This window comes from Orcinus orca, chromosome 1, assembly GCF_937001465.1.
Source record: "Orcinus orca chromosome 1, mOrcOrc1.1, whole genome shotgun sequence".
Classification (NCBI taxonomy): domain Eukaryota; kingdom Metazoa; phylum Chordata; class Mammalia; order Artiodactyla; family Delphinidae; genus Orcinus; species Orcinus orca.
In genome coordinates this window covers 194,146,769-194,218,253 of record NC_064559.1, presented here as the reverse complement: position 1 = coordinate 194,218,253, position 71,485 = coordinate 194,146,769, and the positions used below count along the sequence as shown (strand labels likewise).

The 71,485-nt window shown below is 42.1% G+C and overlaps 2 protein-coding genes, 1 non-coding gene and 1 pseudogene across 12 annotated transcripts; 1 reads left to right on the top strand and 3 right to left on the bottom strand.

The window, feature by feature from the left end:
- Positions 1–13,244: 13,244 nt before the first annotated feature.
- On the top strand, positions 13,245–19,909 carry PNRC2 (proline rich nuclear receptor coactivator 2). 4 transcript variants are annotated; one of them, XM_049715219.1, is made up of 3 exons: positions 13,245–13,265; positions 17,324–17,529; positions 17,828–19,909. In XM_049715219.1, exon 3 carries the CDS (start codon positions 17,846–17,848, stop codon positions 18,263–18,265), a length of 420 nt encoding a protein of 139 aa, XP_049571176.1. In that variant the 5' UTR covers positions 13,245–13,265; positions 17,324–17,529; positions 17,828–17,845; the 3' UTR covers positions 18,266–19,909. The 4 variants fall into 4 exon arrangements, with proteins under 4 accessions (XP_049571176.1, XP_049571168.1, XP_004285709.1 ...); XM_049715211.1 differs by lacking the exon at positions 13,245–13,265 and adding an exon at positions 15,604–15,758; XM_004285661.4 differs by lacking the exon at positions 13,245–13,265 and adding an exon at positions 16,292–16,432.
- A 2,336-nt stretch (positions 19,910–22,245) lies between these two features.
- SRSF10 (serine and arginine rich splicing factor 10) lies at positions 22,246–34,921 on the bottom strand. Of its 7 annotated transcripts, XM_012531801.3 has the most exons (7): positions 34,728–34,919; positions 33,173–33,277; positions 29,505–29,608; positions 27,346–27,508; positions 27,080–27,133; positions 26,846–26,947; positions 22,246–23,543 (listed from the first exon to the last, which is right to left on the bottom strand). In XM_012531801.3, exons 1-7 carry the CDS (start codon positions 34,790–34,792, stop codon positions 23,483–23,485), a joined length of 654 nt encoding a protein of 217 aa, XP_012387255.1. In that variant the 5' UTR covers positions 34,793–34,919; the 3' UTR covers positions 22,246–23,482. The 7 variants fall into 7 exon arrangements, with proteins under 7 accessions (XP_012387255.1, XP_012387252.1, XP_004266744.1 ...); XM_012531798.3 differs by lacking the exon at positions 26,846–26,947 and having other exon boundaries at positions 27,080–27,130; XM_004266696.4 differs by lacking the exon at positions 26,846–26,947 and having other exon boundaries at positions 34,728–34,917.
- Positions 34,922–52,674: 17,753 nt separating this feature from the next.
- LOC101287038 (RNA transcription, translation and transport factor protein-like) lies at positions 52,675–55,083 on the bottom strand (annotated as a pseudogene).
- LOC117200217 (U6 spliceosomal RNA) lies at positions 54,488–54,594 on the bottom strand. Its single transcript, XR_004481698.1, has one exon. It is a non-coding gene; the product is annotated as a U6 spliceosomal RNA (small nuclear RNA).
- Positions 55,084–71,485: the final 16,402 nt, after the last annotated feature.

The window sequence follows — 71,485 nt, the reverse complement described above, 5'->3', positions numbered from 1 at the left end:
TCGCGATCATGGGAAGACTCTGAGCTTCTTCCTTATTTATTGAATAAGAGAAAAAAATGAAAGCTCAAAATCAAATTACAAAAAGAATTGTTAAGAATGAAATACATGAACAGGTGGTTATCATCCTATCTCAAAATGAATGAACACAGGAATGAAAACCGGACTATTTAAATAAACCTAATTTTGCCAGTCATCGGAGTTCCAGGACTGTCTGCTCATACGGGTTGCTTTGCATGGCAAGAACACATGGGCACTTCCGGCATCCAGTGCTGGTACAAGACAACCCTCAACATCCATTCTTAATGATTAACACTGTTCAGGCCCCAGGGAAATGCTTTCCCCATCTCTTGCCCCATGATCTTGAATCATAGGGCAATCGCATCCAAATGACATGAAGGTCTGTGGTTGATTTTATCGTTACGAATGTAAATTTGACAAGGTACTAAGATAGGACATCTTTTATTTAAATGATTTTTAGTTTGTCCCATTTAAATAATTACACAAACGATATGTGGGTCTCCGTCTGCACCCTTGCCCCAGACCCCATATATCAGGGATAGGTCTCAGTATCATAGTATGTTGAAAAAGAAGATCCATGCTATAAAGAAGTAACTTTATTTTACTTTTCTGCTGCTTCTTCTTTTTTTTTTTTTTTACTGTGGTAAAATTCACATACCTTAAAATTTACCAACTTAACCATTTTTGGGTGTGTAGTTCAGTGATTAAGTCCATTCATATTGTTGTGCTACCATCAGCATCTCCAGCACATTTTCATCTTGCAAAACTGAAACTCTATATGCACTTTTTGTTTGTTTGTTTTTATTGAAGTATAGTTCACAAGATCATGTGAAACTCTATACTCATTAAACAATAATTCCCCATTCTCCCTCTTCCCAGCCCCTGGTAAGCACCATTATACTTTCTGTCTCTATGAGTTTGACTACTCAAGGAACTTCATATAAGTGGAATCATACAGTATTTATCTTTCGGTGATTAGCTCATTTCACTTAGCATAATCTCTTCAAGTTTCAACCATGTTGTGGCATCTGTCAAAATTTCCTGCCCTTTTAAGGTGGAATAGTGTTATCGTATGTATATGCCACATTTTGCTTACCCATTCACACATCAATAGACACGTGAGTTGCTTCCATGTTTAAGCTATTTTGAATAATGTTGCTGTGAACAGGGGTGTAAAAAATAATCTGTTTTTTGGCCATGCCGCGGGCATGCGGGATCTTAGCTCCCTGACCAGGGATCGAACCTGCACCCGGTGCAGTGGAAGCGAGGAGTTTTAACCACTGGACCGCCAGTGAAGTTCCTGAGACCCCACTTTAAATTCTTTTGGGTATGTACCCAGAAGTGGAATTGATGAACCGTATGGTAATTAGATTTTTAATTATTTTAGGAGCCATCATACTCTTTTCCACAGTGGCCATGCCAATTTGCATTCCTACCAGCAATGCACAAGGGTTTCAATACCTCTGCATCCTCACCAACACTTATTATTTTTTGCTTTTCTGTTTTTGTTTTTATAATAGCCATCCTAATGGTTGTGAAGAGGTATCTCATTGTGGTTTTGTCTTGCAATTCCCTAATGATCTGTGATGTAGACCATCTTTTTCATATACTTATTGGCAATCTGTATATCTTCTCTGGAGAAATATCTATTCAACTTCTTTGCCCATTTTTGAATTGGGTCATTTTGTCGTTGTTGGTTTTTAGGAGTTTTTTATATATTCTGGATATTAATCTCTTATCAGATATATGATGTGCAAATATTTTCTACCATTCAATAGGTTGCCATTTCACTCTGTTGATAGTGTCCTTTGAGGCACAAAATTTTTAGTTTTCGTGAAGTCCAATTTGCTCAGCTTTTCTTTTGTTGTCTGTGTCTTTGGTGTCATAATCCAGCACATCACTGACAAATCTAAATCTTGTGTCATGTTTCCTTAAGAGTTTTAGCTCTTATGTTTAGGTCTTTGATGCATTTGGGTTTTTTTTTTTTTTTTTTCTTTTAGCGGTACGCGGGCCTCTCACTGTTGTGGCCTCACCCGTTGCGGAGCACAGGCTCCGGACACGCAGGCTCAGCGGCCAGGGTTCACGGGCCCCGCCGCTCCGCGGCATGTGGGATCTTCCCGGACCGGGGCACGAACCCGTGTCCCCTGCATCGGCAGACGGACCCTCAACCACTGCGCCACCAGGGAAGCCCTGGGGTTATTATTTTGTATATGGGATAAAATGAGAGTCCAGGGACTTCCCTGATGGCACAGTGGTTAAGAATCCGCCTGCCAATGAAGAGGACACAGGTTCGAGCCCTGGTCCAGGAAGATCCCACATGCCGCGGAGCAACTAAGCCTGTGTGCCACAACTACTGAGCCTGTGCTCTAGAGCCCCTGAGCCACAACTGCTGAAGCCTGCGCACCTAGAGCCGGGGCTCTGCAACAAGAGAAGCCACCACAATGAGAAGCCCATGCATTGCAACGAAGAGTGGCCCCGCTTACTGCAACTAGAGAAAGCCCATGCACAGCAAAGAAGACCCAACTCAGTCAAAAATAAACAAATAAATAAATAAATACCTTGAGGATATTAAAAAAAAAAAGAAAGAAAGAGTGGGATTCTTTAAAAAAAAAAAATGAGAGTCCAACTTCATACTTTTGCTTGTGGATATTCAGTTTTCCTAGCACATTTGTTGAAAAGACTGTCCTCTCTCCACTGAATGGTCTTGGCACCCTTGTTGGAAATCACGTGACCATATATGTGAGGGTTTATTTCTAGTCTCTCTATTCTATTCCATGGATCTGTGTGTCTATGTTTATGCCAGTTTCCCATTGTTTTGATTACTGTAGCTTTGCAGTAAGTATTGAGATCAGAAAGTGTGAGACTCCAATTTTCTTCTTCTGTTTTCAAGCTTCTTTTGGCTATTCAGGGTCCCTTGGGACCCATATGAATTTTAGGATGGATTTTTCTATCTGAAAACAAATGTCATTGGGTTACTGATAGGGATTGCATTGAGTGTATAGATCACTGAGTAGTATTGACATCTTAACAATATTAAGTCTTCCAATCCATGAACATTGGTGACTTTCCACTTATTTATGTCTTCTTTAATTTCTTCTAGCATTTTAAAATTTTTTATTTTAGTTTTCATTGAACAAGACTTTCACCTCCTTGGTTAAATTAATTACTAAGTATTTTATTCTTTTTGATACTATTATAAATGGAGTTGTTTTCTTAATTTCCTTTTCATATTGTTCATTGTTAGTTTATAGAAATGCAACTAATTTGGGAGTGCTGACTTTTTATTATGCTACTTTGTCAAATTTGTTTATTAGTTCTAATTGATTTTGGTGGAATTTTAGGGTTTTCTACATATAAAATCATATCATCTGCAAACAGATAATTTTACTTCTTTTCCAATATGGATGACTTTTATTTCTTTTTCTTGCTTAATTGCACTGTATAGGACTCCGGGACTATGTTTAATAGAAATGGCAAAACTGAGCATCCTTGCCTTGTTCCTGTTCTTAGAGGAAAAGCTTTCACTCTTTCACCATTGAGCATGATGTCTGCTGTGGGTTTTTCATACATGACTTTTATTATGTTGAGGTAGTTTCTTTCTATTCCTAGTTTTTTGAGTGTTTTATTTTGTCAAATGCTTTTTCTGCATTAGTTGAAATGATCATGTGGTTTTTACCTTCATTCTATTTAAGTCGTGTATTACATTGAACAATTTTCTGTATGTTGAACCATTCTTGCATATCAGGAATGAATTCCATTTGGTCATGGTGTATAATCCCTTTACTATGCTGTTGAATTCAGTTTGATAGTATTTTGTTGAGAGTTTTTGTATTAATATTCATAAGGGATATTGGTCTGTAGTTTTCTTTTTCTTTTTTTTTCTTTGCAGTACACGGGCCTCTCACTGTTGTGGCCTCTCCCGTTGCGGAGCACAGGCTCTGGACACGCAGGCCCAGCGGCCATGGCTCACGGGCCTAGCCGCTCTGCGGCATGTGGTATCTTCCTGGACCGGGGCACGAACCCGCGTCCCCTGCATCGGCAGGCGGAGTCTCAACCACTGCGCCACCAGGGAAGCCCTGTAGTTTTCTTTTCTTGTCGTGTCTTTGTTGGCTTTGGTAGCAGAGTGTTATAAAATGAGTTAGGAAATGTTCCCTCCTCTTCAATTTTTGGGAAAATTTTGAGAAGGATTGGTGTTAGTTCTTAAATGTTGGTAGAATCCACCAGTGAAGCCATTAGGCCAAAGCTTTTTCTTTGTCAGATTTTGATTACTGATTTAATCTCTTTACTAATTATAGGTCCAGTCAGATTTTCCATTGCTTTTTGACTCAGTCTTGGTAGGTTATATGTTTCTAGAAATGTTTCCATTTCATCTAGGTTATCCAATTTGTTGGAGTACAGTTGTTCATAGTGCTCTCATAATCTTTTTATTTTTGTAGAATTGGTAGTAATGTCTCAACTTTCATTCCGGATTTTGAGTAATTTGAATCCTCTCTTTTTTTCTTAGTCTATATCGCTAATTTGTCAATTTTGTTGAATTTCTTTTTAAAGAACCAACTTTTGTTGATTTTCTCTGTTGTTTTTCTATTCTCTATTTTATTTATCTCTGTTTGAATCTTTATTATTGCCTTTCTTCTGCTACCTTTGAGCTTAGTTTGTTTTTTCTAGTTCCTTAAGTAGTAAAGCTAGATTGTTGATTTGAGATATTTCTTGTTTTTAGTGTGTTTATACGTACACATTTCTCCCTTAGCACTGTTTTTGCTGCATTGCAAAAGTTTCGGGATGTTGTGCTCTCATTTTCATTTGGTTTTAAGTAGTTTCTAATTTCCCTTGTGACATATTTGACCCACTGATTGTTTAAGAGTGTGTTGTTTAATTTCCACAATTTTGTGATTTTTCCAGTTTTCCTTCTGTTATTGACTTCTGACTTCAGCCTGTCGTGGTCAGAGAAGATACTTTAAATGATATCCATATTTTAAAATATATTTAGACTTAATTTGTGACCTAAAATATGGTTTATACTGGAGAATGTCCCATGTGCATTTGAGAAGAATGTGTGTGCTGTTCTTCTTGGGTAGAGTGTCCTGTATATGTGTTAGATCTGGTTGGTTTATTGTGTTGTTCAAGTCCTCTATTTCTTTACTTATATTCCATCTGGTTGTTCTATCTTTTAATGAGAATGGCATATTGAAGTCTCCAACTATTGCTGTAGAAATATCTATTTCTCCCTTCAGTTCTATCAATTTTTGCTTCATACATTTGATTGTCTGTTATTAGGTACATAAACTTATTCTTTTAAATCTGTTCAGATTGATAGTTCTTTTCCAGTCAAAACACCCATTTTCATGGGGAAGTGACCTGTTTGCTTACTCGTAGGCAGGACTGACATTTAGCCAGTATGATCCCAATGGCCCTACTGGCTGTCTAATTTTGATTGGTCAAATGTCTGATTGGATGTTGTCTGTGCTACACCAGTTGTTATTTTATATTACCGTCCTTTCTTTTGGGTAATAGAATTCTGTGGTCACTTTAAATTTTAAACTCAATTTTTTTTTTGAGACTGTCAAGAGAATTTAAATATTTTATTATATAAAGTTATACCCAAAATTGTGCTTCATTTTTTCACTATATACTTTAACTCAAGGACATTTGTAAAAGTAGTACACTTCAGAAATCCTGGAAGAAATTCCACTAGCTATAGGCTATTTAAATACTGCTTACGGAAAGTATTAAAAAAAACAACAACAGAGGAGTACAAATGAACTTATTTACAAAACAGAAGTAGAGTAACAGATGTAGAAAACAAACTTATGGTTACCAGGGAATAAGGGCGGTGGAGGGGGGATAAACTGGGAGATTGGGACTGACATGTACATACTACTATACATAAAACAGATAACTAATAAGAACCTGCTGTATCGCACAGGGAACTCTACTCAATACTCTGTAATGGCCTATATGGGAAAAGAATCTTAAAAAAGAAAAGGAGTTCATGTGTATAACTGATTCACGTTGCTGTATACCCGAAACCAACAAAACATTGTAAATAAACTACACTCCAACAAAAATTTTTATAAAAAAATATTAAAGGAAAGCCAGCACCATATAAACAGCATACACTTAAATCAAAGAGATGAATGCTTAACATACAGAGTAATTTTTTTTATTCACAGATAAACTAAAGGTCCACTTCAAGATGTTTCTCTTGTGTACTTCATTTGTTTTGTGAGCAAGCAAAGCCCTGAAAGGGACGGCTTCATCTAGTCCTCAGACTCGGATCCATCTTCATCTTGACTAATCTGGAAGTAACGAAGTTCATAAGTCTCCTTGTCAGATGCAACCACACAGAGCCAATCACGAAGATTGTTCTTTTGAAGGTATTTCTTGGTAAGGTATTTCAAATACCTTTTAGAGAACTTTCTCAGAAACAACTGTGATTTTATTCTTGAAGCGTTCAATGTGAACGACATTCCCAAGATTTCCAGTTTTTCCATTCACTTTAACCTTCTCCCGTAGAAACTGTTCCTATTTTAAAACAGAAAAAATGCCACACTAGGGAAGAAAACCCTAGATATTCACTAGGGAAGGTACCAAAATTTCCAGAATCAAAAGTTCCATCTTCCACTGGATGAGTAAGGTCCAAATTAAACTTCCAGGTTGACTTCTTAGGCTTCTTGTCTTTCTTCACCGCCATCTTGCACGCTGGCAGCGCGATCCTAAACTCAGTTTTAACTCAGTAATTAAAACTGGTCAGTCCCGGTTATAATCAGAACTCTGAACTTGGTTGAGAGTTGATGCTCTCTTTTTCCTTATTTCTCCTTCTGCAGCTTGCTAACTATATAGCTTTTGACATCTCTGAGATTTCAGTCACAGAGGAAGAAGTGTAAAGGAGAGCAGGAAAGTTCCTTCTGGATCAGAGCTCTTGTCAGATGGCTTCATGTTTTCCTGGCTTGATGAATATCAAAAGCTGCCTCTTTGGCTCTTGGGCACTTTTGGGGGTCCTTCAGGAGCTCCTGTTCGTGAGTTCACGTGGCTGTAATTTCTTTGCAGTGGGCTGTGCTCCTCCTTAGTCTGGCTCCTGCAGAAGCTCCCTCAGCTTCTGCCTCTTAGCAGTACGCTTTCACTGCAGGAATACCCTTGTGGGCAGGATCCCTCTGAAAATAACCCCACGTATGGGAGACTATATTTATAGTCTAGTTTTTCTTTGCTTCCTTTCTAATTGGCGTTAAGAATATATGTGCAAGTTTACTAGGCTGATGATAGCCTGGACTCAGAAGGGTGGCTACCTTCCATTCCAGAGCAAGCTGTATTCTGAGCATTTTCTAGAAGTACAGACCCTGAAGACTAGGTCAGTGTAGCAGGCTAAAAGCAGAGGTTTTTGTATCTCATTGACCCAGGTGTGAGTTCTCTGCGTGTGATTTTGAGAAAATCATTTAACCTATCTCTCTGAATCTCAATTTTCTCATCTGTTAAATGGGGATAATAACATTACTTACCTTAGGGGGATTCTGTTGAGAATTAAATAAGATAATGCATATAAATTGCTTAGTACGTTGTCTTGCTCATTGTAAAGTGGTCAGTACTTACCCCTTATTATCTAATGAGGGGTACATTTGGAATATGCAAAAGGACATAACTTTGAATTGCACAAGGTAACACTTGTAACAAAATAAAATAAAGATCTATCAATTAAAGGCGAGGAGACGGTATAAAAATTCAGCCATGGTGAACTGGAGTCAAGAGAGCAGACTGTCGTTGGGGAAGATATTTCACTTCCCCACGCATTAGAAGCTGTGGAGATTCCTCGGTGCCTGTGTAGTCACACCATGGTGTCAACTAGGCCAAAGTGTTAATCGTCTATTAACGCTATGTCGCTATGTCTTTTGTGCTGTGGCAAAACACAAGCTCTTGGGCCATGGAAGCTTGAAGCTCAGTCTCTTCCCAAACCTATGCAATCAGCCAGAGAACATCAGCCACGTGAGTCAGTGGAAAATTCCAGATGTTTGTAGCTCATTAACTGCCAAATCGATGACTATGGAGGCTGTCAACTGTGCTGAGTAAGTAGACCTTATTAGCATCATGTTCCCTGAAGAAAGAACCGTCTCACAGGCATATTTCTTAAAGGGGCCACATATAACATGCCATCTTTAAAAAACCTTTTCAGATTCTTTAGACTACTTCCCTTCTGTGTAAATTCACTAACTCCTCTTACAGACCCAATGTCACAGAAGCAGCCATAAATAACAAGGAGGGAGGACTTCCCTGGTGGCGCAGTGGTTAAGAATCCGCCTGCCAATGGGACACGGGTTCGAGCCCTGGTCCGGGAAGATCCCACATGCCGTGGATCAACTAAGCCCGTGCGCCATAACTACTGAGCCTGCGCTCTAGAACCCGCTAGCCACAACTACTGAGCCCATGTGCCACAACTACTGAAGGCCCTGTGCCTAGAGCCCGTGCTCCGCAACAAGAGAAGCCACCGCGATGCGAAGCCTGAGCACCACAATGAAGAGTAGCCCCCGCTCGCCGCAACTAGAGAAAATCCGCATGCAGCAACGGAGACCCAATGCAGCCATAAATTTAAAAAAATAAAAAATAAAGATAACAAGGAGGGAGAATAGTATCTCAAAGCTGGAAGCCTGAGACTTCACTTTTACCCTGATGTTGGGGGCATACATTAAAAGTCTTACCTATATATTTACTCCAGTAATTTCATCTCTAGGAATTTATTTAAAGGGAATTTATTTTAAAGAAAATTTATTTAAGGAAGTGAAGATTTATCTATAAGGATATTCAACTCAGCACGTAATAGCAAAAGATTGCAAGCAACAGTGGGGGGGGGGTTGGTGAAATTAACGACAGATGATCACAACATAAACACTGTTAACAACCATGTAGGCATGTATATATACACAGAAACACGTTCACAATATATTGAGTTTAAGAAGTGAAAAAAAAGTCAGATAACAAAAGAACATATGCCATTTATTACCACTCTTATAACAAGAAAAAAAAAAGCTCAATAACAAGGACTTTCTATGTGCCAGGCATTGTTCTAAGTACTTCAAGGATGTTGACTTAGTTAATTCCCTACACTAACTATTAGGTATTGTATTATCCCCATTTTACAGATGAGCAAATTAAAGCACAGAGAGGTTAAAAATCCTGCCAAGGTCATATGCCAGTAAGTCACAGAGCTGAGATTTGACTCTGGACAGGCTTTGGAGTCTGTGCTCTTACCACTCCATACTGCTTCTCAGTACAGAAAAAAGGTTGGAAGGACATCCTCTGAAAGCCTTATCTCTGGGCTTATCTGGGAGGCAAGATGTTTTATTTTATTTTATTTTATTTTTTTGTTTATCCGCCTTCTCTACAGTTAACACACGTTATTTATGTAACAAGATAAACTCCAATAAAAATGTTTAAGAGAGAAGATCTTTGTTGCTGACTTGAAAAAGTCTCTCCGAGCCTTAGTTTCTTCATCTGTAGAATGGTAATAACACCTCTCCTGTAGAGCTAATGCCAAGATTGTAATAATGCTTGTGAAAGCACTCTGATAGTGTAGATTTGGAATGTGTTAAAAGTGCTACGTGGGGCTTCCCTGGTGGCACAGTGGTTGAGACTCTGCCTGCCAATGCAGGGGACACGGGTTCCATCCCTGGTCCAGGAAGATCCCACATGCCACGGAGCAACTAAGCCCGTGCACCACAACTACTGAGCCTGTGCTCTAGAGCCCGTGAGCCACAACTACTGAGCCCGCGTGCCACAACTACTGAAGCCCACGCGCCTAGAGCCCATGCTCTGCAACAAGAGAAGCCACCACAATGAGAAGCCCACACACCGCAACGAAGAGTAGCCCCTGCTCGCCGCAACTAGAGAAAGCCCGCACGCAGCAACGAAGACCCAACACAGACAAAAATTTAAAAAATTAAAAAAAAAAAAGTGGTAGGTGCTACAGTACAAAGCAACACAAAGTAGAAAGTGACAAGGCAAGATGTCTGCAGGAATTCAGAGATTGTCAAGCTGAGCAGACATGGTGTGAGAGTTGGAGGGGGCTCGTATCTCATCCGATTCTCTTTAGCGACTCCAACGACTTCTGAGCCGAGGATTGTGTGCCTCTTCCTCATGCCCTGGGCGTGACTAGTTGGGAGACAGGTATTGTCATGATCTTATATATTCCGTAAGTTGTTACGGAAAAACCTGAGCGAACTTTTTGGCTAACCCAATATAAGTAGATGGCTCTCATCTCCCACTATTTTTTTTCAGTGAGTGTCCCAGATTTCCTCTTATTATCAATCCAGTTGCCCGTCTGAACCTGTTTTGGTTGTTCTTCTAAACATTGCTTCCCATCTCGCTGTTCACACAGCTTCTGACCTGAAGGACTGGGAGCTCAGCCCCTGCAGTGGGCCAAGGAATGGACAGCTTGGCTCAATGGACTAGCAGGGAGCTTGCTGGTAGAGCCTGGAGTCCACTTGTGAGACAAACACTTTACGAAGTTAATCTAAGTACCTCTGGGTGTTCAGGAGCTAGTTTCTCACTTTTTCCAGTTGTTTGTGTGATCACCACCTTTGAGGATTATGGAGGACAAAGGGGGTCCCCTTCACACATACATCCCCGTGCTAGGGGACTGCCCTTAGAGAAACTTAGAGCAGGAGCTGTCAACCAGAGTGAGACACTGGAATCAGATGCACGGTAGGCAAAACTTGACTTCCACTTTCGTAAGCTCTTCAGCTGGACCTGAGAATTAAATTGATGTAAAGCAGACTAACAAGGTAGAAACATTCAAGTCTATTTAATATGTTTTATGTGATGCGGAGCCTTCATGGGAAAATGAAGACCCTAAGAAGTGGTAAATCCTAAATGCTTTTCTACTAGATTGAACAAAGGCAGGCAACTGTGGAAAAGTAACTAAAATATATGGAGAGCCTAAAAGAAGATAAGAGTTCTTACTGAATTTGGTCCCACTCTTCACTGCCTGCAAAATCAATACTCTATCAGTGTTGATAGAAAGGAAAGTTGCCTTTTAACTGAATGCCGGCAATCTGGGGAGAAGGTGGACTCAGCATCCTCCGAAACCACATCTGAAGTTTCTGCTCGGCCATGAAAGTTTTTAAAAGGAAACAGGGAAGTAATGTTAGTTAACCATTGAGATCGGGGGCCAGAGCCGTCCCCATACCCCCCTGTGCAGGCTTGTCGACTCCTCCTGATCTTTCTTTCTTTATTTAGAAATAAGCCAAAGGCCAAATGAATTTTAAGTAAAATAAGTCCTTGGGGACTCATGATCTTTATTTAGATGCTTTTTTGTTCACATGGTTTGTTCAAGAGATTACTGAAGGGGAAGCTAGGAAAGAGATCCGGTCATCTGTTAATTACTTACTCTTCATGTCTACTTCACTCATCTAGGGAAAGAACCAACAAGCTAGGCAAATTATTGTGTGATCAAAAGATTTAAAAGGGGTACTAGGGCCGGAGATGAGTAGAGCATGGGGATGCCTGGTTTAAGATTAGTGTAAAGATAAAGAGCTCTTTCCTGCAAAGAGCTTTTTATCTGCCAAAAGCTGCTCACTTGTCAGAAATCCCCCTTGTCAGAACATCGTTCCCTCTCTATGGGATCATGGGTGAAAGTCCGTCTTCTGTAACTTCTTCATGCTGACATAGCACACTGTATCCTTAGAGTGGAAGATGTCGACACGGGTATGTAGCATCTCCCTGCTGACAGTTGCCTCGCCCCTTTACATACATGGGCAGAACAAGCTACAATTATTTTGATGCCCACAAAGATATAGATTATTATGAGCAGTAGTGTTAATCCCATTCTCTTAAGGCCAGTTCTTGGAGCTGTGCTAGCCATAGTTTCAGTACTGCTCAAGATGGAGCTAACTGGTCATCATGCAGTTAGCTTTTTCCCTCTGGTGGCAGTTTCAGTATCTGTAAAACAACTCAGGAAGGTGCATCAGACACTGAGTCTGTGACTCTATTGTCCTAATCATTAGCTGCTTGAGCCTGCTCTTTTGTGACTCAGGGAGGCCTGGGAGACTTCAACTTTTCTATAAACAAGAGGCAGGAGATGTGAATGGGCATTTGTATCAATACTTGGGGAGGGGTGGGGGGTGGCCCACAGGGGTCTGCTTGGTTCCAGACTTACTCTGACAAGGTCTGTTTGCACAGAATTCTCTTGGCCTTGACACCCTCCCCAGCCCCCACCACCCGTCTCTGGTGATAAAAACATTTCTTTCCTCTTGGTATAGGAAGGGTATCTTTTTTTTTTTTTTTTTTCTGGCTGCGTTGGGTCTTTGTTGCTGCATGTGGGCTTTCTCTAGTTGCGGTGAGCGGGGACTATTCTTCGTTGCAGTGCGCGGGCTTCTCATTGCAGTGGCTTCTCTTGCTGTGGAGCACGGGCTCTAGGCGCGTGGGCTCCAGTAGTTGTGGCTCGCAGGCTCTAGAGCTCAGGCTCAGTAGTTGTGGCCCACGGGCGTAGTTGCTCCACGGCATGTGGGATCTTCCCAGACCAGGGACTGAACCTGTGTCCCCTGCATTGGCAGGTGGATTCTTAACCACTGCACCACCAGGGAAGCCCAGGAAGGGCATCTTTCACAAGGGCGTTTTCTCCTGCTTTCAGGAAGAAAAGGGGAGGAGGGTCACAGCACCCTTCCTGCACCTGCTGTTTTCCAAGTGCCTTTAGCTCAAAATAATCATTATGCCAAAGTGGCATATTTAGGAGTGGCATATTCTGCCAGCCTTCAGCTGGAACTGGAACACCCAAGCACCCATCCTCAAAGATTCTGATCCTGGGCTGGGGTTCCAGGCAGCAGAACCCTTTAAGGATACTGAAGATTGAGAATCGCTGGGTCAGAGTCAGAGGAAGTGTGGGAGTTTCACATTGACTTCCTGTGCCCCATTTAGTAATTAGACCAAAATGGCTGTAATGGCTGAGGACTGATTTGCAACCGCTCTGGAATGTGTGAGCAACTGGGGAGCGTGCAGCAGCTGCTTCCCCAGGAAACAAAACCACTGTGCGCGTGTTTTGATACCAGTTTGGCAACAAGATAAGAGTCCTAACGCACATCAAAACATCAGGCAGGTTGTCCGTCCACTTTCCTCTTGGCAGATGCCAAGAACTTGCTTGCCCTAAATGAAATAAGCCATCAGCTGACAGACCTGTAAGCCTTCAAAGCTGTCCTCTGAATTCATAGATGAGCTTGAGGAAGAAACAGAACCAAACTGGCTTGTTTTGAGATAGACACCCTGGCGGGGTAAGTGATCCAGCCCGAAAGCCAGTCAGTTCAACTAGAGACTTGTTCCAAATATTTGGCAAACTCGGGTGTTTGTCTCACTTGCTCTCCCCCTCGTGGGATCTAAATTGAATAAGCATCAGCCTGCAACTTGCCAGTTCTCCAAAGCTGGACTTTCAGAAATGTCTTTTGCCTCACTTCTACTTACAGATTAGGTAGGTAATGTTGATTTTTAGCTCCCACAGATACATAATTCAAAACAGATTCTCGGGGAAAAGGATTTCAGCGAGTGTGGAAATCCTCTCCTTTTACCTTCCATTCTACAGGGTCTGAGCCCAAGGTCTGGAACGTGCACTCCTTCGCAGTGTTAGCAGGTTGATTTTTGTGTTTGCATACAACTGGCACTGCCTGTCCTTGACTCTCTGGGGAAGAACTGAGGAAATGAATCTCCTCAGACACCAGCTTCCCTCTCGGAAAAGTGGTAAAGGGAAAAGCTTGCTGAGATTTTTAGGGCTGCGATGGAGCCTCATTCACTGCTGTATTCCCAGGGCTTGGCGGAGTGCCTGCCTCAAAGAAGGCACCAGGTAAAGCTTTGTTAAATAAATGCTTGGTATTAAACACCCACGTATTTATTATGCATTTGGTGCCCAGTATTGGTGGCTGATCGACATCCTGAGAGCTGTTTGTTTATATCAACATTTTCCTATTTGATCTGAGAATCACTAATTGGATCATGTTGGTGGAACCGACTTTAAAGCCCAGCCTGGGACAGGCAGAGGCTGTATCAGATGTCCTGAAAAGGATGTGATTTTTAACTCCTGCTCTCCAGTTCTGAGCTGTTGTGGGCACTTGGTAAATATTAATGAAGGATGAGGCTGGAGCTATATTGGGAGGCTCCTGGGAGTCTGGGACATGGTAAAGGCTTTTACGGCAGTCTTTGGCGGGCAGCCTGACTCTGACCTTCTGGCAGAGAAGCTGGCTCAGCCAGACGGCAAGATGGAGGCTTCACCCTGCCCAAGCTTCCCCAGCACCCCAGTCAGCAGCCAGTCAGTGTCTGCTCTGGGCAAAGCACATTTGGGGCCCTGGGGAGGACACAGGGGTGACACGGATGCTGCAGGGAACACAGGGTGGGCTCTGGAGCCTTAGTGTGTGGCTTTCAGCTTTAAACTGAGCCTCAGAGTTTGGATCTGTACAGTGGAGATCAAAATAGCACCTACTCCACAATTTGTGAAAATTAAATGAAATGATGTAAGCAAAACAATTTAGCACAGGGCAGAGGGAGGCAGAGTAAGTATCCAATACAGTACACCGTGTGTGTGTTTGCAAGCATCCGATACATTACCCGTATGTTTATACAGGTAAGATCAGGAGGGTGATTTAATTTTGTAATACAATTTGGGGCCAATGCAGTGTTTGTCGTTGTTGTTGTTTTAAAGTAACACAATCAGATCCATGAGGGTGGAAAGGAGGGTGAGATAGGAGTATAGGAGGGATGAATTTGAAAGATATTTGGATGATGATAATAAAAAAGAATTAGAAAAGAGAAGTGCTCGGACTGAAACCAGACTGTTCATTTTACAAATCACTATATTAAAAAATATATTGTAAGGGTCTTTTCTTAAGTCAAAGTCTTGAATCCATTAAATACAGCCTGGCTGTAATCTGGCTGGATGTCTAACCTCTTGAATTTTTAGGAAATAGATTACACTTTCAGTAAGGTCGCTTACTATGTACATCTTACTTGACTATAATGATTAGCAGCTGAAAGACCCATGCTCAAAAATATCTTTTCTATTCTACACATTTCACCAAACTAATTTGATTAACAAACTCCTCTTTTAAATTGGTTTTCTTAAGAAACTTAATTAAAGTCCATGGCTACAAGAACATAGGGGTGGGGGATGATGGTAGCAGAAAAACTGAAGATTAAAAAACGAATTATGTGGGACTTATAAAAAGTACATATAAATCCTGTAACAAAAATGCGTACATGTTCATAGAAATTGGTGTTCTTTAAAACACAAACTCTGGGTTGCTATCCATTTACTCCAAAGAAGTTGCCCTTTTCCTCTTCCCTGCACCTTGGTCGCATAATCAACTGAACTCTACCTTTTCTCCCCGCTTTCACTTACAAACTGGGCAGAAAGGGGAATAAGGGAGCCCCATTCTCGCAACAGATTTTTCTTGTGCGCTTACAGTGTGCTCTGCGTGGGGGGGGGGGTGGGCAGACACGTAGCCGCCACACCGTGTGACTGAAGTTCAGGGCCAGTGGGACACAAAAGAGGAACTGATTAACTTGATCCGCACCTGTGTCGGAAACGCCTTCACAAGGGAGGCAACTACTCAAGAATTTCGAGGCTGCGGGCAGGGAGGACAAGAGGGAACCGCAGAGGAACCGCAAGCTGGAGAGCTGCAAAGAAGTCCCCGTGGCCGGGGAACAGAGTGACAGGAGTGTCAGGACTAAGTGGCCAGGGGCCAGCTTCAGAAATCAACTTGCTGGAGTACCTTCCATCAGTAAGAGATCGAGTACACGACTCGGTGAACTTAACTCGGGAACTCAAAGCCCCTTCGCTGACTCCCCACGGCGGGGAATCATCGGGTTCCAAGGGCCGCGGGCCCCGCGAGCCGGGCACACCGGGTGAAAGCCGCTGCCCGGGCGTGCGGCTGACGCCCCTTCCCCGGCGCGCCGGGCTCGGGCCCCGGAGTCGCCACGAGGGGGTGGCGTTGGCCGTGTTCTGTAAGTGCCCGGCGAGGCCAGGCGGGCACCTCCGGGAGAGGCCGGTGTCACCCGGTAGCCGGCGGAGGAACGGCAGCCGGTTCCGCGGCGGTCGTTCCCGACATGCTCTTCTCGGGGAGGATTTCAAACCCTCGGCCGCAACCACCTCCCCTCCCCCGGCCCCGTCGGGCCTCAGCAACAGGCGGCGGCCCACGTATCATTGGCCGGGCCGCGCAAAGGCGTGTTTTGATTGGCCGCCGCGCCCCCCGGCCCCGCTCTAGCGCTCACCGCCGCCTCCATTTTGTCGGTAGAGGCAGAAGGGGAAGGTCGGTCGGGACGCTGAGGTGGCCTGCAGCTGTCTCATCGGTGCTCGTGGGCTTCGCTCGTTCCGTGCCTCGTCGCTCCCTGGAAGGGGAGGGGGCTTCGACGCCGAGCAGGAGCCGCCGCCGCCGTAGTCCCGGGTTCGAAGTCGGTGAGTGGCGGCGGCGCGGCGGGTGCGGCCATGTTGGCGGCCGCGCTCCCCATTGTTGGGGGAAGGAGGCGAGATCCGAGGCCGGGCGGGCGCTAGCGGCCCGGAGGAGCGGGTTCCCGGGCCGGGCTCGAGGAACGCTGAGCTGCTCGGAAGCCCAGCGCCGTCGGCAGAACCGAACTTTCCGGACTCGCGTTGGGAATGACTCACGATCCGGGAACTAATTTCTTTAGGGCTGTTAACATAGTCTGGAAGGGCCGCTCACCTTTTCGAAAAGAAGAGGGCTTCGTATTTGTTCGGTAACTTGGTTTCGTGGAATATCAGATGAAATCTCGAATGTTTAATGTTCACGATAGGGAGGCATTTTTTTGTATTTAAGAACTGACTTCGCTTGTTACGGCTTGTGAAACTTATTTTAAGACGGGGAGGAGTCAAGAGTTCATATCCAAAGGAAGAGCTGCATGACGTAGACACGTTGGGAGAGGAGGTTTTGTGAAAACAGATATGTGATGTGTCCAGACTGGGAAATTCTGTGGGACTTTCAAAACATGGTCTTTAGGAAAGATTTTAAGCCCATTTCTTGGCATGGCTGTAAAAGTTAATGCTTCCGTGGTTTAACATTTTGGTCACAAAATCCGTGTGAGAATCTGAAAGGTTCCTAGGAAAAAGATGCAACTTGTTGCGGGATTTGGCGGACACCCCTCCCCAGATTCCTCAGGGTTTCCTGGATCTCGAGGGTTTTTAAATGATGACAGTTACAAGGTCAAAGCCATCTTTAGAGACTTTATTTTCTGCCTTTTAGTTCAGGAAGTAGTCACTATTTATGTAGTAAATATAAAGGATCACTTTCTCCTGTGTTTTTGAATTGAAATAATGAAATATTTGCTTTTCTAGCTAAGACTTCTCTCAAACTTGTGTGCTGAGGAGACTCAGATGTTGGCCTCAGCTCCTAGGCTGAACTCAGCAGATCGGCCCATGAAAACTTCTGTATTGAGACAAAGGAAAGGATCTATCAGAAAGCAACATCTATTATCCTGGGCGTGGCAGCAAGGAAGAGGACAGGTGGTGGAAATCCTGCAATCTGAAAAGCAGACTGAAAGGTATCAAAACCTTCCCGTTGTAATGGGGCATTTTATGATGGACTCATCCTAAACTGTTTTTATTTTTAAATAGAGGATTATTCAGAATTGTGGATAAGCTCACTGTTAGAAGGAAGGTATAATAAAGTGCATGTAATGAAGTGTGAACAGTATAGTGAAGTTGAAGCAGCCGAATAGCACATATTTGGGTCTTGCCCAAGATTTCTGGAGTTACAAATTGGAGCTACTGAAGTTTCTTTAAGTTTTGAACTATTTGAAGTGGAATTCTACTCAATATTCTGTTTACATTCACTTACAGGTGACAAAGAAGCTGAAGATGGGTGGTGGAGAGAGGTATAACATTCCAGCCCCTCAGTCTAGAAATGTTAGTAAGAACCAACAACAGCTTAGTAGACAGAAGACCAAGGATCAGAATTCCCAGATGAAGATTGTTCATAAGAAAAAGGAAAGAGGACATACTTATAATTCATCAGCAGCTGCATGGCAGGCCATGCAAAGTGGGGGGAAGAACAAAAATTTTCCAAATAATCAAAACTGGAACTCTAGCTTATCAAGTCCCACCTTACTTTTTAAGTCTCAAACTAATCAGAACTATGCTGGAGCCAAATTTAGTGAGCCGCCATCACCAAGTGTTCTTCCTAAACCACCAAGCCACTGGGTTCCTGTTTCCTTTAATCCTTCTGATAAAGAAATAATGACATTTCAACTTAAAACGTTACTTAAAGTACAGGTGTAAAATGAGATAAAGTATTATGTGTTTAAATTTAGTCATATTTAAGGATAATTGGCAATTGTCTCAGACCAAATTCACTAGGGAATTTAATCTGTAAAACTGCTAATTAATGTAGAAAATATAATCAGACTTAACTGTTTTGTGTGTTATGTGCACTGTGATGGTAGAATCAGTGCAAGTTAAAATAACTAAATTATTGATAATTGTACTTCATATCAATACTAAGTGTTCTCAATTGAGTAACCATTCAAGTGAAACCAGTCAAGTTTAGATTTGGGGAATGGTAAAGGAATCAACTTTTTCTATTGCCTGTTGGGGGAAAATAGTAATTTAAGATTATCATTCACGGATCAGCAGAGTGACTTGTTGAGATCTGGCAAATGTGATTGTAAGCATCCAGTTAAGACATACAGGGGTTGAAAACTAGCTGAATATTTGAAAGTTTAATGTCCTAAACCAGTAATATGCCAACAATCTGATGCACTGCCAAAAGAAAATGTGAATTTTTTTTAGAGTATAGTTGTATTTTAGTGAACTGTATGGTGGGGAATGCGGAAAGGGCACTAGGGGCTATTTAGAATGAAACGGTATACCCCATTGTCCCTGTAACTGACATGCAGTGGATAGGTGTCTGCCAACAAATGCACCAAAACCATTTTATATAGAAATAGTATTCGGTGTTCACCGAGTAGCTTTCAGAATACATTTTAGTATTATGGCACTGCACAAGCTATTCTTACAGTGATCTGGCTTCAAATCATCCCTGCAAAGCTTGTTTAAAGTTGGGAGCTATATAATGTGAAAGTTTTACGTACCTAGGAAAGAGCCATGTAAATATATGTAATAAACTTGTAGCATATGTAAAGTTTTGTTGGCGTTTATCCTACAAAAATAGAATATTTTAGTATGAATTTGCTGAATGTAAGACATGGACTCTTTTTATACTATGGCCTAATTTTAAAGGTCCAAAAAAACCTTGTTTTTAAAGTTTGCCCTTGTGCTAAAGTGCCACTGTGTATACTATAATTGATCTTGCTGTAAACTATATTTCAAAGTAAATCCTAGTGTAAGAAGTTTTATATAACTGAAAAGGTAGGTTTTAAGCTGCTAAAACACTTCCTATTTTTGAGAGATGTGAAATGCAGTATGGGATTATTTTAATTTCTTAAGCCCAAAGATTAACTATTAAGGGGTTCCTCTTACCTTAAAAGATTAATTTTGGCTTTCAACAATTTGTGTAACCTATGAGTATAGTGTACAATGCCAGTGGGTTTTTTTTTTGGTCAACAGGTACAACCCAGGGGACCACTCATTGCAAAAGATGCAATTTCTTGCCTAATACCATGATAACATGTTTTGCTTACCTTAAAGATAAGCGCTAATTATAACAGCCAACTCAGTAGTAAATTAAAAGGAAAGTGTGTGTGTGGGGGGTCTATTTAGAATGAGTGTAGGTGCCCTCTTCTCTCATTTGGCAGCTTTTTTGATACTTTTAAGCAGAATGGGTAAGTTGTATTTCTCCAAATTCAGGTGAGATAATATTGCCCATATCAAATAATGATAAAAGACAAGTTTATATAATAGTACTTAATGTACATACAGGAATTTGAAGCATGAAATTAAAAAATAAAATTGCTTTTTCCCGTGTCTTGTTTTTATTGTATAAAAAATTGTTACGACCATGTAATATTCTTAGAATGCACATAATTAATCCTACTGAAATAACAGTAGGACCGTTGGTTTTAAGAGGCAACCAATTTGCTAACTGATAATAGACATTTGGATTAGCAGCTATACCGTTAAAAAAGCAACTGTGGCTTCCTCCTCCCAGCAGGGCTAACAGTAAAAGGCCACAGAATATTACTTTGGAAATTTACATAAAGCTTCTGAATTCATCTCATACCAAATTGAGTAAAGCAGGTTTAATCGCCTGTCTCCCTCTTCTACATTTTAAGATGACTTCGGTAAACACAAGAGTTCTTGTCAATTTGAGAAATTCTGCATTTTTTTTTCTATAAACAATTTTCACAAGGGGACCTTGGAGGAGAGAAAAGACACAAGAACTAAACTGGCTTTCTAAAATACGTTCCAAATGATAGGATAACTCAAACTAGTTCAAGAAAAATCTTTTAATTTCTACACTAAGCAAGCAGTGAATCCCAGAGCCAGGTTGTATTTTCTCATGCAAACTGTCGGAAGAAATTGATTTGGCAGAAATAATGAGTCTTCTTTTTCCTGTTTATTCCCAGTGTAATTTCTATTAACAGTGGCAAGAATTGCCCAGTTCTTTGCAGTACTGCACTGGAATCCCGCTCGATTCAACAATTTTCATCCCAAGCATCTTTATGTTAGGTTTTGATGTATACATGTAAATACAGTATATACGAGATTTCTGGTTTGGGACTGAGAATTAAGTGTTCAGAGAATTAAGAGCACATTGGCTTTAACTACAAAAATTTTTAATAGCTACGGTTAACTTAAAATTAATAATCGTATTTTATATCTCATACCTTAGAAGGGTACTAATAAAGTTATGGTTAGCGTACAGGAAGTATGGTTGACATGAATTTCTCAAATCGTACTTGTAAGAACCAAAAAGTTGTTAGAGCTCATCTACCCTGTAGGGCTGCAGTCAGCCATAGCATGAGCCTTGTCAGTGTTACAATTTAAACTTGTCATACCTTTTTGATGGCAGCGTTTATAGTACAATGGAATCTTGAGCCCATAACCTATCTTTACACTTCAGTTCTGGTAAATTCTCTTCATCCCAGAAGCACAAGGTGGAAAATAACTGAAGGAAAACACTAGTTTTCTAGTGTTTAGTTGTCTCATAGGCAATTACTTCGTAAACCAAGTGGGATAGAGTACATCTCAAACCTCTTACACAAATGAGGAAAGCCTACTGAGCCACAAATCTGTCAGGCAGAACTAAACCTAAAAAAAAAAAAAAAATCCCAAGATTTTTTGGATCCTAGACCAGTTTATTTCATTATCTAGCATTCAGAGATGTGCTCTACAACAAACGACACAAAGAGGCCTTTTACTTCTTTACAAACTACTCTGTCAATTATCAACAAAATGAATTTACATGCCTTGCTTTGTACTCCAAATAAAAAAGGAATCCCCCATCTTTAACATAAGGGTGAAACAACTGTTAGGAATACATAGAAGCAACACAATAAACATAACTGACACTGCTGGAGGAAGGGACAAAGGGAAAACCCCCCAAAAAAGATCCTTTTCCATAGCAGCTAGCTATGTCTTATAGATGTCAGTAGTTGAAGATGAAAAGGTTGCTGACTTCTTTCATCAGTGAGGACAATTCACTCCTGGGACTCCTAAAAGCTCTGATAGACCGCCTAGTTGAACACTTATTTTATTCCTGTCACAGCCTCCCCACTTCAAAATTATCTCAGGATTTTGTAAACAGGAATATGGTCAAAATGCAACACGAGATTGAAATTTGGAAAGCCAGGCTGGAAAGTGAGTCAACAGCTGTTGAGATCTTAGATTACATTTAACCCCTTTTCCATCCAAGAAAGTTACAAATCCTTTTTGTAATTAAATAATTTTCATAAATCTATTAAATCTTCCCTCTAAGTGAACTCTAGATTCCATTATATTAATTGTATTGTTATAAAATTTCCCCAGTTGTAAAAAAGAAAAAAAAAGATGAACCAAATGAAAAACCTTGGACACTTATCTAGTATCTGCCACTTACTTGCTGTGTGATCTCGGGCAAGTTTGAAAAATTAAAACGGGTAAAAATACCTCCGTTTCATATCTCCCTTAGGTATATTCTGCTATATTTTCAAAATCTTTATAAATTAAAGGCTTAAACACTTCTGTATTTTTAGATGAGTAACTTTACACAAAGTTTTAAATGTGGCAGAAATAAAGACAAAAACCAAATATATGCAAGTGATGAAATCAATGTATAGATAAACTTCATATCCTAATAAGGAACTAAGGAATCCAAAACATTTTGTGATACTATAAAAGTTATTTATTCACTATACACAGAACATGTCCCCTATAAAATGTACATGTAAATCGCTAGAAAGTATATTTGGTGAACATTTTCTCAATTACAGAACATACTAAATCAGTTGGGAATAACAGCTATCTGCCTCAAAATAATCTAATTATAGCACCCAGAGTCTCCTTTACATCTGATGCAAAGTTAAATATTTTTGGGGAGTGTTTCCTAACGTGTTTGAGGAGGCAGAGTTAACAATTATATATAACTCTAGTATATTACAGTCACTGCACAATAAATCAGTTTATTACAGATTAAAACATATCATTTTTTCATTATTTGTATTAATGGGATGAAAACAAATACTGGATACTTTTAAATGGCAAATAACCACAAAATTACTTATATTTGATAGTATATTGGGTTTTATAATTACATAGGATATAAATGGTGTAAAATAGTTATGAATACTACACCTCAAACAAAACAGTGAGGCCACACTGTAATGATTCACTAGATTGTGCTCAGTAGACATTTATTGAATAAGTGAATTTTATCTATTTTTCTCCCCAATTACCCAGTACAATTTTTGCCCACAGTAAGGGCTCAGTAAATGTTTGCTGAATATACTGACTAGGAAAGAGGTGAGAAGAGATGGACCCTCTTAGCTGGATGTCAAGTATAATTGGAATTTATGTGGGAGAGTGTTTAAGGAAGATGTAAACCGCATGTGGCATACAAGTAAGGAAACTCAGATGCCAACAAAGCAAACCATTAAGCAGAAAACACTGGCACTGGAATAAACAAAGGCAAGATTTGCCAATAGCAAAAACAGAACTGACTTTAAGAGATAAGCAAGTTTATATTGGACCATACCTTTTCTCACCCAATTCAGTTTGAGACAGACCAATAGAGGCACTGTAAGAGACTATGGCTGTCTTCCTTGATATTCAAACATCCTAGTTTCCAATTTAACATGGACCTGTTACCCATGAATCAATATAAACCTATTCAGATTTAGGGATTAGTTTCCACAAGTACAAAGTTGAATTTCCTTTTATTTGTCCTAAAAGGCTTACTTTCAAACTTGAAGGGACTTCAATTATTCCATGTAGTTTCGATAACATTCTTTTATCTTTTCAGACCAGAGTCAAAATATTCATACAGTATTCATACTGCAGCACCTTCCACCCACCCTTTGGTCGCTTGAACTGCCCTTCTTTGGTTCTTTTTCCGCTTTCTCAGATCTTTCTTGAAGTGTAGTAAGCAGAACTGTACTGGGTATTCCAGCTGCAGTTTGGTCTTAAATAAAAGAAGGATGTTTGTCAGTTTGGTTTTCTTTATTCTTCTCTGTGGTATACAGGATTTTGTTAGTTGAACTGGATGTAGCAGCTTACAGGGCCAAATTTTCAAGAGAATAGTATAATAGTTCCCAGGTCTTTTCCCTGGGTTGTAACTTAACAGCTCATACTCTATGTAGCACCTTTCCTTTCTCACTGAAGCATTATCTGTCATTATTCTTCTTGCTTACTTGGCTTCAAAAAAAAAAAAATGCAGAGATCTTAAGCAAAAAGAGAGGTGAAGTGTCAGCTCTCACTTGAGTCTTGATATGTTCTACTCCAATACTGAGCCGTGCCAGACACACAGTAGATAACTCAATTATGGAACTCAACTATGTAACCCAACATTAAAGCCCTGTATAAGGATCCTTAAGTATCAGTAGGATCCTATCTATCATGGGTTCAACTATAAAATAGTCCCTTTGAAGCTATGTTATTTAGGTATGTCACTTTAGAAATAACATATAAGGTTCTCAAGAAAATAGCATGAGTCTAAAAATAAGTGACACAAGTAAAAAAAACGAAACCACTACTTCTAATTCTATACAGACAGAAAAATTAAACGGGCTATTTCCCCAATCTACTCTAATTACAGTCCATTTTTAAAAAAAAAAACCATCTAAGGATCCGGCTGAGCTCAAATCCTGGATCTGCCTTTTACTGCTTTTTCTTTGTGCCTCCATTTCCTTATCATCTGTTACACGAGAAAATAGAAGTATCTTTCTCATAGGGTCTCGTGATGGGTAAATGAGTTAACACATAAAGCTTTTAGAACAGTGTCTGGCACATCATAAATACTCAATAAATATCAGCTATACTTGTCATTATAAAGCAGCTTGAACTCAAACCACAAAACACCTAAACCAGTTCCCCACAGTGATTATCACTTAATATTAAGTGCTCACGAACATTCAATGCAAAAATATTTCAAATCACGCCATAAACATAAGGCCCAATCCATCTTGTTTAGGATGGGGAAGAGTAGAATTATTGGTCCATCTAATAATGAAAATATAAACTTAAAATTAGCTAACTCAAATTTCATTTTAATGCGTATCTTAACACTACCAATAACCTCTAAGTTATTTAACCCAAGGGGTTTAATAAGCAATAATGAAACAACTCTGACATTACATAAGGAATTTTTAAGTACTACGTAAAAGATGTACCTTTCTGGCAGGTTCTATCATTTCCAAAGTAAAACCTGTGCCTAGTGCAACACTGATTTAAAATATTCCTAAATCCGTTGTTATTGTATAATCTCATTCAAAACTATAATAATTCCAGTTAATCATTATTTCCTTCATTTTGTTTTTATTATAGCATGTTTGCTTAATTTACAGCAAGCAGAAAATAAGCTGGGTCTTGTTTTGATCCAAACATTGATGTTTTAAAGGTTGTACACAATATTTGTTAAAAAGAACATATAAAAATACCTTTTTAGAAGCTTCTATAAGAAAGAAAATACAAAGTTTAACCCCACAACTTTCCTCTTTGCTAGAACTGCAAACTACTGCTACAGTTTTAAATAGACTTTTTGTTGTTTAAACTATACATCCAGGAAAATCTAAAAAAATTAAAGAAACGTGCATATAAATGATTGCATAGCAGAACATGAACATTAACTGCAAACAGTAAAGAAATGAAAGTTAGAAATACTATCAAATATACAAAGGTTCTAGAATCAATCCTTTAAACACATTCCACAAACAGTATTTAAAAACCACCTTTTGTTCTTTACAGGCAAGGCCTAGATTACTAAAACCAAAATTGAAAAAAGTAATCCTCTAAAAGGAATGGTTTCCCTAAAATATTTCTTACTTATTATGCCTGTAAGCAAGCAATCTAAAAATTTTAAGGATGCCAGCTTTTATTCTGAAATGAGATTGGACACGTCAAGTCACTTTTTATTGCCCCCAAATGGTCTCGCAGAGAGATGTTAGAAATTATAAAGAGTTAGGGTATTATTTTCATCAGGTACTACATGGATAATCAGTCAAAACCTCAAGAGATGTGACTTCCTTAAAATTAGTTTTTTCCAGAATTATTTAAAATCTCATGGCACCACAGAATCACGTAGAATGGGAGTGTTGTCTTTTTACTTGCCTCACATTAAATAAACTGAGGCGTGAAGAACAAGCCTCCTTCATAAAGATATGGGCAAATTTTGATACAAATGCACACACCAAGTGCTTTAAGTATCAAAATTCAGTCCTTTTACACTATGCGCACACACAAACAAAACCTACTTTGAAAACACTTTACTTGCTTTTAACAGCAGTGAGAAAACTAAGCAATATTATGGTCAACAATGCTCCTTAAAGTTTAGAGTAACTGCATAAGAGCATTCTTTTCCCCTTAAAATTATTTCTGCCATCATCAACCTGCCCAAATTTTAAGGTGGGTTTTTCCGATGTTTGTATGGTTCCAAATCTTCACAGAAACCAGAAAAGTGAAGGCTCCGTGTTTCAATCAAAAACGCCATCTCCCTGAAAATGCTACTTAACCCAGTTGGCGTCATTCCCCGAGACAGTGGGGTTAACAAAAGAACTATTCCACACTGTGCCATAAATTATCATCGTGGGTCTCGACACCTTGACAAGACAAAAAGGTCCACCCTGAACCTAAATGTGTCTAGTCGGGTCAGTGTTGTACGGTGGCTACAACTTCACTTTTGTATCATTCTACCTGATTAGCAAGCTACATTTCTAGGTTAACAGTTCTACCAAATATGGATATGAAAGTTTATTTTTAATAAGACAATGTTGCAAATTATGGTCAACCAACATCTTTTCACCAATACCTCAAGCATTAAAAAATGAGAATCTTTACAAAAATATACAGAGACACCACAAATTGGTAGCTGCCCATAACATTAAACAAACTGGACTCTTAAGAGTGGCTTCTCAACAGCATATCATTTTAATAATAACCATTGCCTGGTACAGGGAAAACTGACAAGTGTTTTTTTAAGCATCATTGCAACATTGTATTCCTGATAATTTAAGTAAACCAAACTATGAGAGTAAATGAATGATACATGCCTAAAAATATCATGGTTTATACTATCAGTGGCCACTGGACTTAGGACTAGTCCAAGACCTTGATCTAGATTTTGACCTAGACCTAGACTGTGATCTTGACTGAGATTTGGATCTAGGTGGTTCTTTTTTCCTTGATTCCTTTTCATATCTTGAGCCAGACTTATAATGTGTTTTGGAATCTGTTTTAGAGGTGCCTCTAGTTTTGGTGTGAGATGCAGACCTAGAACGTGATTTAGCCTTCATTTCTTTCTTGGGCTGGGACTTGGACCGTGATCTTGAATTGGATTTAGATCTTGAAAAAGATCGATTTCGGTGTTTGAATCTTTCAAAACAGAGGAGAGATACAATTAGAGTAAAAATTAGATTCTATATTAATCAAATTTGTTATTTTTAGAGCAAAAGTTCACTCTGAAATTGATAAATGTATAGTCTTTTTCAAAGCAAAGTTATTTACCTATCATTGTCGGAATGGCTTCTGCTACGCCGTGGTCTTCCAGTCGGTCTACTGCTAAAAAGTACATCAGAAAAAGCAAACAGTGACACATGTCTATTTACAGGTTTCTAATTAAAAAAATGAACCATAAAACTTCTAAAATAAAGCACTAAAAATATTTTTAGTCTCAATGAAGCATACAATATACATAATTAAAAGTATACAAGAAGATTTTAAAAAATTAAAGGCCAACAAACTAAATCTTTTCTGTGGTACACATCACTTACTTTCTAGGGCTATAAGATCTTCTATAGTTGTAATCAAAGGAACGACTTCTTGATCTCCTTCTTTCATAACTTCGGCTTCTAGAACGTCTATATCTGTCATAGTCATCATAGCGTGAAGAACTATACACATTCCTCCCTTCCTTGGCTTTCATCTGATTTGGAGCTATGAAATACATAGAACAGAAATATTTACAAACATTAAAAACGTAGTATTTAAGCCTCCAAATTATAGGAAAAATTCCTGCACCTCCTTCCTTTATGTTTCCAAATCTGTGGCTACTTGTGAATGTTAATCTTGGAAAAGGTATTTACTTTCAAGCAAGTCTATCAGAAGACTGTTATATGTTAAAAATGATACCCTCAAATATCTCCCCAACTATTTTGTTTTTTCAAAGACCTCTCACATCTAGTTTGTTGTCCAAAAATATGCCAACTACTTGGACATTAGGAAAATATACCATGAAAGTATTTTTAAAATTCCAAATTAAAATACAAATGACTTTTGAACCATATGCTAATTTGGAATTATCCTACCATGGTTTCCATTCAGTAGGAACAAAATTAACAATGACAAAATACTTAATGGTGGCCTACGAATGATATGTAATGTCAAAACGCAATAATATATAGTCATACAGTTCTGAGAAACCGTGACAAAGAAAAGCAGAAGAAAACTAACACTTGTCGAATGCCTTAGACATACCCACACCCCGGACAGTCCTCAATCCTTATGTTATCTCATTCAATCCTATGAAGCAGATACTTTATGCATATGTGTATGAATGTATAAATAACACTGACTACCCAGGAACCTATCATTCAACCCAAGAACTAGAGAATCACCAACAGCTTGTGTCTACCTAAGTACTCCCTCTCTCTTTAGCAGCTTTTTTTTCTTCCAGCAGTTATTTTAATCTCTATCTTTTAATATCTTGCCTAAGGAAACATAACAGTTGAGCCAGAAATCAAACCCAGGTGTATCTGACCCCAAAGCCTGTACTTACGCCTCATTACCATGCAGCCAACACCTGGTGTATGCCTGCATTATTAATAAAAACCAAGTACTAATAGAAAATCTTTTCTAAATTTAATCTATATAGTCTTTCCCAGTCTATCTGTTCATTTCTACAGCCAGGCACCTACATAATTACCCAATTACACCTTGATGATCTTTATGCAGAAGGGAAATGGCTCAAGAGAACCAAAACTTTCCAAAGTTTATTCTTTTCAATTCCACTCTTAGTATATTAAACATGCCACAGCTGATAGTACTGATCTACCTTCTTAAAGAGTCCAAACATATCTCGGGCATTCTGATTGCTGCATTCTAAGTCGTTTGTCTACCCTGAAATTCTGCAAAGTATTCAAGATACTCTATCTTCCCAAAAACTATCTTTCTGGGTTTTGAACAGAGAGACATATTGCACAATACTTCCAAGAAGCACTCTCAGAACAATTTGTATAAATATGATGTATTTCCGTGTGCCACAACTACTGAAGCCGGTGTGCCCAGAGCCCGTGGTCCGCAAGAGAGAAGCCACTGCAATGAGAAACCCACGCACTGCAACAAAGAGTAGCCCCTGCTCACCGCAACTAGAGAAAGCCCACGCGCAGCAACAAAGACCCAAAGCAGCCAAAAATAAATAAATCGGCTAAAAAAATAAAATTAAAAAATAAAATTAAAAAAATCTGTATTTATGTCAAACCTAACCTCCCAATTCATCCCACCCTCCACCCTTTCCCCTCTTGTGTCCACACGTCCATTCTCTACGTTTGCATCTCTATTCCTGCCCTGCAAACAGGTTTATCTGTACGATTTTTCTAGGTTCCACATACATGTGTTTCTCTTTCTGACTTACTTTACTCTGTATGACAGACTCTAGGTCCATCCACATCTCTAGTGGGAACCTGTGGTATAGCACAGGTAGCTCAGCTCAATGCTCTGTGATGACCTAGATGGGTAGGATGGGGGTGGTGGTGGTGGGGGAGGCCCAAGAGGAAGGGGATAGATGCATACACATAGCTGATTCACTCTGTTATACAGCAGAAACCAACACACCTTTGTAAAGCAATTATAATCCAAGTAAAAAAAAATATATATATATATACAGAAAAAAAAAGAAATGATGCATTTTACATATAGGCACAAAGGTACTTACTCTTTCGATCCCCCTGTGCAAACTGTATTTCAATTTGGCGTCCACAAATCCATTTTCTGTCCAAATTATGTAAAGCATCTTCTGCATCACGAACATCCTCAAATGTGCTAAATGTTAAGGGGCTTGGGAAGTTTTGCAAACTTTGATAATGAATGAAAGTTCAGTTGGTAAGTCTGGAACAATTCACAATCTCTCGATATTATTCTAGAAAATCAACCAGACCCCACTAACTGGTTGGTTGATTCAGCTATAAACACTTTAGAGTATTAAAGCACTTGTGACTCCGTAAGGCATGAGTTTGAAAACACTTATGAATACATATTATGAAGTTATTACTGAAATAAGGCCTGTTACAGCTGAACTACCAAGTAATCCCATCAGAAGATTTTCCTGAGTTTTAAGAATTTTACAAAACAAGACAAAAAAGAAAAACAAATGTCAATTTTATTTTGTATGCTAAAGCAAAAATTTCTTAAAATAAAACCAAAACTGTTTTTCTATTTTTGTTTCAAATGAAAAAAAGAAAATGCCAATAGTTCTTGTGTAAGCAAGCGGAATATACCTTACAAGAAACGAAAGCATCAACCTCAAATTAATCTTCCTGTTTTTCTCAGACATATCTAACATTATTATTTCACTTAGCTGTCTTCCTTATTACACCTTACTGGGAAGACTGGTATACCAGCCACTTGTAGATATCAAGAGAGTGTCAAGCAATACTTAAGACATATTATATCCATGCACAGACCATAAAAGCATGCTGCCAAGAAATAACAGACCATTTCTAAAGATTCCTGGACTGGAAAGCCCTAACCATGACACCGAACATAAAGCTTCCCGTAGAGAAGTGCGTTTGGGACTGGTTTTCAATTTGAGAAATTTCAAGATAGTATTTATAAGCCTAAAGCAGGAACCGCTGGTACCCATTTTTGATCTGAGAGGCTGTTGCCTTGTTCTCCCCAAACAAAGTTATTCTGACCAAATTTAGTTCCTTTCCTAAAACCACCATTCTAACAGAAGCCAAGCACATATTCAGAGCAGTGTTTGATATAAAAGCTTCTGAAGGGGAGCTAGGCTAGGTTTGGCTGTGGATTTTCATTCTGTACTAAAATTCACTATTCTAACTTGTCCATTTCTATTTCTTAAATTTGAGAGGATTGCAGATCTTGAGTGCTGATTAAAAAAATCCCTGAAGCGATATACTCTCTTCAAGACTGATATTAATATTCTTTTACTCCAGAGACTAAAAGGTCTGCCTCACTAGATTTCCTATTTTTTGTTCTGGAAGGACTTAAAGAACACAACAGGGTCCCAGTTCTCTCTCTCTGAGGCTATTATGTGTAGTGAACGAGAGCTTTTCTCAAGTCCTAAATCACGAAGTTTTCATCATGAAAAGACAAAGGTTGATGGGGAGTTTAGGACCTTGAACACTATAATCAACCACCCCTCCACGTTAATGCAGTAGGGCTCTAAAATAACTGAAAAGAACAAGTTCATTTAAAGGGTATACTACTTTGATACTTTGAGAGACAGAATAACTTCTTAAAGGATTCAGACCAAGAAGTATAAAAATTATTTATGAGAGCCTATCATCCTCTGGGGCTACCCTCAAAAACAGAATCCGGGATTGGATGAACCATGGCAAGGTTCTACCAGACCTGTTAAGAGAAAGCTAGCTGGGAATGGGGTCAGATAGAAAAGAGGACCACAGCAGGGACAGTCAAATATCATTCTGATGCCAGTTACGGAGAAATCTGTACTCAGGGTCTTTGCAAAATCCTGATACCTATTTCTTTTTAACTACTTGAAGACCACAGACAGACTTTGTGTATAAAAATAGCTATAATTCACCTTGAGACTCCTTTGGTTAACTCTTTCCTGGCTCAAGTATCACATACTCTTCAAACTGCTGATCCTGGTTCCCAGGCCACCCCCAAACCAGGTAAAATCAGGCCAACACATTGTAAGCCAGAATGTACCATTACTTTTTTTTTTTTTTTTTTTAAACCAAGCCAGATATACCTCTTATCCTCTCTGTAACAGAGCTTTGCAACCAATTCCCACAGCTGTCCTTGATCACTGGGCCTGCAGGAGTAGCAGCTTTTGGCATTTCGCCTAAGTCTCATTAGAACTCTGCTAAGTTTCAAGAGATCCACTGAATTTAAGTAGTAAGAATTTTTCCTAGCCTGAAGTCCACAGCCCAAACCTTTGTTGCCACAAGGAGATGATCTCACTGAAGGAAGTAATGTCACCTGAAACTCTGGGCCAAGGAACAATTTCCCATAGATCCTGATTACGTACCCATACCAAAGATAAGGCCTTCTGCAACCCATTCTGGGCCAACTGATCACATGTGCTAAAGCAGTCAGGGCCAGCAGGTTTCACAGAGCTAAGTTTCAGATGTTAGGACTATGTGCGTGCCCCTAACAGCCCTTTTAAAAAATCTATAAACAGACAGTATCTCTAGTGGATCTGACCTTAGAAAACCACCAGAGCCGTTTCTAAGTAGTCCCCAGTGCATGCACCTGTGTGCCCTCTAAGCATGGCTCTATGGAGTCGGCCTGACTCCAGAACTTCATGCTACTCCAAAGAGCACTGCCTGCTACGCTATGGCACCGGACCACTTGGTCCAAAACAGAAATATGCTGAGTTTAAGCTTAACAACATTACATCCTGGTACACTTTAACTTCACAAGCTAAGAGAGAGTGCATTTATACAAGACCACATCACAACATCAAAAAGGCCCATGTAAATCAAGTTACAGGTTTTGTCACTAGACCAAACCAGAATAATTTTGAAAATTAACTGCTTACAAAACATGAGGAGAAAAAAAAAAAAGGAAAATAGTTATTCTGTAGGATACATCAGGTATGACTCCTTTAATCTTGGCCATCATTCAACTTCATCTTGACCTTTAACTCTTTAAGTGCTTGTCAGAAGGACTTGTCATGAGATGCTTGGCCAAATATGACAGATGGCTTTATCTTTAACTTTGAAAAACAACCTTTTCCCCCTTTTGTAGATAAAGCGAGGCTTTGTCTCCCATTAGGCTTGTCCTTCTTCCAGCTTTTCTTTATATTTTCTTTTCCCAAACTCTCCCTTCTCTTCAAGCCTGATCCTTAAGAGGTCTTTGGCTTGTCTACTTGCCTTAAGTGTTGAACTCTACTCTAAAGGTTCTTTCATGCTTTCTCTTTGGGGTCGCCATAACTGTACAGCTTTACATTCTCTGAGGTAACAACAGAGGACAGCAAATTAGGGGACAATATTAAAGAAGTTTACCTCATTGTTATACAATTTGTTTTTGATCAAGTGATTCAAGTTAACAAACAAGAATACCAAACTTTAATTGCTAAGCACAAGAACATATTAACTTTTGAGTTACATTAAAGGTGGTAGCAACCAGAGTGTATTCAGATTTAAATCACATAATCACTGATTTGAGTTTCAGCAGCATGAATGGGAATTTAAATATTTTACTGTTTTTGGATCAACTTTAAGAAATAGTAAGAGCAATGTGTGAGTCAGAATTAACTTAGAAAAAATTGAAGACAAAACATTTATTAGAAGACAAAAAAAAAACAACTACTTTTTAGATGTTACCTCTTACAAAAACTTGAATTTCAAACTTCAACACCCCTCACTAATCAGCCATCTGAAGAAAGGATATTGAACATATGCAAATCCTCTTGGACGGCGAGTGTAGAAATCAAGTGGAACATACACATCAACTATAGGACCATAACGACCGAATTCGCGTCGTAAATCTTCAGACCTAAAACATCATAAAAAGAGGCCAAAATTTTAAGTCCACTCCTTTAAAAGTTACTTTGTAAGAAATAGGTTTCTTTCCGTAATATCTCAATTAATGAAAGAGACTGTGCTATGTTCCTGGGTGACCTGAAACAAACAAGCTTTCTAAATCTCAACATCAAGAGCCAACGGTAAGAATATACAACAATGTCTTTTTGAAAAAGAAAAGCCAGAATGCAAGATTCTGAAAGATAATAACGCAGTTTATAATAAAACCTTAACAACAGGAAAAGACATTTAAGGAAACTTGACTACAACTTATCTCTATTGCTTTTATCCACAGCCTTCATTTTTCATAAATAGTATAGTAGCATTAAGTTGTACTTAACTACTGCTATGTTTTTTTTTAAACAGTATCAAAGCAACTCTAGTATTCTGAAAAATACAAAGCACTTATTTTACCTCCAAATTTTAGCGACAGGGTTACACACTTAATGGTAGATACGGTTTGAAAAATAAAAGTCACAAATATATATAATTCCTCAATAAATGTCAATATGACATAAAGGGGAAAGTTTCCTAGACGCTACAGTAAGTACTATTGCTTACTTGCCCTACTTAAAGACAGAAAAATATAAATCATACGAGGCTACCTAATTTTTTTTTGATTTGTGTGTGTAGAGTGATTATTTGTTAAACAGTAAATCTCATCTTGTGATAAGATCTCTTCAAAAAAGTCTGACGGCAACTCCAAGCAATTAAGGGAACTGGCGAGAACAAAGGGACGGTCCAGGTTAATCCAATTTAGCTATCAACGTCCTAATGGTAGAGGCTTCCTAAACCTCCGTTTTCAAAGGGTGGCCAGTATTTCCCGGAAATGGGAAGAACTAGTTCGTACCATTTAAGTGGAAGAATTTTATATCTTTAATCTCAACATTCCCTTTATCCAAACATCTACAACACCAAAAAAAAAAAAAATCGCAAATAAAACACAACAAAAAGGGTAACAAATGCTTCGCCACACTCCCCTCCCCCGATCCGTTATTTTACTGCAGAGCAGTTTTTTTTTAACTAGAAAAAAAATTCTGGGCCAAGGGGGCGTGCACCCCAAAGAACGTGAACTTCAAATCAATGGGGGGAGCTGATGTTCGGTGGAGGCAGAGGCTGAACGCCCGGAGAGGAAGCGGGAAGGAAGGGGCCCCCATCTGCGGAGGGGGAGGGGACCGAAACGCCGCCACGCGGCCCGCTCTCCCGCGGCTGCCCGGGAGGACCAGCGGCGCCGCCCTCGCTCCCACGCGGCGGTTATGCCGGCTGCGCGGCCTAGTTCGGGCCAGAAAGCCGGCGCGGGACCCGCCATCTTCACCCCTTCCCCTCCCCCGGCGCAGGCCCAGCGCGCCGCCGCCGCCACACCGGTCCTCTCAGAGCGCCCGCGGCCTCCCCTCTTGGGCCCGGAGTGCCTCCCCTGTACATACCTGGTATCGTCCGCCACGTTTCTTACGAAGAGAGACGTGTTGGGGGGACGCAGGTACCGGGACATGACGGCGGCGTGGGTCTCAGCAAGGACACTAACGGGCTCAGCAAACCGTCCGCAGCTCCGGCGCCAGATCCTCGAGACACACAGCCAGAGAGCTCCGCTACAGCAACCGCCTCTTCTCGCGAGAGTTCACTCCCGCCTCCCCCCACCTCCTACCTGAGTGCAACGCCGGGACCTGCAATGGTTCTTTCCCGCGAGATCACGCGGCGTGCGCCTGCGCATGCGGGCGGCGGGAGTACGTGCTGCAGCCTAGATCTCATTCATTGGCTTCTTGAGCTGCCTCCCCTTCTCCCGCTAGCCCGCTCTTTCTTTCTTAAGTGCTTTATTTTGCCGCCCTTTTCTCCCGTGCACCGCGTTCTCCCCTCCTGACCGCCCCCCCGCAAGTCAGGAAGCAGATGTTTTAACCTGTACACCACACTGTACAGTTTTTACAAACTATACTGAGTTTTAAATATTATAATCCGGAGGGACAGGCTTTCCCCTGTCTGGTCCATGTTATAACCTGGCTTTTATCAGATCTCACATCGGCAAGAGAAGAATTTACGGCCTCTCGTGTTAGTGTGAAAGGGAAGGAGGTGTGTGTCCTTGCAGAGATAGGCCTGCCTCCCCAGTGCTTTCTGCACGCGGTGGACTCACTCCCTGAGCGCCTTTGCCCAGGTCGCCCCTCGCGTACACCTTTCTTGGTTGTTTCCTTCACCCATCCACGGGGTTTTCTCCCCACTAAAGGCTGTTCCCTACCAAAATGGGACGCAAACCTCACATCTTAGTCTCCATTGTCATCTACACTGTCTTTGTTGCTAACGGCTTCCTGAGTGTGCATTGTTCATGTATTGCAGTGTTTCTCCATCTATTAGAATGCTTCTGGCATGTAGCACATTGCCAAGCAGATAGCAGGGGCTCAAGAACTGTTTAAATTAACTTTTATTTTACAAAACGACAAAAAAGCATTATTTTTGCATCAATCCGCATCCATAGCAATTGATTTGATAATCTGTTGTGCTCTTTAGGAGAGACATTGTTTTTCTACGTTTATATTTTCCAAGATGCTTTGGACACTTGGTTTGTTAAAACATTTATCGATTACCTATTATGTGTCAGACATTACGTTAGATTTTGTAAATTCAGTGGTGAAAAACATGGAGCTTATGATTCCGTAGGAAACAAGCTGGTCAACAAGTAATTGCAGATCTGTGATATGAAAGAGACAGTAATGTGACAGTTTAAAAAAAAAAAACAACTTTTGTTTTAAAACGAAGAGTTGCTGAACAAGTGTTTCCTTACTCCCCCCTCCCAAATTAATTTAAGCACTTTTTAGTGGCTAGAAAACAGACTCCTGTAAATTACCCTCAGTAATGAGGAAATGAATTCAGTTTGGTGGTACTTTACTATGGATAAATGTTTAGAGCAGAGTCTGATGCATAGCGAGTGCCCTATAAATGTTAATCGGACTGGCTACATAATCTGTGGGGCTCAGTGCAAAATGAAAACGTTCAAAAATTAAGATGACAATAGCAGAGCACTAAGCCAAGTGCAGGGTTGTTCCGAGAGTGGGGTCCCGTGCAACTACACAGGTGGCACGGCCATTGAAGCCTGCCCAGAATGTTAGCAATTATTATTATTACTCATAATGCCTTGGGAAATAATAAGAGCAAGTGAGGTACAAATATTTACTCACTGGAATCACTTTCTGCCTCACATACCAAGTGCCCCTTTATCTTTTGTGCTTTAGTATCCCAGTCTTGAAAAAGATGATACTGGGAAAAGTAGAGATAGTAAGCACCGCTCAGCTGGGGCTTGAGCTGGGCAGTTTACCAAACTCTAAATCTGCTGCAGGTGGTAGTGGGAGCACGCGAGGCAGGTGGGGAGGGAGATACACCAAGGAATTTTGGAAGTAAAACACTTCCTCACAAAAGTTCTGCCATGTGTGGTTAAGAGCACCGTATTTCATTCCGAGCACAATACCAAGGTTGGTAATTTTTTTGAAAGCCAAATGTTAATCTCTGAAAACGGTCTGTTGGCACTGCACCTCTTCTTGAAGAAATTATGTTTTATTGGGATTTATGTCAGAAAACCACTTTCCTTGCGTACTGTTCTCAGAATTGCACAAGTAAGACCCGAGTGTAAAATATATACCTATGAATTTCCTTGATCCTAAAACAGCTCTTTCCTGATTTGTGGGCGATAGTACAAACATCACACCTGAGAGGGCCATGCTGCTAGCTAGAGGGAGACTCACAGGGACAAATTCTGTGTGTTAAAGCCATGGAAGTATCAGCCCGTCTCCATAGACAAAACCAAAACCTTGAGTCAGTACATCAAGCTTAATTTTATTGCTAAAACTGTTTGATTCAGACAATTGCCATGGATGGTGCTCGGCACTGCCTGTCTCCATGAACAAACAATCAATTAGAAGCATGCTCTTTAAATGCGTTTAATAAGACATGCCTGGTGTTTCCTAGATGCCTTCTCACTCTAACGAGTAGGCAGCAAGCCAAGTTCCCCAGACTGAGGACTCAGTGTTCCATTTTAGACATTCCCTACTTGTGGGTCAGAAACTTTGGGGCACATACATAAACACATTATCAATTTACCTATGTACAGACTCTTCTTTTAACTTCAGGCTCCCACTAGTTCTGCTCTGTGGGTGAATTCACCACTACTGCACATAACTTGTTTATCTTATTCCTTAGATGATCTATTCTAGCACGTGGATTGCTACCTTGAATATGCTTAAGGTAAAAATCACTTGTTATATCTTAGCCTACTTTTTAATGTCTTAAAATAACATTTTTCCCAGTTATAAATGTCCTGTGTTTATTGTTAACATTTTGGAAATGAACTATAAAGACAACAAACATTACCTGTGATCATACCACTCAGAACTAATTACTTCTAAGACTTTTCTGAATTTCTGAGCATTTCTATAATTGTTTAAATTGGAGTCATACTATATATACAGTTTTATAATGTGTTTTCTTCCTCACTAAACATTTTATAAAGAATTATCTTCTGGGGCTTCCCTGGTGGCACAGTGGTTAAGAATCTGCCTGCCAATGCAGGGGACACAGGTTCGAGCCCTGGTCTGGGAAGATCCCACATGCCGTGGAGCAACTAAGCCCATGTGCCACAACTACTGAGCCTGCACTCTAGAGCCCACATGCCACAACTACTGAGCCTACATGCCTAGAGCCCCTGCTTGGCAGCAAGAGAAGCCACTGCAAGGGGAAGCCCGCGCACTGCAAGGAAGAGTAGCCCCTGCTCACCGCAACTAGAGAAAGCCTGCGTGCAGCTACGAAGACCCAATGCAGCCAAAACTAAATAAATAAAATAAATAATAAATTAAAAAAAAAGAATTATCTTCGCTGGCCATTAGATAGTTTTAATAGGTATAGTTTTTGTTTGTTTTTTGCGGTACGCGGGCCTCTCACTGTTGTGGCCTCTCCCGTCGCGGAGCACAGGCTCCAGACGCGCAGGCTCAGCGGCCATGGCTCACGGGCCCAGCCGCTCCGCGGCATGTGGGATCTTCGCGGACCAGGGCACGAACCCGTGTCCCCTGCATCGGCAGGCGGACTCTCAACCACTGCGCCACCAGGGAAGCCCAATAGGTATAGTTTTTAATCACTGCTGTATCAGTTATGAATTGGGTTCAATTGCCTGTAACAAAAACTTGAAATAATAATAATGTTGATCATGTTAGCTTACACTTATTACTGAGCACTTAAATGCCAGGCATTTTTCTCACAAAAGAGCAAGGGAAATGGCTCAAGAAGTAGCAGAATGTTACAACTTTCAGAGGTCATTCTGCTCATAGTTTTCAGTTATTTTAAGTCACATATATTAACCCATTTAATTCTCACTCCAAACCTATGAGCTAGGTTACTATTATTCTTTCCATTTTATAGATGAGGAAACAGGTATACAGAGTGGTCAAAACAAATTAGAGTTTCTTATTTATTTTATTTATTTATTTATTTATTTATTTTATTTACTTACTTATTTATTTTTTGTATAATGAGAAGTCAGGAATAGGGAGTCCAGGACTGGTATGGCAGCTTCAGGATATCCAGGCTCCTCCTTCATTCTTTCTTCTCTGTTATCCCTAGTGCTGGCTTCTAGACTCAAATTGCCTCATGGTCACAAGATGGCTGCTGGAGCTGCAGGCATCATGTCTACAGTCCAAAAAAAAAAAAGAAAGAGTAGGACAAAGTTCAAAAAGCATATGCTAGCTGAATCACCACCCACCCCCCACACTCAAGGAACTTATTAAGTTGGAGACAGCAATACCCACTTATACTTAACTAGCCAGAACTGAGTCTTGTAGCCAACCATATCATCAAGGGAGGCTAACCACTCTTATTCTCAACAAAATTAGAATTCTGTTTGTAAGGAAGAAGAGGGAAAGGAAAGATGTTGTGGATACATTAAAAGGGTACATTTCATTACATGGTTGTAGCATAATTGATTTATGTAGAAACAGTGATGATGATGATGATAATAAAAGCTAACACTGAATAAAAACTAACTACATGCCAGATACTGTATTTATCATTTTATCTGCACTATCTCATTTAATCATTTAATCCCCATTCTACAGATGAAGAGACTGAACCTTTGAGACATTATAAGGCTTTCTGACAGTATATAAGGCTGAGGGAATAAAAGGTAATTTAAGACAGTTCCTGTGTTTTCAAGGAGCTCTTAAGCTAGTGAGGTACACCGTATTTGTAAAATTGAGTTTTAGGTTAGTTTTACATGGTTCATAATTGACTTATCTTAATTTTAATCAGATTAGTTTTATATCATCCAAGATGCCCATCAATTACTATCCAGTCCCAGAGAGTAACAATAGGCCGAGTAAAAAAACTTGCTTACAGGTATCTATACCTTTTATGAGTGTCACTGAGCCTATAGTCAGAGACTGTTTGAAGCACAACACACAAATAGACAAACATAGTTAACTTGACTAAGCTTTGGGGTACCAGACATTCGGTCAAACATCATTCTGTGTGTGTCTGTGGAGATGTTTTGGGATGAGATTAACGTTTGAACAGGTAGACTGAGTAAAGCAGGTTGTCCTCCCTAACGTGGGCAGCCTTCATGCAATCAATGCAAGACCTGAATAGGACGTCTGAAAGAGGCTGTGTAAGAGGGAACTTCACCTGCCTAACTGATTGAGCTCTCGGACTGGATCCTGAAGGCGCTGTGGCTGAGGCTATTAGCTAACAACCACGTGGTGGGGGAAGGTCACTCTTGAAAGGGAGACCTAAGCGGGCACACTTCTGTTACTGAACTCACGTTCCGAGTTCATGTGCCTGACACACAGTGAGGCCAAACAAACCGAAACGTTGGACTTTGGAGTAGAGAAAGGTTTACTGCTGAGCCATGAAAGGAGAATGTGTGGCTTGTGCCCCTCAAACCCTGAACTCCCCGAAGGGCTTCAGCAAATCATTTTTAAAGGCCAGGTGGGGGAGAGGGTGGTCACAGGGTACGTCATCAGCTCATGCACAATTCTCTGATTGGTTGATGTTGATTGATCCTTAGATAGGCCTACATGCACATGATCATCAGGTAGTTAATTTCTTGCATTTGGTGGTGGTTTTTAGCATCTGAAAAACTCAGGAAATATGCATGAGATACTATTACCTGGGTACTTCAGAGAGGAGCTACAGCAGAGGATATGGGGGAGGGGGTCTGTCCCAGGAAGGCCCCATAGGGTCCTGCTCAGTTACACTTACATGATGGCTAAAGTCCATGCCTTGCTTCATGCAGATCCCCTTATTCTGACATTATTGGGGAGCATCTCCTTCATGGGTCCCATGGGTCTTTCCTACTAGGGAAAAATTGGAAGAGGGAGGCTCTTGGGATGAACTACAGCTCCGTAGCTGCAGCTGCTCTTGGGCCACAGCTGACACCCACCTTGCCCCACCTCCGCTATCCTCACGCTCATGTCACTTCTTCAAATCTTGATGGCTCACCCGTAGTGGTCTGAGCCCCTTGTCACCATGTCCTTCTCAGGTCAGGGTTGCAGCACTTGTCCACTTGACAATTGTCAAGTAAGTGATATGAAGAGAGACCTGACTAGATCACCTGGGTTCTTTTTTCTTGGCTGTGCCACGCGGCATACAGGATCTTAGTTGCCCAACCAGGGATTGAACCCATGCCCCCTGCATTGGGAGCTTGGAGTCTTAACCACTGGACCACCAGGGAAGTCCCAGGATCACCTGGGTTCTACACGCATTCCTCTCAACCCCTGTGGTATCACAGTAACACGATCTCTTCCTGCTGAAGGGGTTGGTTGGCAGTCGTGAGGCATCGTATCCTGGGCTCAGCATTGATCTTTGTACCTGGCAGGTTGGCGGCAGGTTGGCAGCAGCTAGGTAGGTCAGTCTTGGTAAGTGGGAATGTACATCAGGCGTCAGAAAACTACAGCCCTCGGGTCAAGTCTGGCTTGCAGCTTGTTTTTGCGTGGCCCACGTACTAAGAATGGGTCTTAATGTTTTCAAATAGTTGAAAAAAAATCAAAAGAAGGTTTATGTTTATTTACTTGTTTATTACCTGACTCCCTCTGCTGAATGTGTTTCTTTTTATTTATATTTACCTATTTATTTTATTGTTTATTTATTTTGGCTGCACCGTGTCTTAGTTGTGGCATGCGGGATCTTTAGTTGCGGCATGCATGTGGGATCTAGTTCCCCAACCAGGGATTGAACCCACGTCCCCTGCATTGGGAGCATGGAGTCTTAACCACTGGACCACCAGGGAAGTCCCTGAATGTCAGCTTCTTAAAAGCAGGGACTTGTCTGTTTTATTCATGCCAGAACCGTCTCACATCGCAAAAGCACATAATAAAATGTGAATCTATGGAACCCTTGTGCATTGTTGGTGGGAATGTAAAATGGTGCAACACTGTGGAAAACAGTTTGGCCCTTCCTCAATAAATTTAACATAGAATTACTATAGAACATAAACATAGAAATACCCAGCAATTCCACTCCTGGTGTATATACTCCAAAGAACTGAAAACAGTGTTTGAACAAAAATTTGGACATGAATGTTTATAGCGGTACTATTCACAACAGCCAAAGGTGGAAACAACCCAAATGTTCATTAGCTGACTAATGGATAGATAAAATATGGTATATTCATACAATGGTATATTATTCAGCCATAAAAAGGAATGAATTACTACCACGTGGTTGAATTTTGAAAACATTATGCTAAATGAAACAAGCTAGACACAAAAGACCACATACAGTACTGCATGATTCCATTTATAAGAGATATCCAGAATAGGTAAATCTATAGAGACAGAAAGCAGATTGTCGTTCCCCCTTCTGGGGGAAGGGGGAATGGGGAGAGCCTGCTCAATGGGTATGAGGTTCCCTTTTGGGGTGAAGAAAATGTGCTGGAACAAGGTAGTAGTGATGGTTGCACAACATTGTGAATGTATTAAATGTCACTGAATTTCACATTTTAAAACGGTTAAAATAGTAAAAAGTATGTTATGTGCATTTTACCACAGTGAAAAAGGACATAAAAATAAAAAAAATTAAATCTATCACTGAATGTTTGACATTTGCATTGTTTCCACATTTAAAACTAACCCTGAGATAAATATCTTTGTACATTTTGGTTAGGACAGACTTCTCAGTTTTGAATCACTGAGTCAAAGAATATTAAAGAATTTAAGGACTTGATAGACATGATCAAAATGCCCTTTGGAAATCTGTACCAATTTCACTCTTCTTATTCATTCAATAAACATAGAATAAATGTGTAGAGTTTATATTCTCTGCTAGAACTGGGAGTACACTGAAGAATAAGCCACAGTTCTCAGGGGGTTGAAATTTAACTGGGTGATACAGTCATGTAAGTAGCCAGTAACAATAAGGGATAAGAGATGGAAGTTTAGGGTGACACTGAAACAAAGAAGGAGGACTTAATTCCCTCTGGGTAAGGAAGGGAGATGATATCTAGGAGATCTAGGAGTTTTCCCAGCCTGGGTCAGCTACTCTCACCAATTCTGGACATCATCTTAAAAAAGAAGTTGCAATGTTTAAGAATTTTATAGATTAAAACTTTTACTTCTTAAAACTACGTTTATTTGATTGTTGGTGAAATAAAGATTTTTTTCATGTTTACTGACCATTTCTGTTTCTCCCTTAGCCCATTTTTCAATTCGGATGTAAACATTTTTCTCAGGATGTTGAAGAGTTCTTTATATAGTAAGGATACCTCTGTTACAGTTATTTTCATGACAAACATATTCTGCTAGTTTGTAGTTTGTTTTCAAATCTTGTGTAGGGTGGTTTTTAAAGACAGCTTTATTGAGGTATAATTTACATACCATAAAATATGCCCACTGTAAGTGTACAATTCAATAATTTTTAGTAAAACTTTTAGTAAAATTTAAAGTGTACAATTCAGTGATTATATGTGTATACATATATAGACAAATTCTATACGTATGCACACACATATATATGGTGTATAAATATAGAGTAACTATAGAATTGTGCAGGGTGTTCTAAAAATATGTATATATCTTTCACTGTATATAGTCATAGTGTTTTTATTATTTCTTTTGAGCTCAAACTACTGTAGAGATTAAAAACACCAGTAAACAAGTCTTCAACATTCTTTTTGGAACCGTATTTCATAATCAATTGCTATTTGTTTTCCTGTCTGGAACATCAGAGGAGGCACACAGTTATGGGGAAAAAAATCACATTAGATTTTTTGACATGGAGAGACCTTCCGCATGAAAAGCAAAGAGGCAGAGATTTAATTGTTTAGCCTCACTGCTGCTGTACTGGAAACTATGTGACTTGGTTAACAGGCAGCCCGCAGGCATGTGGGAAGATCAGAAGACTTGGAGCCCTCTGTGAGAAGCTGCCTCAGTTACCCAATCCTGATTTAGGGCAAGATGACCTCTGTTCTAGCACTGCCCTACGTTTTGACTTTCCTCCCTCTCCTGGCTCCATGTGCACACAGTGTCCCATTTTAAAGCACCTTCTTCTTTCTCTTTTTCCTTTCCTGAAGTCTGACTCCTTCTAGAATGCTCTTGGCTCAGTGTTACCTGTTGGAGAGGAATGACTTCTAGATGATTCCCACTTTTAGAGGGCATTTCAGCTCAGGTCCTTGCCTTGATGGTCAGAACATATCACCTCCAGGCATGCTCCCTACATCTCATCCCTCTCCTGGGATTTCGTCTCCCTTTGCCCCATCCTGCCACACCCCGAAGACAGGGAGGCTGGGTCGCCCAGGTATGCCTTTGTCTCCTGGGCTTTTATGCTGTGAAGTCAGTGTCATTATCTCTATTTTCAGTTGAGGAAGCTGAGCCCAAGAGAAGACAAGGGGTTTTGCCAAGATCCACAGGTTAAAGCAGTACAGACATTGTCCTTCTTTGTTCCTGCCCATGACTTGTTTGGGGAATCCCTTGCTTTCCATGTCTTGGTAAGAGGCAGAGCCTGCCTCACAGTATAGATGCTTGTTTTCCCAGCCTCCGTTGTAGCAAAGGTATGGACCTGTGATCTAAGCTTCACCAATCACACGCCCCTTTTCCAGAGTTAGACAGCAGGCTGGAGCCACACAGGAGCAGGGACCACAGAGAACTCTCCCTGGTGGCAGTGGTGGTCACAAGAGTGGCGGAGACCAGTGCCCAGCCACCATGCAGCATTCCAAGAGGGGCTGCTCCTCTGTTGGAAGTGATGCATGGAACCTGGGGTTTAAACCCTCAGCATCATGGGAATCTTGGGAGTGAGTGAGGTCCCCACTCACTATGAACTGGGCTATGAACTGTCATCTTTTTTTTTGTTTGTTTGTTTTGTTTTGCGGTACGCGGGCCTCTCACCGTTGTGGCCTCTCCTGTTGCGGAGCACAGGCTCCGGACGCGCAGGCTCAGTGGCCATGGCTCACGGGCCCAGCCGCTCCGCGGCATGTGGGATCTTCCCGGACCGGGGCACGAACCCGTGTCCCCTGCATCAGCAGGCGGACCCTCAACCACTGCACCGCCAGGGAAGCCCTGAACTGTCATCTTTTAATGGGCCATATCGTTTTGGGTAATGAGCCTCTTAGTGTCAACCTCGACACACCGAGGATCAGAGAACTTTCCCACAAATTTCGGCATTGCCTAAGTGCCCTGATACCCAAGTACAATTCTGGGAGAAGGGGAAGGTTGTGGGCCTCTACATACAATGAAGATTATATTTTTTTCCCATACACATAGATAAGCGTTCAGAGCCAGATATAGTGTGACGTAGACAAATAAAGAAAATATTATATCTTGTATCCAGGTGTTATGCACTTGGGAAATAATTCACGTTTTCATTTTATTTAGATCTCCTTTTTCCCCTACCCTCATAATCATAGGCATGATGACTGACTCTTCATATTGAGAAGGAAAACCTGGTCTGGATCTGAAAATATTATGTCTGCTCATTAGGACATCCTCTAGTTCTGTTGACTGATGCTGAGTTGAAAGACAGGGTCTGTGAAGGAGCAGCCAGCATCTGTCCTTCCATTTCACCTCCTGTTTGACCACAACTCTGACATCAGCCCTCTTTAGGAATGCAATGCTCGATTCACTGGGAAATCCTGAAAGAGCTGGAGACACGAGAGGGAAGGAAACAAGGGCTGCTGATAATAAGCTAGTGTCTCAAAGCCTACAGATCTACATGGAATAAGTTCTCAGACCTGGGATCTTGAGGCTGAGGGGGAAGAAGCACAGGAGTGCCCCGAGGGAGGCATAAAGAAGCAAGGACCACAAAGAACTCTCCTTGGTGGCTGAAGTGGTCACAAGAGTGGCCCAACTGTTTAGCTGGAGCCAAAAAGACTAACAAAAACTCAGAGAATGCAAATAATTAAATGCTCGTTGCTATAGGAATTGCTGGTACTTAACTTACCTAAAAAGGTCCCAAGACATCACTCCTATTTGAAATGAGCGCACAGGCCCACAGAGAGGTAAGCACATCCCTAGTTAGCAGCAACATCAGGATGGAAATGGGTGAGTGTTGACTTCTCTCTGGTGTGATTATGCAACGTGACTGCTGTTTCTGGTTAACTGAATGTTCCAATTACTTGTACGTGTTCACTGATATCAGAAAAATGTCAAGCTTGTTGGCAGAGTATGGAGCGTACAGAAGGTGTCGTGGGTGGTGGAGTGGAAAGAGGATGAGCTTTGGAGTCAGACGTGGCTTTGAATCCTCATCTCAGCCACTTTCTAGCTCCGGCTAGGAACCCTGGGGTAGTTTACTTAGTCCCCCTGAGCCTCGACTTTCCCATCCAAAGATAAGGATGAAACATTTATCCCTGATAGGATTTCATAAGGATTAAATGTTAATATATGTAAAGTATCTTGCACATATGTGGTCAATAGTGTATTAATGTTATTATTCTCATTTCTTGTCCATGATTAAAAGTTAATCAATAAGAGAGTACTTAACTCAGTACCAGATATTAATGTAGTTTCATCTCTGCTGGTAGGAACCCAAGGTCAGGAAACAACGGGTATTAAGAAAATAAAAGGTGAAAACTTAAATATTGTCCAAATTGAAGAGCATAATCAAGGCTGCTGTGTTTGGATGTTCAGGTTGTTTACCACTCAACACAGGGGTACAGTTCACACAAACCCAAGGTAGATGGTGCCCTCTGGATTTGTTCAGTACAATCTGAACAGTCATATGGGTGGCTTTCAAGATAATAGATGATTAATAGTCTTCAATGAATAATTGGATGTTTTGTAAAAGGAGACCAGAAAGCAATTAAAGATGTCTTTGGATTTGATGGTTGCAAGGGCCCTTGGGGATTATCTAGCTCAAATTCCTAATTTTTCAGATGAGGAAACTGAGCTCCAGAGAGGGAAAGGGATATGCCTCATGCAGGGCAGAACTGGGGCAAGAACCACGTCTTTGGTTCTTTGCTGATTGCCGTTCATGTTGATGAACAACTTTCTTTGTTGGTAGGAGTTAGTATTCTGAACTACATCTTTTTTAAAAATGTATTTATTTTTGGCTGTGTTGGGTCTTCGTTGCTGCGCACAGGCTTTCTCTAGTTGCGGCGAGCGGGGGCTACTGTTCATTGAGGTGCACGGGCTTCTCATTGCGGTGGCTTCTCTTGTTGTGGAGCACGGGCTCTAGGCGTGGGGGCTTTGGTAGTTTTGGCACACGGGCTCAGTAGTTGTGGCTCGCGGGCTCTAGAGCATAGGCTCAGTAGATGTGGTGCATGGGCTTAGTTGCTCCACAGCATGTGGGATCTTCCCAGACCGGGGCTTGAACCCGTGCCTCCTGCATTGGCAGGTGGATTCTTAACCCCTGCGCCACCAGGGAAGCCCTGAACCACATCTTAAACTTCCATAGAGAAGGAGGATTTATAGCTGCTTTGCTTCTTTTAATCTTTGTCAGGAGCAGACTCAGGATAGCTAAGCAGAAATTTGTTTAGCTCTGAGTCTTTGCAAGTTTTCTCAGGTCACAGGATTCCTGTTGAGCAACACCCTTGAAAACATTTTGTTTGCTTCTGCTTTGACTTGATATTAGCTGGCAAGCTGTGTGGTTTAGTAATACGCTCAACCAGGTTGCTAGCTTGGTAGTAATCTGAGAACAATGTCTCTGGAGGCCCGCTGAGCTCCTCTGAAGGTTGCTATGGAGAATTGATGAACTGCTCCAAATTATAATTCAGAATTAAACAGGCAGAGCCTTAGTGGGGCCTATGGGAGACAGCAGGAAGCTGATATCGGGCAGTAAGTGCCTTGGGCTTCCAATTAATAGTCGGCTATGTATTGCCAATTCATTTTCCCTATCCTCCACCGCCAGAAATCAGCCAGTAAATGGATAGGTTGGAGGCAATATGCCACTAGGTGCCATGGGGTTGCCAGGAAGGCTAGTTGGTCTCTATCAGTGGCATAGACTTGAGGAATTCAGAGAGTGGAAGAGTGCTGAGGGCTGACGCCTTTGGGAGGGGACTGTGTGGAGGAATTGAACCTGAGCCATGCTGTGATCATTGGGTAGGTTTGGAGCAGAGGAGGTAGAAAAGATGAGAAGGGGAATGCATTTTAGGTGGGAGAAATGACAAGCTCAAAGGCTTAGAGGGAGAAATATACCAGATGTGTTTGGGAAACGAAATATGGATCAATCTAGTTGGAATAGTGAGAAGTTACGAAAGGAAGCTTGGTCTAGCTTGGTAGGTTCTTAACCTCCAAGCTGTGGGGTTTTGACTTTACTCTGAAGGTAATGGAGAGCTATGAAAGGTTTCTAAGATGTAGGCAGCATTGGTAAGTAACTTCAATTTAGTCTTTGAGTCTTTGACCTAAATATAGGTAGAAGAATAAGAAGGGATGCTGAATGACCAAAAGGGTAGATTATGCTGGTCATTTGCCTATTGCTCTCGGCCCTTATCTGCCTTTCTGTGCTCTGTTATGTATCAGAGAGAGACAAATGATACTTTCCAGACTCCCGAGCTAGCCTGTTTCTGTTTAGGTTTTGTCAACGAAAGGCACTGGAAGATGAAAGGAAGAGAGAATTGCCTCCCTTTCTGACTCTGGTTTCTTGTGGTGTCTTTGGCATCAGTGACAGCAGTACCACTGAGCAGTACGGCGTTGGTGGTGGTGACAGCATTGGCTCTAGTGACAATGGCAGCAGTGGATCTGGGTGGTGCCTGTGGACACAGGAGCAACAACCTGTAAGTGCAGGCTCCCGGGCTCCTGCTCAGATAACTGGGCTCCAACAACCAACAGGAACCTTAGGGATACTGTGCCCCGGGCTTCAGGTAACATTTTTGCACTTCTAGCCCAGAGTGGTGATGGTTTCCTGAAGTTAATAATCTTTGAGTAATAATCTTTGAGTAATAATCTTTGAGTAAATTTCCTGAAGTTAATAATCTTTGAGTAATCGCCCCTCTCCTCTTCTGCTCCTCCATCTTTTCTAATACTCTTGTAGCCAGTTCCTTTATTAAATTCTTCTGTCTGAAATACCTAGAACTGGGTTGCTTTGCTTTGATTGGATCCTGATTCATACAGTACCTAGTATACTTTCTTCACTTGGTTTCTACGGCACCACACAGGGTTCCCCGCCCCATCCTAGTAGACACTTTCAATCTCCCTTGATGGCTGATTCTCCCTGTTCAACTTGACTCTTCATATTGGAGTGCCCTAGGGCACGAGAATGGTTAATGACTTTCACGTGAATAGTTAATTTTCCAGTGATCTAAAGCCTTAACCTTATCTGAATACAGCTCCATCACCCAGGAGCGCGGGAATACTTTCTTTTTATTGATGGGGAAATTTAAGATTTCTTGCCCTAGGGACTATTTTATTCATACCATCTTGAGAGGTGATGCCACATGTTGCTTCTACCTCTGAAGCTGAGGCTAATCCCAGATTATTATAGCTGAAGAGGAGTCAAAAAGGATTTGCTCACTCAGTAAAAAATAGGATTGTCCCCAGTAAAAAACCCACAGTCCCAGCACTGGTCATCTCCTTTGCAGGTTCAGAAACTACTTTTTTGTTGAGCCCACCCTGAAATCTATCAAATTCGACAATATAGAGTATCCCAGTAAAATGCTTACACTTTTCAGATGTTAGCAATATAAAACGTAAACCACCATTTAAAATAATGAATTACTGCTGATGGGCATTAGTGGTTTTAAGATAACTAAAGTATCTCAGCAATATTGAATGTTACAATCTATAAACATGGTGTACAGCTCTCTGTTTAATTAGGCCTTCTTTAATTTGTCTTGGCAATGTTCCGTCAGAATTTTCAGTTTTATGGTCTTGCATGTGTTTTGTTAAAATTATGAAAATGAATTCTACAATCTTATATCTAACTTCTTTTTCTTAATATTACTTTCAAACACTCTATCATGTCCTTTAAGGGTTTTATTAACATTTGTGGGGCTTCCCTGGCGGTCCAGTGGTTAAGACTCCACGCTTCCGCTGCAGGTGGCAATAGTTTGATCCCCAGTGGGGGAGCTAAGATCCTGCATGCTGCGTGGTGCAGCCAAAAAGAAAAAAAAGTAATGGCTGCATAATCCAGGTGGCAACTTTTAAACCACTAACATGACTGGTTTTGCTTAATACCTTTCCTTAGTGATCATTTCTGCACCATGTTTCATTTTATTTTTTAGTTTTTTTAGTTTTTGTTGTTGTCGTCTTACTGCACCAAGTTTTATAACATCAGTTTTATTGTATTAAGCAGGTCCAGTGCTGCACTGAGCCCCTTGAGGAATACAGCCTAGAGTAATTGCAGGCTCAGTTCCAAAGCCAACACTTCAAATAAAGAGATGTTTTAGTGCAAATGTCAGTTTACCTTGAATATCTTCCTAATCATGTAAGCAAGATTTTCTTGCCAACATTAGAAGTATTAGTCCATGATCTCTTAGCTACTTCATTGTGGTTAAAAAATCTTCTACATTTTGACCACATCAAACTTAAAAACTTTTGTGCATGAAAGGACACAATCAACAGAGAGAAAAGGCAACCTATGGAATGGGAGAAATTATTTGCAAATCATATGTCTGATAAGGGGTTAATATCTAGAATAAATAAAGAATTCCTAAAACAAACCAAAAAAACCCCCAAATACCCCAACCAAAAAATAGACAAAAGACTTGAATAAACGTTTCTCCAAAGATGAATACAAGTGGCCAACAAGCATGTGAAAAGATGCTCAACATCACTAATCATCAGAGAAACGTAAATCAAAACCACAATGACATATCACCTCACACCCATTAGAAAGGCTATAAAAAAAAAATAAGAAGGGTTGGTGAGGATGTGGTAAAATTGGAACCCTTGTGTACTGTTGTCAAGATTGTGCAATGGTGCGACCACTATGGAAAACAGTATGGAAGATCCTCAAAGAACTAAGAATAATACTACCATGTGATCCAGCAATTCTATTTCTGAATATATATCCTAGAGAATTGAAAGGAGGGTCTCAAAGAGTTATTTGTTCAACCACATATAGAGTAGCATTATTCACAACTGCCAAGAGGTAGGAGCAACCCAAATGTCTATCAACAGATGAATAAACAAAATATAGTATATGCATACAATGGAATATTATTTAGCCTTAAAAAGAAAAGAAATCCTGTCACACGCTACAACATGGATGAAACTTGAGAATGTTATGCTGCACAAAATAAGCCAATCACAAAAAGGTAAATACTGTATGATTCCACTTACATGAGATATGTAAAGTAGTCCAATTCATAGAGACAGAAAGTGGAATGGTGGGTACCAGGGGCAGGTGAGCGGGGGGAAAAGGGGGGTTGTTTAATGAGTATAGAGCTTCAGATTTACAAGCTGAAAAACTTCTGGAGATCTGTTTCACAACAATGTGAATATACTTAATACGACTGAACCGTACACTTAAAAATGGTTAAGATGGAAAATCTTATGTTAGGCTTTTTCACTACACACAAAAAAATAGTCTCCATTTTGCTATATTTCAAGGATTTTGCGGGGGAGCCCTACTGATTCAATCTTTACTCAAATCTAATCTTGAACTTAAATGTCTCTATAATACTCCGTATTACTAGATGGCTGTGCTGAATTCCATCACAAAGCGTATAAACCCACCATCATTCAATCAACAAGCATTTAGCGAGCCTCTTTCTGGTACGTGAGGTGGGCATCTGTTACATTCTGGAGTTACAGAGCTGAGTAAACGGTTTTTGCCCAGGAACTTTCAGGCTTACCCTGTTGTGCTGTCTGATTCTGTTTGAAGCAAATCAGTACAGGCCATCCCTGACACATTCCTGGAGACCTGAATCATGTCCACTCCCTCTGCTGTGATCAACTGCTGATAGAGTCCTGGGGACTAAATAGAACTCTCATGGGTCAGTGAGATGAGAGTGAGATGAGACTGTCTTCAAAACCCAACCAACTTAGGACAAGACTGACTTCTTCCAGAATGCTCTGAATTTCTCCTGCCCATCAGAAGACTGGTAAGGATGATTCTTTGCAAATATGTGGCCAGCTGAACCTGACCTTCCCCACAGCCCTCTGATCCTTGGTTTAATGCTCGAAATATAAGCCTCCCCATTATAGATCTTCTTTCACACCCTCGTCTGCATTCTGCTCTGTGTTGCCTCTTCCTACTGCTTTGCTCCCCTAAAGCCTCCCACTGCACCCCCTGGAGCCTCATCCTATGCTAAGCAAACCCTACCAAGGAGTGTGAGCTCTTCATGGAAATTTCCCTCTACCTCTTGGCTAATAGAAACCCAGAGCTCCTCCGAGAGATTTCTCTGCAGCTCTCTCAAAAGGATGCTATGCATTGCCCACATCTCGAACACCTGGGGTCAGAAGGTAGGTTAGCAGCCCTCCTTCCTTCCCAGGGCTACTTCTGAACTATTTCTAGTATGAAGGTCCTTGGTCCTACAACTACCGTATAACCTGAGAGCAGGGCAGTACACCCATCTCTGCCCTGCTCTCTCCCCACTTCCTTCATCTCCTCTCAGTCACTGCAAATTTTGGAGGTGTTATCATTAAGAATGTGGGCTTTGGGGCTTTCCTGGTGGCACAGTGGTTGAGAGTCCGCCTGCCGATGCAGGGGACACGGGTTCGTGCCCCGGTCCGGGAAGATCCCACATGCCGCGGAGCAGCTGGGCCCGTGAGCCATGGCCGCTGGGCCTGCGCGTCCAGAGCCTGTGCTCCGCAACGGGAGAGGCCACAGCAGTGAGAGACCCGCGTACCGCAAAAAAAAAAAAAAAGTGAACAGAAGAAAATAATTATAAATTGATATATGTTCTATGAAGTTTGAGACAGAATGAAGGAGAACCATGATGGGAAGGGGGTTAGGGAATGAGGTGCCATTTAAGCTAAGACCTGAAGGAAGAGAAGGAGGAGGAAATGAGATAAAGCAGGTGGAAGCACTCAGTATGTGTCAGTGATGAGTATTACCGTTAGCATTGCTCTAGTCAGCGCCTGGCTCTGAGGCTTCCTGTGAGTTTTCGGTGTCCATGTACATGACCCGTTCCACACCCATCCTGCTAGTTCTCTTTTCTTTTCCCCACTTCCTAGAACTTTATTAAAGAAAAAGCAATGATGGTAAATCTCTAGACCATCATCCATTTTCTGGGGTTTCTCCTTTGAAAATGTGACATTTGATTTCCAAACATACGCCAGAGCGTACATGGTTCTCAATTGTACTAAGCAGGTGAGAAGGTGAAATCCTACAAGGTTCGTCCTCCAACTTTCCCCAGCCTGTGGTCTGTCTTTGGATCAGCAAGAATCGCCCGAACAGCCACTCTGGCTGCATTCACTTTTGTCTGCAGCTCTCTGAGCTCTTCTATATGCAACAGAATTTGAGCAGCTTCATGGAGAACTGCATTTCCTGTGTCCAAGCCAAGAATATGCTTGTCTAAAGCAACAGGCAAGCCTTCTTTTGTTCGATTTCCTCCAGCAACTACATCCTGTTCAGGAGGTCCTGGACCATAATGAGAATTGCCTTTTTTTACCTCGTTACCTTGTTACCAGGTAATCACTGTGACGCTGTACCCAAAGGAGGTTAGCAAAGCCTTTACCCCAGCCTTCCTAGCAGGATTATTTACATCCAAACTGATCAATGGCTCTGCATTTTTAGTTGCACTGTCTGCATGTTTTGCACCATCAGGTCCCAAGTCTTTGTATTTTTCAGCATTACCTCCATAGTCAACAGCTAAATCAAGAAGCCAGCCAATTGCTACTTGGCGATCTTGAAAAACCAGTTCATGGCGCTGAGATACCTTTCAAAGAACTTGGGTCAGTCACTGCTGTGAACGTTTCTTAAATTATTTCTGTCTTTAATCTCATAGTGTCTGGTTTTCTGGTTTTCGAGCCAAACAATTGTTTCTAAATTCTGTTTCATCTTTGCACTGTAGTTGGCAGGATTGCGGTGGTCCCAGCTTCTGGCTGTGGTCCCAGCTTCTGGCTGTGGTCCCCCAGGCTTCAGCCAGGAGAGGAGAGGGGAAGAGGAGTGGGTGACTCAGGCACCAGCAACGTGGTGAGAGCAGCCTGTTGGTTCTTTGACCTCCTCAACTCCAGTGACCTTCCCCTCTGTTCCACCTTAGGTACCCACCGTAATGGCCACGGCCTGGACCTTGCATCATTGTTTCTTAAATCTGGGACCACACTCTCTCAACCTTTCACATTTTTTTAACCCAGTTGCTCCCACAATACCTGTTCTTCAAATTTGTTAAAACTGCCAAGCCCCTGGCCTCTCCGTTGTCTCCCTTTCTATTCAGTTCTAAGGTTCTAAGTTCCTCTCCTGCTCAGGAAAGACCGAATGCCTTTACCATGTCTTTGCCAATCACTCCTCTTTTGCCCCACCGTCCTGTTATACCTGGATGCTGTTGGTGTTTGTGCCATAACAAGGTCCTGGTCTCTCTCTCAGCTGGGACTTCACTGTTGCCTGGCAATCTTTCTGTACCTTCCTGATCAGCTTTCTCTTTCATACTTAATTTTTTATTTACTTATTTTTAACATCTTTATTGGAGTATAATTGCTTTACAAGGGTGTGTTAGTTTCTGCTTTATAACAAAGGGAATCAGCTATACATGTACATATATCCCCATATCTCCTCCCTCTTGCGTCTCCCTCCCACCATCCTATCCCACCCTCCCTATCCCACCCCTCTAGGTGGTCACTAAGCACCGAGCTGATCTCCCTGTGCTATACGGCTGCTTCCCAAAAATATGGAACACTTCACGAATCTGCTTCCCAAAAATATGGAACGCTTCATGAATTTGAGTGTCATCCTTGCGCAGGGGCCATGCTAATCTTCTCTGTATCGTTCCAATTTTAGTATATGTGCTGCTGAAGCGAGCACCTCTTTCATACTTTAAACCTTCTTCATTCTCCTCAAATGTCTTCCCTATAGAATAGAAGGGGATATAGAACTTTTCATGTGTTACTCTCTTGTTGTCCTGCCAACCCACAGCTGTATAGCAGAGGCTGCCCGAGCTCTGCCCCTGTCCCCTTGGATTCCTTCGCTGTCTGGGGGCACACCAGCACCCCCATGTGCCTTCACTCCCCACAGCCAGCACCTGTGTCTCTTGTCTGAAGACTGCCCTCAGGCTGCCTGAATCGGGAGTATAAATACCCCCGCAAACCTGCCCGATGACTGGGATGACTGAGCTGTGAGAGCTCCCCGGGGGGATGCACCCAAGTCTGGGTGCTCTTCATGGCACTTTGCTGTCATGGCATTCGTGCTCGGCCCCCTTCCCTTCCTGCTTGCTTTTCCCGCTCCCCTTCAGGTCATTCCTGAGAATGCTTCCTAAAATAGGTCATTGCCCAGGAATCCTCATCTCACCTGCATCTGGCTTTTCCTCTTCTCATGGAGGAAGAGATGCCTTCCCTTTAATATGTCCCCAGGTATTAGCCCTCGCTCCCCTTCCTTGCCCTTCTGAGGTAGGAGGTAGATGGGCTCCTGGGCTGGAGAGCTCGTGTTTGTCAAGTGAACTAAAACTGAAGCTTTGTTTTCCCCCAGACACTCCAAGGACAAAGCTAGCGGCAGAAGCTGAGCTCTGCTGGAGTAAAGAAGGAAGATGACCACTGCTGAGGTCAGGGAAACTTCCCCGACTGCAGAGGAGCAGAAAGACTCCTTGGGGGTCAAAAAGGAGGGGGCGCCACCCCATAATAAGGGTGGACATACCGTCACAGGCCTCTGCTGTGGGATCCGTCTTGGCGAAAAGTTGAGCACACCTGCTGGGGAGGATCCTAGGCCCAGTCAGGTGTGAAAAAAGAAACAAGATAATTGGCCAAAGGTAAACAAAGACCCAGAAGGACTGCCCTGTACAAGTGATTTCAATCACCTCTTTACTGTGCTCCTCATTAGGAAGGATGCCCACACCCTTTCTCTCTGCATGTGTATTTCAGCCTTGCTTCAGTCAAACACTTTCTCTGTGTGCTCTCCCACTTGTTGTGCTGTGTCTCCAATAATAAACTTTGTACTCCTTTGTACAGTTTCTGCCTCCTTGAAACATTCTTGCTTTCAAACCCGGCAAGAGCCAGGGCCACTTTACTTCCAGCCTCTAGCCCCTGGTGGTCTACTGGTTAAGATTCCTGGTTTTCATCCAGGCTACCCAGGTTCAATTCCTGGGCAGGGAACTAATATCTCTCTTTGGGACCGCTCACTGCAGTCTGGAAGTTCTAGATCAGGGTGTGGTGGTGTTGGTTCCTTCTGAGGCCTGTGAGGACAAAACCTGTTCCCTCCGTCTCTCCTAGCTTCTAACGGTTTGCTGGCAATCTTTGATGTTCCTTGGCTTGCTGCCTTTATCTTTACATGGCATTCTCTCTGTGTCCGAATTTCCCCGTTTTAGAGGGACACCAGTCATGTTGGATTAGGGCCAATTCTCATGATCTCTTTTTACCTTGATTACCTCTGGAAAGACCTTATCTCCAAGTAAAGGCACATTCTGAGGTAATGGAGAGGAGGATATCAACATATAAATTTTGGTGAGACACAGTTCAAACCGTAATACCACCTCTATGCTCCCAAGCCCAGGTAGCTCTCCCAAACTACAGATACGCGTAGTCATCATCTACCAGATTGTTCCACTTGAATGCCCCACATAGCTATGTTTTCTGGATTCTCAGTACTTTTTGCTCTGTTTGGGGGAATTTCCAGCCTCATCAGTCCCTTTTCCTCAGAAAGGTGTTTCCCAGTCTCTTTTGTGGTCAGGCTTAGGCCTGTGAGCTATTCTCCACCAATGGGACTCGCCCATATGAAACTTTGATTCAGAATGGCACAATTTGAGGAAGGAGGCTTGGCGTGGAAACCATTTTCCTGGCAGTGGCAGAGGTGAATTGTTTTCAGGGATACAGCATTTTCAAGTTGAGCTGAGCTCTTGATGCACAAGTGATAGCATTACCAGTGTAGCGGTGGTTATAATCAAATGGAGCTTCTGGTCGAAATGCAGATGGCGGCATTAGCACATCATGGCGGCAACTGCAGTAGCAGAAGCAGCAGTTTCTTCATCAGGCCAGGTTTTTGGTTTTCAATCCTTTTCTTGGAAGCTTAATCTTGAGCCAGTTTCTTCAGTTTCACACAGATTCTGTGGGCTATTGAGATTGTTTTAAATACATTTATTTTCTCTGTAATCAGCCAGGATCAGCTTCTGTTGCTTACAATTAAGAACCCTGATGCATGTAGACTTTCGTATTTTAAGGTGGTTTCTGGAAGTCACAGGCCCTAATCTGTGGGATTGACTGAGTGGAGGAGAATGGTAGTTAATGAGGTCCCCACGGCTGCAGCCTGGAAAGCTGGTGAGCTTTGTTATGCAGTGGCGTTCGATCAAACTGTTTTTTGCTACATGTTGGGACAGAGCCATGCCAATCAGGGCTAGAGGAAATGGTAGAAAACATTTAGAAGGTTGCTGTGTACTGATTTCCTGCCCCTTTTCCATTAAGGAGTATGTGCCAGTTCAAGGGAGTAGGTCTACCTGCAAAGAGGGCATCGGGCGTTTCCTCCCCCGCTCCAGCCCTCCCCCATGTTTCATTTTGGATTGTCTCAAGACAAAGACCTTTAAGTGAGAAGTAGGTTGGCAGAATACAGAGGTAAAAAATCAAGTCTTCAGACTTAAGTCTGTAGGGGAGGCAGAATTGTATCTCTATTCTCGCAGGGTCTCTGGCTGGGCCTGAGAATTAAATTGACTAAGATGAATAGGAGAAAAGCACATGGATTTTTGTGTGGACATTTCCCATAGGAAAATGAAGACCCCCCCTTGACCTCCGCCCCCTTGACCCCCCCATCTAAGTTTATAAACTTAGTTGAACAAAGAGGAACAACTGTGGAAAAGTAAAACATATGGGGAGACCAAGGTAGGATGAGTTGTTTTAAAAAGGTCTGTTTGTATAGATTTCTCCGGCTTCCACCCCCCATCTCTGGTGGTAGGAATGTGTCTTTCCTCCTGGCATCTTGCACTAGGAAGTTATTTATCTCCTGCTTTCAGGAAGAAAAGTGCAATGGGTAGGGGGTGGGCACAGGTGGTCAGAGTGTCCTTCCTGTACCTGCTGCTTTTCCAATGTCTTTAGCTCAAAATAATCCTTATGGCAAAGTAGCATATTTGGGGTTGGCATATTCTGCCAATTTTCAGCTCTGGAAAAGAGCTGGGCAAGATCTTTTGATGAGGGTTATTCATAGAACTGAAACAAATAGAGGAAGCCTGCTAAGATCTTGAAGGTTTGGATTATCAAAGAATCCCCCAGGCTGTTCAGTACAGCCTGTGAAACCCCCAAGGCATTGATGGGACCTGATCTATGTGAGCAGCAGTGTCTGCTGAAGCTTGACAGCCTCCAGGAAGGGTATTCTTCCCAGTGCCCGAATCAGGTGCAGTCACAGGGATAGGGATAGAGTAGGATAAATAAATGTATTTTAACAAAAAATTCCACTTAGGGGACTAAAGACAGAGAGGGAAATTTAAGGGAGTTTGGGAGACTGTTGTAGGCTAATTACCACTCAAGAAAAGAATCCAGTAACCTAGTAACAATCTATGCTACCTCGAAGGAAGACCAGGCACACTCAAGCCACAAACCTGAAACACAGGACAATAGATATGGGGTCTGAATCTTGTTACCTGAAGTCAGGAAGTTAATGGTCCTTGAAGAGTAGCATTTCTGCCTGTAGCCAACATAGGAATAGAGGTGAAAGGGGAAAAAAACTAAGTGAAAGGAGACATTATACTGAAACCTGAGATGAATTACCAGATTTTAGTATATGTTACCACCCTTCCGCTAATATACATGTGATTTAAATGGCGCCATGGCAGTCCCGGTTAGAACATATAGGGTTTAAGGAGGAACTAATGACATAAGCCTTGATATCTACACCCAAATGAGGAAGAAGGTGGTCTTCTCCCCCTCCCCACTTTTCTTTTGCTTATAAAAATAAAGTCCTCTCAGTCCTCGGGGTAGAGCCTTCTCGCCTGCCCGCTTGTATCTCTCACAAGCGTCTCGTGCTAATAAACTTACTCTTTGCCTGCTGCTTTGCCTTCTGCTGAATTCTTTCTGCTCTGAGACAAAGAACCTGAGCTTCAGTAAGTCCAGACACCAGGTGAGTGGTTTCAAGTAAAAGACAGTGGGGGGACTTCCCTGGTGGCGCAGTGGTTAAGAATCCGCCTGCCAATTCAGGGGACACGGGTTCGAGCCCTGGTTCGGGAAGATCCCACGTGCCGTGGAGCAACTAAGCCCGTGTACCACAACTACTGAGCCCGCCCGACACAGCTACTGAAGCCCACACGCCTAGAGCCCGTGCTCTGCAACAAAGAGAAGCCACCGCAATGAGAAGCCCGCACACCGCAACAAAGAGTAGCTTCCACTCGCGCAACTAGAGAAAGCCGGTGCACGGCAACCAAGACCCAACGCAGCCAAAGATAAGTAAATAAATAAATGTATTAAAAAAAAAAAGACAGTGGGTTCAAGTTCCCTCCTAAGTCAGGGATCATGGGTTCAAGTCCCAATCTGAGTTTTGACTGGGTTCAAGCGCCATCTGAAAAGTGCTATCTGGTTTCCGTATGGAATAGCAAACAAGGAAAATCCTTCCAGAGGCCAGAACGAGGGCTGCTAAGGAGCTAACCAAGGAGTTCCACTGCCAGGACAGTGAATGCTCACTGTTCCTGCCCAGTGGGATTGTATGAGCACCATGGACCAGTGGCAGCTGGGTGCTTGCCATGCTCCCCTCTTCCCAAAGAGGTTTGAAAATGTGATCCATCAATCACTTGTATAAGTGATCACTTAAGTTATACCTATCTCTATTTATATCTATATCTACATCGGTAACTGTATTTATAACTCACTACTGTTGGGGAGAGAAACTAGTCTTTCAGCTTTCAGCTTATGGATCCTTGCTCAAGGGAAGCAACATCTTGACCCTAAGCCTCTAAAGGTCCTGGACTTCTCACTGGAGTCGGTGACGAGATGGAACTTTGCAGCTGTATTTCTTGGGGAGGGGTAAGTGCTTTTTATTTATGGGAAGAAGGATGTGTTTGAATGTTGGCTAGCCAAAGGGGTGGACTGTGGCAGAAACTGCTGGTTTTCTACCTCAAATCTACTCTCTCTTTATCTCTTTTTAACAGAGCCCTGATTTTGTTCAGGGTGGCAATGTGCCAGCTAAAAGTACTGTCTGCTTCAGTCTCCGTTGCAGGCAGAGGTGGCCAGATGACACACAGACTTAGGGTTTCTGGGATGTTTTTGCTTTTCTAACAGTTTCCTTGTGTTTTCACCTCCTTCGTCTTCTGCTTGTCTGGAATGTAGCTGCTGGAGTTGGAATAGCCTGTAGGTGACCAGGACACACAGGCAGGAGGGTGAAGCCCTACATGGTAATGTTGGCAACTGGAAAGACAGAAGGAGCATGGCTTCCTGATGGCAATGGGGTACAACTGTACCAGCTCTGGACTGTGTACCTCTGGTCTTGTTATATGGGAAAAGGAAACCCCCATAGCCTTGGGTTTTTGTTTTTTTTGCTGGGGAACACATTTTTAAATTGATACACATCCAAAATGAAACTCATCACTTTCTCCCTGAAATCCACTTCCCTTCCTGTGTTCCCTACTTGGTTCCCTTGACCACCATCTACTCAGAAATCAACATGCAACCCTTGACTTCTAACCTTTATTTGCCCCTCCCCCAATACCTAATAAATTTATTAGTTTTATTGATTCAATTTTTAAATCTCTCCCTATTACAAGTTGAATTGTGTCCCCCTAAAAGCTGTGTTAAACTCCTAGTCCTGGGCTTCCCTGGTGGCGCAGCGGTTGAGAGTCCGCCTGCTGATGCAGGGGACATGGGTTCGTGCCCCGGTCCGGGAAGATCCCACATGCCGTGGAGCGGCTGGGCCTGTGAGCCATGGCCGCTGAGCCTGCACGTCCGGAGCCTGTGCTCCGCAATGGGAGAGGCCACAGCAGTGAGAGGCCCGCGTACCGCAAAAAACCCCCCACAAAACTCCTAGTCCCCAGACCCTCAGAATGGGACCTTATTTGGAAAGAAGGTCGTTGCATATGTAATTAGTTAAGATGAGATCATGCTGAAGCAGGGTAGATCCTTAATCCAATACAACTGGTGTCTATAGAATACGATGTGTAGAGACAAAGACCCACAGGGAGAACACAGAGGCAGGAATTGGAGAGATACAGCTGCAAGCCAAGGAACACAAGGATCGATGGCCCCACCAGATGCTAGGGCGAAGGAAGGAGGATTCTACCCAGAGTCTCCGAGGGAGCTCAGCCCTGCTGACACCATGATTTGGGACTTCTAGCTTCCAGAACTGTGAGAGAATACATTTCTGTTATTTAAGCCGCCAAATTTGTGGTACTGAGACAGGCTGGGACCTGGGACCCTTTGCTGGGACCTGGGATACTTTTGCTGCTGTGCTGCAATGCTTGCACCTGACACACCTCTCCCTGAGCAACAAAATACAAAGAAACTATATGGGACTAAAAATAACTGCCTGCATGGGCAGCTGGGACAAATTCTGGACCCAAAAGATACAAAGAGACCAAAAAACCCAAATGACACTTTTGAAGAGCCTGGAGAAAAAACAGGGTGTCGGGAGCAAAAGCAGCGCATGCCCCCTGCACACAACACCACCTAAGCCACCCCTCTGGCCCGACCTCTGGACGCATCCCTACCCGCACCCCATATAAGAAACAAGCTCTCCACCCCCTCGGTGACGGTTGGTGACGGAGCAAGCAAGGGAACCTGTTTTTGTTCTCACTCCCCCCTGCTGCAGCAGAGGAGCCAATAAAACCATGCCTGAATTTCTGGTCTGGCCTCTAGTCAATTTCTATTGCTTGGGGAAGGCCAAGAACCCTGTTTGGTAACAGTACTTTGTTACAGCAGCCTCAGGGTACTTATACACGCCCTAATGCATTCACACTCTACCAAGTCACCAGACTCTTGTTTTGCTGCAAGAGCCTCGGAACTGGTCCCGCAGCTTCCAGTGTTGCTTCCTTTCCATTCCTGCCCAACATAACAGCCTGAATGAGCTCTGTAACGTTCAAATTACTCACCTGTTTACACACGTTTCAGTGGTTTCCCGGTACTCGAAAGATAAATTCTGAATTCCCTTACCTGATACAAAAGGCCCTGTGTGCCTTTCCGGCATCAGCTAGTCCCATGCTTTTCAGCTACTTTCCATGCCTGCAAAATTCCCCCAGTGTTCCTACCCTGTTTGACCTCTGGGCTTTAATTCCCATTAGATGTCTCTTCTCCCGAGAAGCCATCCTCTACTCTCCCAACACTGATAGTGCCCCTGCTCTGTGCTCCCTTAAAGCCTGGTTCTTCCTGCATCAGAGCGTGGATCCCATTTGTTACGATGCTCGCCTGCTTGTCTATCTACCTCCCTAGTCTGCAAACTCCCGGGAGCAGGGACTGTGTCTTCCCCAGCACGATAGCTTCAGTGACCAGCAGTGACTGCCCCATTTCCGGTGCTCAATATATTGGATTGAGGGGAGCAGAGGGCTGCCTGCTTTTATTGTCTTTCCCCTGAGTTTCAGATTTTGAAAGATTTTAACCAGTAAACACAATTTATTCCTTAAGTTAACCTATTGGGTCTTATCAGGGGATTCATGCATGGTTTTCTTTTCTTTCTTTCATTCTTTTTAATATTGAAGATTGCCTGAAGAACTTCTAAACTGTTTTCTTTTTGAGGAATAACTTGGGAGCCTAACAATACGGGTTTTTTTTTTTAACATCTTTATTGGAGTATAATTGCTTTACAATGGTGTGTTAGTTTCTGTTTTATAACAAAGTGAATCAGTTATACATATACATATGTTCCCATATCTCTTCCCTCTTGCGTCTCCCTCCCTCCCACCCTCCCTATCCCACCCCTCTAGGTGGTCACAAACCACCTAGCTGCTCTCCCTGTGCTATGCGGCTGCTTCCCACTTGCTATCTATTTTACATTTGGTAGTGTATATATATCCATGCCACTCTCTCACTTTGTCACAGCTTACACTTCCCCCTCCCAATATCCTCAAGTCCATGCTCTAGTAGGTCTGTGTCTTTATTCCCGTCTTACCCTTAGGTACTTCATGACTTTTTTTTTTTTTCTTAGATTCCATATATATGTGTTAACATACGGTATTTGTTTTTCTCTTTCTGACTTACTTCACTCTCTGTGACAGACTCTAGGTCCATCCACCTCAGTACAAATAACTCAATTTTGTTTCTTTTTATGGCTGAGTAATATTCCCTTGTATATATATGCCACATCTTCTTTATCCATTCATCTGTTGATGGACACTTAGGTTGCTTCCATGTCCTGGCTATTGTAAATAGAGCTGCAATGAACATTGTGGTACATGACTCTTTTTGAATTATGGTTTTCTCAGGGTATATGCCCAGTAGTGGGATTGCTGCGTCGCAATACTGGTTTTTGAATCTAGTCAATCTCCCTCCATTTAATAGAAAAGGGAACTGAGGCCCCAGAGGTGAGATGACTTGCCTGAGGTTGAAGTGCGTTAGTAATATCACGAGGTTAAGACTCAAGTTTTCTGACTTGTATCCAGGATTCTCTCTGCTCTTTCACAATAGCTAAGCCAGTTGTGTGTTGGTGCAATGTTTAACAACCGGCTCTCCAGGGGAAACAAAGAAAAGCCTCGGTTTAAAGCATCTGTCGGTTTCTGCCGAGTAAATGCTCTCATCTTGGCTAATTTCAAGCCACCTCTGTGAAGTCACTGAACAGGAGAATTGGTTCAAGCAGGCTCCAAACTCCACACTCTCTGCTTTCTTAAAGGTTTGTAGTTGGAGGCTTCAGCCCCTCGGAAAGTGGCCGTTGCCAGAACATGATAAATGCTGGCAATGAAGTGATGTAAACGGCTATAGATAAAAGTACCGGATCCCAAAGGAATGACCTGCTGAAAATATGACAAGATGGAAAACTCATATGAATAGAAAGTGCTGTTCATTGTCATGTGTTGGAACCAAAAGCCAGTGATAACCTCTGCAAACACGAGTTAAATGAAATAGAAATACAAGTCCCGAAACAGTCCCATCTCCCTTCGGTAGCTTTTCTGATTTATCTCAGGCAGAAATAATTCCTCCTTCCTTAGTAGTTCCCATATATTTATAATCAGTTGCTTTTTTTTTTTTAAGAATTGCCAACAGAATGTATCCAAAGTCCCTAGCTTGGCAAAGAGGCCTTTTACCAAATGAATTTTCAAAGGAGGTGGGGTGGGGTGGCAGGAGGAACACAGGCTGTGGGGCTTGTGAGCTCTGGGTTCAACTCCTGTCCCACTACTTAATGCTCTGTGGCCTCAGGCCAGTGTCCTGACCTCAGTTTGTTCATTCTTGGATACATTCCTTGTAAGGCTGACACAGGATGAAACAATATAAGACATGTCAGGTGCCTAACACGCCACCTGGCACAGTCTAAGAAGGCAAGAAATACCTGTTCTCTCCTTTGACAGGTTAAACATTTCCTGCCTGTACAAACCGTCTGTACATTAAGAAAAATTTTTTTTAATTAATTAATTAATTTTAGTTTTTTGGCTGCGTTGGGTGTTCGTTGCTGTGCGTGTTCAGGGCTTCCTCTAGCTGCGGTGAGCAGGGGCTACTCTTCGTTGCGGTTCACGGGCTTCTCACTGCGGTGGCTTCTCTTGTTGCAGAGCACGGGCTCTAGGTGCACGGGCTTCGGTAGTTGTGACACAGGGGCTCATAGTTGTGGCTTGCGGGCCTAGAGTGCAGGCTCAGTAGTTGTGGCACATGGGCTTAGTTACTCTGCAGCATGTGGGATCTTCCCAGACCAGGGCTCGAGTCCGTGTCCCCTGCATTAGCAGATGAATTCCTAACCAGTGCACCACCAGGGAAGTCCCCGTCTGTACATTTTTAAGACCTTGTTTTCCTATGAATTAATTAGTTCATTTGTTCAGTCTCCTAACAAATATTTAGAGAGAGAGAAATGCCTCTGTGCATCAAATCTCTGATTACATTGTCTTTAATATCTAGTGGTTTTGCAGAACATGGACACAGGTAAGTTCTTGGACTCGGGTCAGGGTAGCAAGTAAGAACCCAGGAAAGTTGTTTTTAAATGTGGACCAAAGTGCAGAAGGGCAGTAATGAGGAACCTGCTCACGATTAAGCCTCACTAAATGAAGACTCTAACTGTGAGTTGCCTTAGTGGAACCCCACTAAGGGCTGGGCACCTACCTCACAGCCTTAAACCCACTCCTTTAACCCTCCCATTAACCCCACAATGGTAGAATGATCCCCATTTTGCTGATGAGAAAGCTGATGTACAGAGAAGTCCATGCTCTGTCATGTTCCTTGTGCACTTCTACTATGTGCCAGGCACTGTTCTAGGCATTGGTGAGAGAGCATGGACAGACGAAAATCCCCGCACTTGTGGAACTGACACGAACAAGACAACAAACAAGATGAATAAGTGAAATGTCTCATATGTCAGGTGGTGCTAAGTGCCATGAAGAGAAATAAAGCAGAGCAGGGGTTTGGGGCAGGGGAGGCTGCAGTTTGATGTAAGGTTACCGGGAAAGGTCTCAGGGAGAAGGTGACCTCTGGGCAAAGAGGGGAGGGAGTGGGCCAAGTAGATAACTGGCTCAGAAACTTGCCTGAGGTTACTAGGAAGTATCACTGGGCACTGGAAGGGCTGTTTGTGAGGCTCTAAAGCCAGGGCTCTCATTTCATCAGGCCTCTTTTTTCAAAAAGCAGCGCTGCTGTTCTCCAAGCAGGGTGTGTGTACAAGTCTGTCTGTCTGTCTGTCTGTGAACGTGTTATATTTCCCTGGGGCTGATCGTGTAGGGGCCCAAGCTTCCCTGACAGCTCCCAGGGCCTCAGGCCTCACATTATTGGTTTTCATGGAAACTTGGCAACTTTCTCCCCCCACCCCACCCTTTGCCCTGCACCACATTCCAATGGCTTTATTTGTGTGCCTTGGAGGCTGGCCAGGGCTGGGCCTGGGACAGGTTGCCATGGCGATCTCCCACTCCTTCCAGATAGAACTTCTCAAGGATGTTGCCTTTGGGCCTGAAATAGTTCAGGCCTGCTCTCCGGCACAGCAGGAAGAGCTGAGTTAGGAAACCCCTTTCAATCAACTTTTGAACTTGCACAAACCCAACCTTGGGTGAGAAAGACTTCTGGGGGGTGTTCTCCAGGGCACCCCAGATTTGGGATTGGGAATGGTTTTCCTTGGGCTACTGGAATAACTACTATCAGTTGTTACATACCAGGTGCTGTATTCAGAGCCTGCCTCTGAGACCTGCAGAAACAGAACAGTTTTTTAAAAGCTCAACTTTACTGATGAATCTGCATCCAATAAAATGCACCCATTTTAAGTGCACAGTTCAATGAGATTTGACAATGTATATACACTTGGGTAATGACCACTACAATTAAGATATAAAACTTTTCCATCACCCCCCAAAGTTTCTTCCTGCTGCTTTGCAGTTATCCTCCTCCCCACCTCCCCAACCTCTGGACCCAGGCAGCCACTGATCTGCTGTCTGTCACCATGGATTCATTTTGACTTTTCTAGAAGTTAATGTAAATAGAACCATCTAATATGTGCACTTTTGTGGCATGTGTCTTTTGTTCAGCATAATGTTTTTGAGATTCATCTGTGTGGTTGTCTGTTTATTCCTTTTTATTGCTGGTGCTATTGTATGGAGTGACTGTAACAGAGAACAAGCCTGACTCCATATTGGATCTAGTCCTTTAGCGCTAAACCTTGAGCTCTGTTGCCTGTGCTGAGTCATGCTGACTCTGCAGGTTTGTGAAAGAATGTTGCCTGTAGCCTGAAATATACAAGATAGCCCATCCTCAAGGCTCTGACCTTTAAATGTGTAACACTTTTCCATTCCTATAGACATGAAAAGTTGCAGAACAGAGAATAACATTTGTCTTGTGGGAGGTTTATAGGAACACCGTGACCTGACCTACAGGGACAGCTGCAGGAACAAAGGGTTCCAGCACCAAGAAGTTCACAGCAACCAGCTACCTCCTTCCCCACCCCCACCCCCCCAGCCCACCCTCCCCTTTTAGTATAAAAGAAGCCTGAATTCTAACTCGCGTAAGCTGGTTCTTTGGGACGCTACACTTCTTGGTCTCCTGGCTTTCTTAGTAAATTCACTCTTCCTTGTCCAACAACTCGTCTCTTGACTTGCTGGCCTGTTGTGTGGTGGGCAGTACAAGCTTGGACTCCGTAATGTGACCACAGCTCGTCCATTCTCTTGCGGATAGACATCTGTGTTGTTTTCCGTGTTTAGTTATTGCAAATAAAGTTGTTATGTACATTTGTATATAAATCTTGTGTGAACATGTACTTTAACCTCTTCTGGGTAACACCGGGAGTGGAATGGCTGGGTCATGTGGTAAATACTGTTTAACTTTAGAAGAAACTGCCACATAGCATGTTTTGAGGCAGCACTGACTGGGTGCAATTGGTTTTTGCTCACAGGGACTAGAACTAGTGAAACTGAGCTCCCCTAAAACCGAGTTCCTATGCTGGGTTTATGATTAACCTCTCAGTTCAAAACTGTATTCCCTTTATTATCCCACCCCCTTCTCCTTAGGATTGAGGAGTATCAAAGAAAAGCAGGGATTGAAACTGAGCAGGATTCTGTGGGGCCTTCCCAGGTGCAAAAGCCCCTCTGTGTCCCCTGTTTCTTGATTGTAGAAAAAGGCTTTAGTCTCCTAGGACTTCCCTGAGTTCCAAAGAACAGAATCAAGCAATTACTAATTAGGGAGGTGAGGGAATGCAGAAAAAAAGGAAAAGCAGTCTAGAAACAATAGTTCAGTGGATAAAACAGAGTCCTAGTTCTTCCTCAAGGGATATACATAACTATCTGATGCATATTTTTGAGTTGTTCTTCAGATACTGAGACACCCCCCCACACACACATACTCAGATGGAGGATGGTGGCTACTTGCTGACCACAATCATGTAGATCCTAGACTGGTTGCCACCAGAAGGTTGATGATTAAGATTCCTGAAACACCATCCTGTTACCTCATCACAAACCAATCAGAAGAAAGTCTGTGAGCTGCAACCCTCACCCCAAATGTGGCCTTTAAAAACCCTCCCCTGAACACCATCTGGGAGTTTAGGTCTTTTGAGCATGAGCTGCCCATTCTCCTTGCTTGGTGTCCTGCAATAAAAGCTGCACTCTCCTTTAATGCAACCTGCTGTCAGTAGATTGACTTTGCTGTACATTAGGTGAGTGGACCCATGTTTGGTTTGGTGACACTACCAATACCTTGTGAGAAGGGTAGAGCAAGGATTTCAAGGTAGCAAGAAGGGAGAGCAGGGTCCTTTATCAGTGAGTAACTTGCCTGCCTATTTAGGGACGTTTCCATGGATACCTACTGGCAGGTAGCTAAGAACAGGTGGGGAAAGAGTCAGGTAGTGAAGTGGCCACAAGGAAGAATGTTTAAGGGCAGTAGTGTGACTGGGTGAAGGGGGATTGGGGGTACTTTAGAAAGATGTGTGTGTAGTGGGGAGGGGACTCAATCACACACCCCAAAATCTCAGTACAAAGTCTGGTTTTCAGTGGTTGACAGTTCTCCTTAAGGCAGCTTGCTTTTCTACCCCATTTTCCACTTCTGAATATCCACTACTGTCCAGGAGAAAGGAAGGCAAAAAGAGGAACACATATCTGCTGTATCTGCTCTCTCTCTCAGCACTAGACATACTTTTCTTATTTAATCCTCCCAAACACTTGGCAAGGTCTGTGTTCTTCATCCAGTCTTTGAGACCAAAAGTATTTTAATGAATAGTTGTAGATAATCATCTAAGGAGGGTGTTAGGTGGAGTCACTGCTCTTCATAAGAAAGGAATAGCTGGACCTGGGGGTAAGGCTGGAGGGGCATCAGCAGCTAAGAGGCTGAAGAGGGGCTGGAAGATATAAGTGAGAGAGACAGAGAGAGTGACAACTGTAGCAGCTGCTAAAGGGAGAGGAATTTGAAGAAAGAGCTGAAGGCTGTAGAGTATGCCACCACAAAATATGACTGTAGGCGTTTAGGCCATGCCACGCCCCAAAGTATGCTGCTTTGATATATCTATTATTTTGAACTGTAGGCATTTGAAAAACAACAAATGCATGGACAGGCTTTCTCTGAACTCCCCTATCTGCCTAAAGATAAATCCTCCCAAAGGAACTCAGATGTCATAAATCCCCTCCCTGGGAATTTCGTTAATAGGGGAAGATTCATTCTTATCACAGGAGAGGAGACTGGACGTCAATACCACACCCAGGTAACTTTGTCACAAACTATCTTATCTCCCACATATTCTTCTAAGAGCCCATTCATCTTTCCGCCAAATTACATACTCTCCCCTAAGAGGCCTACATCCCCTTACCTCTTTCCCTATTAACATAGTATTTAATCCTGAATTCTAAAGCCACCTCTTTGGGGTGCTCATTTTTCCTGGGTATCTCCCATGTATACATGAGCCATACATGTTAATAAACTTCTGTTTGCTTTTTTCTTTTATGCTTTTCTCTATTTTTTATTACAAGGGTCTCAACTAAGAACTCATAAGTGTAAAAGGAAAATTATTTTTCCTCCCCTACAAAGTCAAGATTTTGGGGAAGTTTTGCTATGTGATGTGTACTATAATTCCAGGAAAAATACTCATTACTCATTTTTGCCTTCAGAGGTGTGTGTGTGTTTTAATGTGATTATGTTTGAAATTGATTTTAAGTCTTGAGTGGGTTCATAGAGGCTCAGTTACTTGTAAATAACATGTAAATGGAGAAAGAGAATCATTGAGTGAGTAATTTGCCCAAGGTCACACAGCTGGATCCAGATTTGAACTCAGTTTCCTGACTCCAGTGTTCTTTCCCAACTCACTGCACCATTTGCTGAGGTTCTAGGAACTTGCCTTGGGTGCCAAGATAAGACACTGTCCTCTGTTTTGTAATTCCCCATTTTTTTTCAGTGATTCCATCTACAGATGGATGGCTGGTCTACATAACTTGTGAAGTAAACGAGAATATGTCAAAATATGCCTTTTTAATGTAAGAATTATTTTGAGCTGAAGGCAATTAAGAAATAGCAAATGCAGGAAAAGCTCTCTATACCTTCCCCATTTCTGCTTAAAGGCAGGATATAAATTTTCCTTTACTATAAGACTCTGGACTCTTATCAGCCCAGAGACAAATGTTACTGTAAACAAACAAACAAACAAACAAACCATTAATTTTCCCCCATGTATTTACTTTCACACAGTTTGTTGCCCTTTGAAGCCTAAAACTTCTTTCTTTTGACCTGCCATTGCTCTACAAATCTATTGTTCTTTGTTGAAGATGCTACATAAGCTACCTAAGCCTGAGTTCTAAGTTACCTCCTTAAATTACTCATCTCTGAGTTTCTCCCATGTTTATATGAAATATACATGTTGACAAAATTCTGTTTTCTCTTGTTAATCTGTCTTTTGTTACAGAGCCCCAACTGAGGAACTTAAGATAGGTAGAGGAAATATTTTTCCTCCCCTACACCGACCTCTGAAATTCACACATGTGGTGTTTGAATCACAGAAGACAAAACAATATCTGCCTGCAGAAGTCTGATTAAGAAACTCACATCCCTGAGTCCCAGTTTACAGCTCTGTCCGCATGTTGAGCTTCGCCTACATATGGTATTAGTTTTCTTATTCTCACTGTGTGATGAATATGCTACCTGAACAGAGGGAGAGAAGGTGAAGGAAGGCCTAGGGCTTCGGAACTGGAAGTGGTGTCCAAGATAACTTAGCCTGATTCCCTCATTTTAGAATGAGGGAAGGTCTGAAGCCCAGAGGTGGGAAGTGCCTCCCCCCTCCACCCCTCCTCTCAGGTCCTCCCCCATCTATGCCACCAGCATTGACTTATTTTTAAGCCTCCTCTGTGAACTTTCTCAGTCTGTGCCAGTGTGCTCATTCCCCGCCCCGCCCCATAAAATTGTCCATTTGCTTCTTTATGCCTTTCCTCTCTTTGCTGTCAGTGGTCTGTTTGCATGGCTGTCACCGTTAGGCCGGGAGCTTTCTGAGGGCAGGGACAATGTCTAGCTCAATTTTTTGATCCTAATGCCTAGCACAGTGCCTGGTATATAGCCAAGTACTCAATGAATTTCCTTTTATTATAAATGTAATGCACATTTATAAACTCTCAAACATGTGGAAAGTATGCTTCCCTCTCCCGCAGCTCCTCTCTCCAGCCATCATTCAGTCTCTTTTGTGACCTTCCAGACATTTTCTCCGCATATAGAAAGCATACATAGGTTTACCCATCTTTAAAAACGTAACCCTCTTGCTATAGAAATGATTGTTGCTTATTTCTTTTTCCCAGTACAAATGTAAACAAATAAAGCGATTTTGTCCAAATTCACTTATCTATTTCTGTGTAGTTAGCCATTCTCAAGCTCAGTGACTTATAACAACAATCATATTATTTGCTCAGGTTTCTGTGGGTCAGCTCTTTGGGCTGCGCTGGGCGGCATTTCTGCTGGTCTTGGCTGGGACTGCTCATACAACTGCAGTCAACTGTTGCGTTGGTTGGGGCCTCAGCAAGGGTGATTCTCTGCTCTTGGGTCCTCTGTGAGCCTTTACGGGATTCCACTGTCAATTCTATTCTTGAGAATGGGCCAGGGATTGAAGATGGCAGGGAGCAGGGCCCCTTCTCAGTGACACACTAACACTTAAGCTTCCCTGCTCTCCTCCCCAACTCATCTCTCTCCTCTCAATCCTGCAGCTGGAAAAACTGCTTTTACTTTCTTGCACGTTCTTCTGA

What these genes read in the sequence shown, in the direction of transcription:
- PNRC2 (XM_049715219.1), top strand. Translation starts at nt 17,846, where the DNA reads ATGGGTGGTGGAGAGAGGTATAACATTCCAGCCCCTCAGTCTAGAAAT.
- SRSF10 (XM_004266695.4), bottom strand. Translation starts at nt 34,792, where the DNA reads ATGTCCCGGTACCTGCGTCCCCCCAACACGTCTCTCTTCGTAAGAAAC. An exon ending in AACGTGGCGGACGATACCAG is followed by an intron (nt 33,278 to 34,727) that starts GTATGTACAGGG and finishes ATGATGTTTTAG; the next exon opens with GTCTGAAGATTTACGACGCG. An exon ending in AGAGGATTTGCATATGTTCA is followed by an intron (nt 29,609 to 33,172) that starts ATATCCTTTCTT and finishes AACATTTAGCAC; the next exon opens with ATTTGAGGATGTTCGTGATG.